The 63,602-nt window shown below is 42.7% G+C and overlaps 3 protein-coding genes and 2 pseudogenes across 3 annotated transcripts; 1 reads left to right on the forward strand and 4 right to left on the reverse strand.

Annotated features, from left to right (window-relative positions):
* Positions 1–10,311: 10,311 nt before the first annotated feature.
* Positions 10,312–12,156, reverse strand: LOC136479917 (putative cysteine-rich receptor-like protein kinase 12; annotated as a pseudogene).
* A 4,619-nt stretch (positions 12,157–16,775) lies between these two features.
* Positions 16,776–34,615, reverse strand: LOC136479919 (cysteine-rich receptor-like protein kinase 44; annotated as a pseudogene).
* Positions 34,616–43,130: 8,515 nt separating this feature from the next.
* Positions 43,131–44,289, forward strand: LOC136479920 (receptor-like protein EIX2). The gene has a single exon (XM_066477627.1). The coding sequence runs from the start codon at positions 43,282–43,284 to the stop codon at positions 44,287–44,289; it is 1,008 nt and encodes a 335-aa protein (XP_066333724.1). The 5' UTR covers positions 43,131–43,281.
* A 9,516-nt stretch (positions 44,290–53,805) lies between these two features.
* Positions 53,806–54,827, reverse strand: LOC136479921 (uncharacterized). Its single transcript, XM_066477628.1, has 2 exons — positions 54,592–54,827; positions 53,806–54,478 (listed from the first exon to the last, which is right to left on the reverse strand). The coding sequence occupies exons 1-2, from the start codon at positions 54,825–54,827 to the stop codon at positions 53,806–53,808; spliced, it is 909 nt and encodes a 302-aa protein (XP_066333725.1).
* LOC136479922 (uncharacterized) lies at positions 54,827–56,523 on the reverse strand. Its single transcript, XM_066477629.1, has 2 exons — positions 55,002–56,523; positions 54,827–54,832 (listed from the first exon to the last, which is right to left on the reverse strand). The coding sequence occupies exons 1-2, from the start codon at positions 56,421–56,423 to the stop codon at positions 54,827–54,829; spliced, it is 1,428 nt and encodes a 475-aa protein (XP_066333726.1). The 5' UTR covers positions 56,424–56,523.
* Positions 56,524–63,602: the final 7,079 nt, after the last annotated feature.

The raw sequence follows: 63,602 nt of genomic DNA on the forward strand, positions 1-63,602 counted from the left end.
TGTCACCGTACGTCAGCCTGACCGGACACACCCTGCCAGCGTCTGGTGCTTTCAGACCCAGCGTCCGGTCACTTGATCGACGCCAGCATCTTTGTGACCAACTCGTTTTCACTTCTAACTTCTTCACCCTTGCTCCAATGTGCCAACCACAAGAACTTGCATCCGGCGCAATAGAAAATAGGCATTCCATTTTCCCAAAAGCGCCGAATCCCGCCGAGCTTGCGAACACCACCTCCTTTGTAAATGTGCCAACACCACCAAGTGTACACCACCATGTGTATGTGTGTTAGCATTTTCACAATCATTTCCCAAAAGGATGTTAGCCACTCAACTTGCCACGCCACTCGATCCTAGCGACGATGCAAAGTTAGATCACTCGAGTGGCACTAGATGACCGATATGCAAACAAGTTTGCTCCTCTTGATAGTATGGCCATCTATCCTAAACCCGGTCATAAACTTCTCTACACACCTATGACCGGTGAAATGAAATGCCCTAGGTTATACCTTTGCCTTGCGCATTCCATTCCATCTCCTCCAATGTCGATGCAACACATGCACCAACATGATCAACAATGATATGATCCACTTCATATCATCACGTGATCATATTGGTTCATCGATCTTGACTTTACTTGCTTTTCACCATTGCCATCATCCATCGGTGCCAAGTCTTGCTCAAGCTTCACCGCCACGCGGTCCATCACTCCAAAGCCTTCGACTTGCCCTTCACGCTTGCAACCGGTCCATTAAGCCAAGTCTTGTCTTGATCTTCTCCACCTTGATCACATGACTCAATGTCATGTCTCATGTGCATTTAAGCTCCTTCATCATCACATGTGTGAGCTTTGCAACATCTCCAAACCATTTTCATCTTCATGGCATATGTTGCTCACACACATATACCTGTGGACTAATCACATGTGTATCTCACATAAACACAATTAGTCCACCTAGGTTGTCACTTAATTACCAAAACCAAACAAGGACCTTTCACACGCACCTCCACTGATCCATCTACTACCGTGGGCATACCCCTCGGTGGACTGCCGGCCAGATTTCATCAACAATGACTCACCAGGTAGGGGGTGTGCACGCTAAATCCATGGCAAACTAGATGGTCACCTTCCCAAGCTCCATGGCCCCCCTCGAGCAGGGCTAGATCTTCACGATCGGATCCATGACATGGGTCATCGGCCTCGACGGCAATGGGGAGATCATGGAGGCGGTGTAGGACCACCCTACACCGATCACGCTAACACCAGCAATGACATCTCCGGTCCCAGCGCCATGTCACTGGATTAGGAGATCCATCAACAACAATGACCTGATCGCATCCATCGATCGGGTCACAGATCGCCTAACAGAATGCTAGCTCCTCATGGATTCGGTCCTAGATAGATCTTGTAACACCCTAGTATTAAGTGTTGCATTTGATGTCTGCATTTTATGAGCACAAGCATCATCCAAACATTCATGAACATGAGCATATGAAATTTCATCTCATTCTTATACATTGTCACATGAAATGTTGATTTATATATATGCTTATGCTTGCAATCATGTATGACCAATGTATGAGATGGTTGTGAGGTCATGAAAACACCTTAGACATATCTAGGATGGTAAATGGAACAATGTTTGTATTCATGACATAGGCCAATTTTGCTTCTAAGTGTTGGTTTCATTTGAAATGATATTTTAATGATACTAGTTTGACCAAAGTTGAACAGTAGCTTAGATTGTTTATATGGTTGTGTGACCTAAATAAAAGTTGTAGTACTTAACTAGGGTAACAACTTTTATTTTTGTGTCAAGGTCTAACTCAGTGCATAGCATGCTAAAAATAGCTCACAACTATCAACAAAATATTGCTTTGTGACTAAATTTTCTAAGTGTTGAAACGGTTTTTAGTTTCAGAGTACCTCACTTTGGAGCAACGTAGTTTGTTAACCATTGAGAACTAGATGATGGTTCTTAAAGCAAAGTTAGAGATCTCATGTAGCTCTACAACTTTCCTTAATGGAGTTTTTCCAATGGATGAATGGATTAGGAGTTATAGGATCACTAAGTTGCGTTGTTAGTCATCGATGGCAGGCCTGAATCGCGTGGATGCACACAGCGTCGTGGCCGACCAGCCACAGGCCACGGCCACCACATGGTGGCCTTACACTAGCATTGGCCTAGCCGGTTAGGCCCGAGCGGGCACATAAGCATCATGCCCCTGCTGCTCACTCCACTCGCTCGCTCTTAATTCTTCCCTCTCGCTCTGCCTCGCCAAAGCACCGTGCCAAGCTCGCTGTGCGTCGCCGCAGCTCCGCCATAGCCGCTCGCCACTAACATAGCCTCGCTGACCAATTCGTCTCAGCCATAGCTACTCTACCATTGCCTCCACCTCCTCAAGCCACCAGCATCACCTATTGACCCTAGGTATTGTGGCATTTAGCCTCATCGTCGTCACCCGTGCGATGCCGCGCTCGTGGCTCACCATGGCCTAGCTGTTCCACCACACCGTATGCCTCCATCCTCTCTGGTCCAGCACCATGCTAGAGTCTAGATGCTTTGGCCAGATCTAGGAGTGACTCCACCGCTTGACTATGTCAGAACGAGACACCGCTCCACGCACGGCCGCCATGGCCGCCATGGCACTTGAGCTCGTAGTCGCCGAGTTAGTTCACCGTCTCCCTCCTTTCTCTCGCGTCTTAGGTCAAGTAACCCTAGACCTAGCTAGTGGCATGACAGAGACCCACCTTTTGCTGCCATCTAGCTAGAATAGTGAGAGCACCGTTGTGCTCCGTGCGCCGCCGCATGGCCATGCACGTGGCCAAGCTCATCGACGCCACCTCGAGCCCTCACCTGCACCGTGTAGCTTTGCTAGGTCACCAGGATGGAGTAGCCATCCTCGCCTGAGTGTTCCATAGATGGAGATGGCTGGCGTACCATCGCCCGACCTTCGCCGTCCGCCATGGCCATCGTCGAGCTTGCTCCGACGAGCCACCAAGCCAACTAAGCCTACCAACCGATGCGCGGGGGTGAGAAGAATGCAACGATGAAGACGCTACCGCCGGAGACCTCATCGTCGATGAGTTCTCACCGATCAGCGCCATCCCCTATCTTGGTCTCGCTAACGGGTGGGTCCCGTTGACCGCGGGCCCCAGCTGTCAGCCTGTGTGATGTTTTGATTTTCTGATTTATTTTTCTAGATTTGAATGCATGTTTTGAAAATTCATATCTCAAGCTAGGAGTGTCCAAATGGGGTGAACCAAATTTTTTTGGTTTCATCTTAAAGTGTAGTATTTGATAAAAATATGAAATATACTATTTAGAGTATTTTTCTAGGAGAACTAAATTTAGCAAGATAAGTGCCTTTAAAATAGTTTATATCTTGTAAAATGCATAACTTGAGCTAGGAAGGTGATAAAATTATGATTCTAATTTTGCTGGTCTTGTGTTGACATGCTCTACCTAGGAAAAATATTAAACCTACAGTAAGCATACTTAAAATATGGTCTTCCTATTTAATCCTAATTAATTGCTAGTTTCTAGTGAAATTAATTGGGGTAAAAATGCATAACATATGATCATGCAAATTAATTGGAGAATGTAAAAAAAATATTAAATCTATTGCTTGGCACTTTTTACTATGCACAACTATTTTTGCTAAAATAAGCCTATGTAACTTGTCATTTTTGTAGAAGTAGTTATACTTATCCAAATGGCATAAAATTTATATAGTGGACTATTAAGGTCATTTGTAGGCTACTATAATTTTTTCATAATTTATTAAGCACTGGAAATATTTATCCTTTAAATCACCTTATTATCTAAGGAAATTAATAAATGGATATAAATAAATTAGTTATGTTTAACCATGATGTTTTCTATGGTGCTTGTGATGTATATGATCCTTTGATGTTATTAGTTAGGCTTAAAAGCAATTGGTTGTATGCAATTAGTTAATTATTGCTTTATAATTCAACTAGATAGTTGCATGTATAGTTTCGGTTGTGATCATAATTTTGTGATGATAGTAGTCTTTTTTATAAAACTTGTTAATAACAAAGTTGTATATAACTTACTTATGTACCTTGTGTTAAATTTTCATAGTCATAGGCGTTATGGTTTAAGAATTATGGCTGTTAGAAGTCTACTATCAGAAATGCTTGCTCTCTGGACAGATCTGAAGGGTTGATTTGTTTGACCTAGATAACTATGGAAACACATTAATATTATTAAAGAAAAGTTGTAGGCAATTTCATAAGCTTTCCAGAATATCCATAACCATATTATTTTGATGTGTATAACTCCAGTTATGGTCAAAACAAGTGGTTGTTGTCTTGTAGTCCAGAAAATAATTTACTTAAGTGTTTGCTTAAGTTACTAGAGAAGAGATATGCACCTACTCACTAAAATAAGATGTAATTGTTATCACTTTAATGCAATGCTATTGAAAACACTTATGAGGATGCATTCATCACATCATATCATATTATACATGTCATCATATATGCATTCGTGATATCTTATTTTATGCTCATGCATATAGGATCGTCCGAAGAGAACTCTTTTGGAGTTCAATGAGGAAGAAGAGGAGTATCATTAGGAGATGCCTTAGGCCACAACTCTAGGAGAAGAGGAGCAAACTCTCGAGGACCTCCCTAAGTGCCTGGACCACCGGCCAATCTCTTTCCTCAAAGGCAAGCCTCGGAGTATTCTAAGTCTCCCATGTTTTACAAAATATCACTTGAGTCATTTATATTTGATATATTAGGTTATAAGAGTTGATTAAAAATACTTGATGCATAGAACTACCTTGTCTAGTTACATATACCTTTAACCATGCGTAGGTCCTGGCAGCTGGTTGTCCCTAATTGTGCGTCGCTGATCGAACCCGCGAAATGTGGACCTCAGTTATACCAAAGATGACCTAAGACTACCTTGGCATAGGTATGTCTGGGTTTGTGTTAGGAATAAATTCTCAGCTGGTTGAAATCGATTCGAATCGCCGTCTCTCCCAGACAGTGAGAAACTTGGCTAGCTCCAACATCGTAGTAACTGTGTTATGGAATACGATGGTTCGGATGAACATGGAATTACTACACCGGCTATAGTTACTATTGTATGCTACTAAATGATATACCACATGTTTAGCACATGTTAGTTGCTAATCCAGAGATGAATAGCTATAATTAACTTGATGACCAAATTATAATTATACAACTGAATTAGTCGCTTTTTATGCAAAATATTGTCAAGCTACCTCCACTTATAAAGCCTTGCATAATCCTTGTAGTCACTTTATTTTTGGTTTATGACGGGTAAGTCTAGTTGAATACCTTCTCGTACTCAGGGTTTTATTCCCATTATTGCAGATGGTACAGTTTATCAAGACTATTGCAAGAACTGCTTCTGTCCCGTCGTGGACGAGAAGTGAGCCCTGGCAGGCATCTCTTATTAATCCTTCTTATATGCTTTTGTGGATGTGATCATGAGCTGGCACTGTATTTGAACTATGAGGGCAGATGTTAGTCTCAAACTTTAATTTGCTTTCGCTACTATTTTCCTTAAACTCGGTTTGTAATAACCTTAATTTGTACTTTGATGGCTAAACTGTATTTGTGAATCTTATGTAACGTGTGACATGTATGTTGAATCATGTATGATCTTGGTTGTATGTTGATGGTTAATCGAGGCCCTTCGTGGTACTTGATGGACCACCGGGTTTATATGGGCTCAAGTATGACAGTACGACCGCTTGCAGGCTGCCATTGTACTTGTGCTCTTATAAATTAGTCGGTTCTGCTACAACTAGCATTAGAGCAAGATTCAATATGAATTGCCACATGTGTATTTAAAACAAAGGTTTTGTTTTCCAAAACTAGTTTCTAGCCACTTATAGCTATATATAGGTGTTTAAAAATCTGAAGTGTGCCAGTGATCACTTCCTTTATGCCCAGTTAAGGATTTTAGGTGGCTAATTAAGTACTAACCTAGGGGTTTTCAATTTCGTCGTCCATACGGTGTGCTATTGTATAGATGCCATTCACTTGAGTGGTAATGTATGGATCAAATGCCTCTACGCCCAAGGTAAGATGCCAATCATCATTACAGTGCATGACCGCAAGAGGTGAGCCTGCGGTCTATGGGGAGTGTTAGCTTTGATACTAAAGTATATATATGTCTCATATATATGCGGAGGTATTTAATTGTGGGTTAGCTTTGATATGACTGTATATGCATATTTATATGTATATATAGGATGTATTTACTTTTGGGTAGCTTTGATATGGAAGTATATATATATAGAAGTATTTAGATTGCAACCTAGAGCCCAGATTTACATTTTTCATATATAATTGTGGGGTTGGGCTAAAATAAAATTCTTATGCACGTACACTAACAGTGAAACGTGTAGCCCGACTAGTTACGTTGTATATGAGAGAATGCTTGTATGCCACCGTGTATGTCGTTAGAAGTAATTTTCCTAATTTTGTGAGGACGTACGGAACGTACATGCACCATGATAAATCATCATTATTACATACTTGCATTGTTCCTCCCCATATAAGTCTCTTACTCGGTTATGTAACTCTTATCCATTATATCATTGTCTCACGAGAGTTGCACCATGTTGTTGGTACAGATGGCAGCACCGGCTGGAAGTGAGAATTTTCTGTTGATGTTTGGTACTCATGCCCTACTTTGGAGAGTCCTGCATTATGCGAGGTATTATGAACTGCCCCTCTATTACTAGAATGAAGTATACCTGGAGGGACAACCATAGTATGAAGTACAGCTAACCATACCAGCTCATAACCAAGCACCCTTCTAGCAGGAATGGAGGGCAGAATTTGAAGGAAGAACCCCTTGGGAAGCTTCCCAAGTAGTGGCTTTTGAGGTGCTAAGTCTGATTTGTCAGCAGCACGGGGATGAGTTTACCGGCAATACCGCTGGTACTTTTCCTTGGGTGGGTCCATCCACGGCAGTATGGGCACAGCGCAACAGCAACGCATTGATCCGAGACTGGGATGAGCGGGGAGACAGTTCTAGTCCCGCTATGAGCGCAATGTTTGCAGTAATGAAGATGTTCTATACTGGTCAGGACACCAGGGACTTCTGGCAGGAATCCTACACCACTTGCATGTATAAGCTTATGAGAGCCGAAGCTACACAGCATAAACTAAAGAAGCATGTGCGCAAGCATAAGAAGGCAGCAAGTGAGGCTTGATGGGAAACTGATCAAGCCTATGTAGCTTTGAGAAATCTCTAGACCCAAATGGAGCAAGTTGATCAGTAGAGAGATGCCGCCCAAGAGGCAAGACCAGATGATTAGGCAGTGTTAGCAGGACCGCGGGAGCAGCTAGAGGCTGCCTGTGCCGAGGCGTTCATAGCTACGCATCAGCGGATCCTAGCAAACAACCATGCAGCTATGGTAGAAGTAGAACAAGACAGGACCCAAGCCTTGAACGTACAGCAGGATCATGTCGAGAGGGACTTACGCCAGCAGCTTGCACAGACCCAGAATATGGTGGTTGATCTTTAGCATGAGGTGCATTTCCTGAACAACCAACTGCACTCGATCCTTGATGAGGAAGAAGAAGATCCAGAGATGTTGGTCAAGGATGACGGTTGGGAGGAAGAAGAAGTGGAGCTAGAGGATGATGACGTTCCTATTTCTGACCTCGACAGCGAGCACGCTGAAGATTAGAATCGCCTAGTGACTAGTTAAAGCGCTAGATGTATCTCTGTTATTCATGTAATGGACTTGTAGCTTGAAGTTAGGTATTCATGAACTGACTTCCATGTAATATTGGCACCTTGCATGTTGTTTTACTATGGGTTGAACTTTAATAAAATTCCAATTTCATTTTACTGGTGGATTATGACATGCATGTTAGCGCGCTGCGAGCATGATAAGTGATCTAATTGGTGATGTTATGTTGCGAGAATGAATTATTATGCCTCTGTTTTATTATATGAATTTAAGATTCTCTCCAGTAATTTTAGTTTGGCATGATTATATAATTCATCTGCAATCTCCTAACATCATCCAATAATTCCTTATTGTTGTAACTTTGCAGATGACTCGCACTCGCGCTGGAGCAGGCACCAGCCAAGGTGGCAATGATGGTGACTTACCACCACCGCCATCACCGTCTGCGAATGAATTTTTCATGCAGCTACCGAACCTTATCTATATATGTTATCTGACTTATAAAACCAGGCATTTTATCTCCTCACCTATCAAAAAACATTTAATGTAGCACTAGCTTTCACTCCCTTTGTCGCATAAAGACTTTCATTCTTATTTCCCGACAAATCAAATATTTTTAATTTTGACTAATAAATATATATAAGAATATATTAATATTAACGGTGCATAATGGTATCACTAGATAGACTGTTGAATATATTTTTATAATAAACTTATTTGGAGGTATAAATGTTGCTAACGTCCTCTATAAACTTAGTCAAACTTATGAAAGTTTGACTTGCACAAACCCTATAATGACACTTTTATTTTGGGACCAAGGGAGTACATGACTTCAGTGGATGGTTTTGCCTTACTGGGACCCACATGTTAGGTGTTCGCTTATATCAAAATAATTGGTGACTTTTTCATATGAAATCAAATGAAGACAAACTTTATATCGAACTTATAGAGCTTGGCGAGATCTACAAGTTTATAGTTGACAATTATTCCCTCTATTCGAAATTATAAGACCTTTTGGATTTTTTAGATACATAGCTTTACCTTACTTAGATATACACTATGTCAAGCAATATATCTAGAAAAGTCAAAAGGTCTTATCATTTGAAATGGAGGGGATATTTTATTTGAGATCATTTAGAGGCCCAAGTATTCATTTCAATTTATCAGATTCTGAGTTTAATTTTTTTGAATTTTTCAAATGATTTCACATTGTCTATACCAAAGTTGTAGCTCATAATGTGATCCATAAATTTGTAGTTCACAACATTATTATTTGAGATAGTTTAGAAGCTCAAATATTTGTTTTAATTTAACATATTTTATTCTTTCTTAAATCTTCAACTGACTCCAGATGTTGACATTGTCTGTACCAAAGCTGTAGCCCACAATACGATCTATGAATTTAAAGTTGACAACTTTTTTATTTAATATAGATTAGATGCTCAAATATTTGTTTTAAGTTATCAGATTTTGAAATTCATTTTTTTTATTTCTTAAATTACTCTAACGTTATCTATATCTTAATGAGATATATCATTCGTAGTTGGTAACATTTTTGTTTGAGTTAGTTTGGAGCCTCAAATATTGATTTTAAGTTATCATATTTTGAGAGTTATTTTTTTATTTTTTAATGATACTAGATGAAGAAAAGATCTACACCGAACTCATAGTGCTCAATGAGAGCTAAAAGTTTTATGTTGATTTTTTATTTGAGATAATTTAGAGATCATGTAATTTTTTATTAAATATTTAGTCTTCTAAATGATCTCAAATAAAATAGTTGTCAAATACAAATAGTAGATCATGGCAACCTCTATAATTCTAATATAAAGTTTGTCTTTATTTGATTTCATATGGAAAAAATTATGAATTTATTATGATATAAGACTGACGTGTGGTTCCAGCAAGGCAAAACCACCCGAGTAGATCAAATGGTTTTTGATAGGTGAGGTGGTAGAAATATCTAGTTTTATATGTCAGTGGATGAATACACTGCTGAACATTAGATGGTTATAGAAACCTTTTCTTTAATTAATTGCTCGACTCTCTTTCTAAACAACTCCATTAATATACTATTCCCTCCACCCCAGATACACTGCAATTATAGTTCTAGGAGAGATCAATGTTGTTGGCAAATTACAGTTCCTCAGACGCCTGTAACCTCCCAATTACCTATATTTGTGTTTTTTTTTACAAAATTTAAATTCTAGAATTGTAGTTTTTTTTTGAAGGAGTACATATTTTGCAATTGATTGATAGCTAACGGCATATACTGATCATTCAACTGGTATACGTCATCAGTCTCATCGCCATCTCTATCTGGCCAGAAGGGACGTCGTCTCACAAGCCAAATGTAGCCGTTTATATAAATCTGCTCGTTTCAACTGCTGAGCGGTACTGCGGTAGCAGCAGGAACTGTTCATTTCTCATCTCCACGCGGACACTTCAAAAGAAAGCGCACAAGAGACGATCAGTTGATAAGTGTAATTTATAAAGCATTGGATGCCTGTAATATTTGTAGACCAGCACAGCCTTTTCTATTTGTCACTTTCCACTATTGCTTCCTAGAATTTTTTTTTCCTGTTCAAGTGTCAAGATCTAGCTGCTCGATGGAAAGCTGCTTCCATTAAGCTGCTTGATAATTTCCCCTATGGAAGGCCTTTCTTTTGGATTTTCGCTGACACAATTTAGCCCAACATCAATGCATCTTTTAACTTGTTGAAGGCTGCTTGCATCCAACGTCGGGTACTTTGAAGCTATCTGCGGCATTTTTGTCCAAGTTTTTTGTACCTGTAATTGCAAAGTTACATTAAAGAGCATCAATTATACCATTTAAAGTACGGGTCAATACCTCAATTTGTCACAACAACATTCTTAAAGTTAAGGATAAAAAAATCAAAATATAAGGATACCCAGACTATATATATCAGATTTAGCTGAGACTTCACCTCTGTAGTAATATTCTGGAGCCATGTACCCTCTGCGTCCCATGAAAGTCAATGTTGGAAGCAGTACATGCACTCTAATCCAGTTGATCATGAACAAACAGAGAATTATTCACTAATTTTCGTCAAGCTTACCTTGATCCCACAACATTTGAAGTGAGTGTACGTGTTTGCTCTTCGCCTAAGAGCCTTGATAAACCAAAATCCGCAATTTTGGGCATTAAATTATCATCCAACAATATATTGCCAGGTTTGAGATCCATGTGAATTATGGGTCTTTGCAATTCATGTAAGAACTGCAAACCCTGACAAATCCCCTGTATTATTGTGAAGCTGATGCTCCAGTTAAGCTCATGAGATGCACCTGTACAAATACACAAATCAGTAAATAAAAAACTAGAGAAAGTTGTATTTTTGTGTAGCACTCGTAATTTTGCATTATTACTAGCAAACTAAAATACTTTGAATGCAAATTTACTACTATAAGTTTTGGATCCATCCTCAAGATATATGGACATATTTAAGGAAATCTAATATGTAATGTGGACAAATACCTTTATAGTCTCATACTAAATTGCACTATATTTTGTGATGGGTTCAGTAAATATCTAGTTGGCACACCTTAAGTTTAAATTTAACTGATCGTTGTCACCTAAACATAAGGAGCAGAAGTATATTTTTCCCTGGTGTCTGAACAACTTGTTAAATAAACATGCCTATGACTGTTAATTCGTGTTTGATACAACATAAGCCAATATTCCACTAAAATCAGAGAGAGAATGAGATAAAGTAGAATACCGTAAAGATACTTGTCAAGGCTCCCCCTAGGCAAATACTCATAGCAGAGTATCCTTTCTTGTGTGTCTGCAAAAACATATCTTCCATGGGATTCCACCAGTTTCTTATGTATTTCATAACAATACCCCATTAGCTTAACTATATTTCTATGATTGAGATCAATCAGACTAAATACTTCATTCTTAAATTGCTTATCCAGATTGATTTGTGGAACTACCAAAAGCTTTTTTACCGCAACAACTTCTCCATTTTAAAGCATTCCCTGAGATTAATTAAAATCATTAGTACGGAACAATATTCAGATAGCTTCTCCCATATTTTTTCTCAAATTGATGGTGATGGAAATTAAAATATACCTTATAAACTACCCCAAAAGAACATTTACCAATTTCGCGTTCATTGGCAAAGTTCCCTGTGATTTCCTCTACAAAGTGTAGCTTTGGTTCCCTTGGGAATTCAGTTATCAGTTGCAGCTTCTTCTCCATGAATTTGTGTATGCTAGCTTCATGATTGATTTCTGCTTGAACATAGTCCATTTAAACAAGAGAATGCATATTTTACTCTAGAGGTTGAGAGTACAACAGCAGTGGAATTATCACTATGATTCGACAAAGCCTCTATATTAAATCCTTAATTCCTGAAATGAATAAATAGTTTTATGAACCAGTTCCTTTACCTTCGAGTTTACCAATTATTGATCCTACAGTAGGCCTTTTCTTTGGATCCGTCTCCACGCAGTTAAAACCAAGTTCAATGCATCTTTTTACTTGTAGCACTGTTGTTCTTCTAGAGATGGATACTTTGATTCTATATGCGACATTTTTGTCCAATTTTGTAGAGTCTTACCACCTGTGACCGGAAGATCCCGGGTTCAAGTCGCGGTCTTCTCGCATTGCACAGGGGAGGGTAAGGCTTGCCACTAACACCCTTTCCCAAACCCCACACAGAGCGAGAGCTCTCTGCACTGGGTATGCCCTTTTTTGTGATGAAATTGTAAAGTAAAGTAGCAAACTGAATAGTGTCAGTCCTGAATAGAGACTAAATTGTTTATACTACTATAGGATTGCTCACATTATAATTAGTAACTTAGAAGAAATGTCTTGAATATTGATGTAGCACCCGGTTTTAAGCACAAAACCAGATATGCACCATATGTGAGCCCAGGAAGTCAAATCTCACATATAGCTACAAATAAGGGTAATATCAACAGACAATGCTTAAATACATAGCGTATTATTATAGAGAATATAACCTTAGAGTATAGACAGCGGAAAGACAACTCCGATCTTCAAGCGAAGACTCTAATCCACAGGGACGACTGGCTGATTGATCACAAGACTAATTCCTCCAAACTCTAGCAATCTGGTACCCATCCGGGATTTTTCCAAATAATTGAAAAGTAAAACAAGCGTAAGTACATGTCGTACTCAATAAATATAACATAGGGTTTATAAGGCTCAAAAGGCTTATACGGGTTTAACTGCGATTAGATTTTAATGGTCACAATTTTAGCATAGGAGTAGCAACAAGTTTATCACAAGCCCATATAAATACATGATCAGGTAAACATGAATAATGAATAGCATAAAAAGTATCATTAGTGAGCATCTTTATCATTAGTGTTCATCATCTATTCTGTAAGGGTTCCAAGGCCGCTCGTGACCGTGAGCACGGCTGATATACCAGTTTTACACTCTACAGAGGTTGTACACTTTCACTGTGAGTCGTGATTTACCCTTTTACCCGAGGTAGCTAATCTCATGATCCACTTCAAAGGAAGGTCGGCAGGGTTCACTATAAAGCCTTTCAAAGGTTTGTCTAACATGTTAGGGCCATTAGATTCACTCTGCAAATAGATGTAGAGCCCGCCTTTCCGATGGCACAATGATACGTAGCCTATACACAAGGGTACAGAGGCCACACTATACCCGATTTGTCAAGCCATTCTTACTCCAATAAAGGTAACCACTAACAAGCTAAAAAAGGTCCTCATACTGAGCTAAAGCCAGAGCCATATAGCCCTTACAATTGTACTATAAGTCCCGGTTGATCACTTACAGATAAGTCCTTAGGGAGAGGAATCTGAAACATTTAGAAAGTAGCTAAATACTCCAGCCCCCTGTTTCCAAGTTGCTAAAAAGTCATATTTTAATGTTTATTGCATATACCATTAGTCAAGTTACAAGATCATGGTTTAATTGAGCACTAGCAAAGATACCCAATGCAGATCCCATAGGTGACAAGGTTTAAGTTCAATTCTAGGGAATCCCTATCAAGGTGACACATGCAACATGAATTTAATGTATTAAAGTGAATAGGAAACAAGGATGATCCCATGCTATACTTGTCTTAAACGTAGATCCTTCTTCTATTGAATTGTAACCTCCAAAGGACTTCTTCTGTATCACCCACTTCTTTTACATCACCAACGCAAAGCTCATCGACTAGACATGATCATAAAGCACCACACAAACATCCATGCAATCATACACAAAGCAAATAATAGAACTAAATCAGAATAGTACACCAACATAATAAACAGCAAGTAAAAATGTTTTAAAGATATTCTACACGTTGCTATGAACACACAGACACGAAAAGCACGCTAATCAGAACTACGGTCGTAAAGAAACAACTACAGGGTTTTATATTATCAAAGAAAAGAGAAGACTATAAGCTTGATTTATGTTAATTAGGAAAAACTATGTGAGTAGCATTAATTTAGATTAAACAAATCATATTTATACTAAAAACTGAGTTGAAGCTAATCATATTTTATTTATAAATATTTTGATATCATTTCTATCGATTCAACTTTAACTTGCAAATACAAACTGTCATGTGGGAACATCCAATCAAATTTGATATGTATGTTTAGACTAAATATATTATAATTTAGAAACAAATTTATGTTAGCAACTAGTTATATTAAAACTTAATTGCAAAAGAGCATTGCATATAATTATGTAGCTTTTATTTATAAAAACTAGTTGCATGCATATTAATCAAATTAGTATTTAAGCATATATATAAAAGTCACTTGACATGAAAAACAATGACACTAGCATGTAGATCACATCGATATGAATCTAACGCAATTGGAACGACTCGAAATGGACTTAAAACGAATATACGATTATGATATTAAGAACTGGTGGTAATTTCGTAATTACCTCGTCTTCATCCTTTGGCCTCCCATACAGCCACCACACGGCCATGGCAACAACAGTTGCGTAGGGGTGGGCTTGACTTGTTGCATGAAGAATAGGATGACCGGGCTGGGTAGCGCGGCGGCGACGGCGACGACGAGAGGAGGAGAAAATTTTGATTTACTACACGAGGGATTTCCCACACTAGCAACCCCCTTACGGTAGTTTTGGTATGCTTTGCCTAGGGGTTGGTACATATTTATTGGATAAAAACTCCCCACATCCACATCAACTAGCAATATGGTACTAATTGATGTTGCACCATCTACATTTATTAATGGGTCTAAATAATCATTAAAGCCTATTAGTAAATAAATACATGGGCCTTTATGATTTATTAGGATTATTGCACATGGGCTTTGAGCATTGGGAAAAATGAGAGATTTATTATTTTCGGAATTAATTAATTTCGTTAATAAAATAATTCTAGAAAAGTCTAGAATTATTATTTAAGCCACGAAAAATACTCCGAAAGCTCTGAAAATTTGGGGAAAATTCTCAGAGACATTATGGAACATGAGGAACCCAAATAAAGTATTTGTAGCCCATGATAAGATAATTTGGAGTATCTAAAAATTAAATTATGCTCATAGACAAGTAGGAATAAGTTCTAGAAAAAGCTAGAAAAATTCCCGAGAAGTTTGTAGAGATTGATTGATGGATGAGGAACTGAAAGGAGTGATTTGCGTTACAAAGAAAAGATTTTAAGAAGTTGCCAACGAAAACTTGAGCCAAGAAACAAAGAATTTGATTGTAGAAAAAGATAAAGGCGTGCAGGAGAAGGAAAATCGACCTACTAACGTATTTTAAAGACTTTGCTCAATCTCAACACACAAAGAAGCAACAAGCAAATATCACATCATCCAAACACCCGTTAAAATTAGAAAACTTTGAAAATTCATATTTTTTTCTATAACTAAATTTGCGCTAGCTCAAACTAAACTTGGTAAATTTTATCCAAATATTAAAATAATTCATTTTATTTAGTGTTTTCTATGCACAACCCAAAATCAGAAATTTTGGGGTGTGACAAACTACCCCACTTAACAGGAATCTCGTCCTGAGATTCGAAGAGACTAGGAAGAAATATAAAGAAGATCTTCACGCCTCCACACTTTCTTGATTCGGGATTCATGAGATGAAGAAATGAACTTGCATGATAAAGTGGATTTGGGAGTTGCACATGATAGCAAGGAAGATAAAGGTCAACCATACTTTATAGAGGATGCTACCCCACTTAACAAGAGTTTTGCTAAACTCTAAATATTCCATACGAAGATCCTCGTGTTCATGTAGTCTTTAGGGCCTTCCTTTGGATCACAAAGATAGGGATGACAAACAAGCAACACACCAAATAAGACAAGCATGCATCACAACATCAAAACTACACGTGCTTCTGTAGCAATGGCGGGCATCCTAAGGAGTGCATTATGATGAAAGGCCATCGCAAATTTGAATAAGGTGAGATCAGAAAACTTTAGTAAACCAAAGAAATAAAAATCAAGGAGATAAGAAGCAATAGCTCAAAGGAAGCTATCAAGGAGAGAAGAAAATAGGACAAGGATAAGAAAATTTAATTCAAGTAGTCAAGGAGATGAAAAAGTAGTTTTGTAGCAAATTCTAAACCTTAGAACGACCAGTTTCTAATAGGCTTGCGTCCTACAGTCAGCATTGCTCTGATACCACTTTGTAGCACCCAGTTTTAAGAATAAAACCAGATACGCACCATATGTGAGCCCAGAAAGTCAAATCTCATATATAGCTACAAATAAGGGTAATATCAACAAACAATGCTTAAATACATAGTGTATTATTATATAGAATATAACCTCAGAGTTTAGACAACAGAAAGACAACTCCGATCTTCAAGCGAAGGCACCAATCCATAGGGACAACTGACTAGTTGATCACAAGCCTAATTCCTCTAAACTCTAGCAATCTGGTACCATCTGGGATTTTTCCAAATAATTGAAAAGTAAAGCAAGCATAAGTACATGTCGTACTCAACAAATATAATATGGGGTTCATGAGGCTCAAAAGGCTTACACTGGTTTAACTCCGATTAGCTATTAATGGCCATAATTTTAGCGTAGGAGTAGCAACAAGTTTATCACAAGCCTATATAAACATATGATCAGATAAACATGAATAATGAATAGCATAAACAATAATCAATAGTGAGCATCTTTATCATTAGTATCATTAGTGTTCATCATCTATTTCGTAAGGGTTCTAAGGCCGCTCATGACCATGAGCATGGCTGATATACCAGTTTCACATTCTGCAGAGGTTGTATACTTTCACTTTGAGTCGTGATTTACCCTTTCGTCCGAGGTAGCTAATCTCTTGACCCACTTCCAAGAAAGGTCGACAGGGTTCGCTATGAAGACTTTCAAAGGTTCGTCTAACAAGTTAGGGCCATTAGATTCACTCAGCAAACAGATGTAGAGCCTCCTTCCCTATGGCACAATGACGCGCAACCTATATACATGGGGACAGAGGCCGCACTATACCCGATTTGTCAAGCTATTCTTACGCTAATAAAGGTAACCACTAACAAGCTAGAAAATATCATCATACTGAGCTAAAGCTAGAGCCATATAGCCCTCACAGCTATACTGTAAGTTCCGGATGATCACTTATAGATAAGTCCTTAGGGATAGGAATCTGAAGCTTTTAGAAAGTAGCTAAATACTCTAGCCCCCTGTTTCCATATTGCTAAAAAGTCATATTTTAATGTTTATTGCATATACCATTAGTCAAGTTACAAGATCATGGTTTAATTGAGCACTAGTAAAGCTACCCAATGTAGATCCCATAGGTGACAAGGTTTAAGTTCAATTCTAGGGAATCCCTATCAAGGTGACACATGCAACATGAATTTAATGTATTAAAGTGAATAGGAAACAAGGATGATCCCATGCTATACTTGCCTTAAACGTAGATCCTTTTTCTATTGAATTGTAACCTCCAAAGGACTTCTTCTGGATCACCCACTTCTTTTATATCACCAATGCAAAGCCCACCGACTAGACATGATCATAAAGCACCACACAAACATCCATGCAATCATACATAAAGCAAACAATAGAACTAAACCAGAATAGTACACCAAACATAAAACAACAAGTAAAAAGGTCTTAAAGATATTTTACACGTCGCTACGAACATACAGACATGAAAAGCACGTTAATCGGAACTACAGTTGTATAGAAACAACTACAGGGTTTTAGATTATAAAAGAAAAGAGAAGACTATAAGCTTGAATTATGTTAATTAGGAAAAACTTTGTGAGTAGCATTAATTTAAATTAAACAAATCATATTTATACTTAAAAACTAAGTTGAAGCTAATCATATTTTATTTATAAATATTTTGATATCATTTATGCCAATTCAACTTTAACTTGCAAATATAAACTGACATGTGAGAACATCTAATCAAATTTGATATTTGTGTTTAGACTAAACATATTATAATTTAGAAACATATTTATGTTAGCAACTAGTCATATTAAAACTTATTTACAAAAGAGCATTGCATATAATTATGTAGCTTTTATTTACAAAAACTAGTTGCATGCATATTAATCAAATTAGTATTTAAGCATATATATAAAAGTCACTTGACATGAAAAACGACGACACTAGCATGTAGATCACATCGATACGAATCTAACGCAATTGGAATAACTCGAAATGGACTTAAAACGAATATACGACGACGATATTACGAACTAGTGGTAATTTTGTAATTACCTCGTCTTCATCCTTTGGCCTCCCGTACAGCCACCACACGGCCATGGCAACAACAGCTGCGTAGGGGTGGGCTCGACTTGTTGCACGAAGAAGAGGATGACCGGGCTGGGCAGCGCGGCGGCGATGGCGAGAGAAGGAGGAGAAAAATCGGATTTACTACATGAGGGATTTTCCAAACTAGAGACTCCCCTTACGATAGTTTTAGTGTGATTTGTCCAAGGGGTTGGTACATATTTATTGGGAGAAAAACTCTCTATATCCACATCAACTAGCAATATGGTACTAATTGATGTTGCACCCTCCACATTTACTAATGAGCCTAAATAATCATTAAAGCCCATTAGTGAATAAATGCATGGGCCTTTAGGATTTATTAGGATTATTGCACATGGGCTTTGAGTGTTGAAAAAAAATAAGAGATTTATTATTTTCGGAATTAATTAATTCATAGATAAAATAATTCTAGAAAAGTCTAGAATTATTATTTAAGCCGTGAAAAATACTCCGAAAGCTCTGAAAATTTGGGGAAAATTCCCAGAGATATTATGGAACATGAGGAACCAAAATAAAGTATTTGCAGCCCATGATAAGATATTTTGGAGTATGTAAAAATTAAATTATGGTCATAGACAAGTAGAAACAAGTTCTAGAAAAAGTTGATAAATTCTCGAGAAGTTTATAGAGATTGATTGACGGATGAGGAACTGAAAGGAGTGATTTGCATTATAAAGAAAAGATTTTAGGAAGTTCCCAACGAAAATTTGAGCCGAGAATCAAAGAATTTGATTGTAGAAAAAGATAAAGGCGTGCAGGAGAAGGAAAATCGACCTACTAACGTATTTTAAAGACTTTACTCACTCTCAACACACAAAGAAGCAACAAGCAAATATCATATGATCCAAACGCCGTCAAAATTAGAAAACTTTGAAAATTCATATTTTTCCTATAACTAAATTTGCGCTAGCTCAAACTAAACTTGGTAAATTTTATCCAAATATTAAAATAATTCATTTTATTTAGTGTTTTATATGCACAACCCAAAATCGGAAATTTTGGGGTGTGATAATTGAGGTCCCTCTTCAGTCCTGTCACTATTTCTAGAATAAGAACACCCAAACTGAATATGTCCGACTTTACTGATATTTCTCCTCTGTAATGGTATTCCGGGCAATGTATCCTCTGGGTCACATTAGCATCAAATTATATTCTATCACACAAAAAATACTAATGCAACTTTAAAGAATGGAAAGATACAGAAACTAGTAAGTTCTTACATCCATCCCACAACATTTTGGGTGAGAATTCTGGTTTGTTCTTCACCAAACAACCTTGAAAGTCCAAAATCTGTAATTTTCGGTACCATGTCGTCACCCAACATTATGTTGCTAGGTTTAAGGTTCAAGTGAACTATGGCTTCACTTCGCTCCTCATGCAGAAAATGTAACCCATTGCATATCCCCAAGATTATTTTGAAGCGCATGGGCCAATCAGGTTCTGAAGATTGATCTGAAGAACAACAAAAGGAAGAAGGAATTGAATTACTTCATAGAAAAGAGCTTCTCAATGATATCTTTGCATCTTCTGTGTCACCGAGATGGCAAAATGTTTTATGTGACCTACATCATTCCTGGGTATATATAAAATATCCTTCATCATGTTTATTTTCTATCATAGACCACGTCCACGTAGGATTCTGTATTTAGGCATTAAAAAATGAAAATAAGGAAACAATTATGCAACCAGATGGATTACTATACCGTAAATGTATTTGTCAAGGCTTCCGTTAGACAAATATTCATAGCAGAGGAATTTTTCTAGAACATCTGAGAGAAAATGTCTGCCATTTCTCTCCACCAATTTCTTTTCTACATGGTAACAAAAACCAAGTAACCTGACTATATTTCTGTGCTCTAGAATCTGGAGATTGCCTGCCCCATTCTGAAACCGTCTATCATGAACTCTATCGATGTTTGACCACCGATAGCCTGCCACGGGAATCCCCGGGGCAGTATGTTTGGGCTTCAGCGTATGCAGAACTCGATGGTTAACGCAAGCGACAATCAATTTATCCTAGTTTGGACCCTCGATCGATGATCGAGTAATAGCCCTACGTCCAGTCGGCGTTAGCCTTTGCGTTGGATTGATTGTAAAGTGTTGTGTCGTACAATTGTTCTCTTGAACTCTCGATCCAAGGAGCCCTGCCCTCCTTTATATAGTCAGGAGGCCAGAGTCCTAGTCGGTTTACAATGAGAGTTCCTAGTAGGATTATAGAGTAATACTGCTACTAAGATTACAGGGGAAGAATCCTAATTAGACTAGGTCTTCTCCCTTCCTTGCGGGGTATCCCGTGGGTCCCGCACCGACAAGCCCCCGAGCACTTCATGGTTGAGTTCTAGAAGCCTCGTCTTGTTCCTTCAAGTCTCGTTGAGCAGGAACAAGCGTCGTCCGAGTGCTTTCTTGAGCGAAACCGTGTAGCGCTTCGTAAGATCTTTGCGTGGTGTGTACCTTTTTAAAGAAAAAAGTAATCCCATTTGGATGTAGCCCCCGAGCCTCTTGCTGTTTGGCACAAGGAGCTTGAGGGTCTTTTCTTGAAATCATCCTAATTCTTCGTCGAAAGGCTCCCGAGCATATACCCGGGTTCTTTGTCGAAAAGAGCTCGGATATAGTTATGTCCGATTTCTTTTTGTCGTGTGGTCTTGATGAAGTCTTTGGAGTGATGTGCATTTTTTGAGGGAAAAGTGCACTCACTGAGTGTAGCCCCCGAGCCTCTTGCTATTTGGAACAAAAAGTTGGAGGGTCTTGAATCTTATGTTGTTTGAAAAACTATTGTCTTGAAGTAGTTGTCTTGGTGATTTGCGCTTTTTGAAGGAAAAAGTGCACTCACTGAGTGTAGCCCTCGAGCCTCTTGCTATTTGGAACAAAAAGTTAGAGGGTCTTGAATCCTTGTTTGAAAAGAACTGAGAACTTCTTCTGTTGCAGCCCCCGAGCATTTATCCGGGTTGTTTTATTCAGGAAGAACTCGGATGCAGGGTCTTGGCATATTCTCTGGTAGTCTGCTGTTGTCAGATGTAGTCGTATGGTGGTGGTTGAGTGTGAATGCTGTTTGTTCATGAGTTGTATAGTGTTGGTATATCCTTTCGAATATGCTTGTCCTTGAGTACAGTTCCTTCATGCCTGAGTCCGTTTTCATTGAATTCTGTCTTTTCACTGTGTCCTTTGTTAGGCTTGTTTTGTTTGTGCTCCTGGTCCACGTGCACCGCTCCTTCGATCTATAAATACCCTCCTAGAGTGCTGTTTTGATTCATTGGGCATTTTGTTGCTTGTTCTGAAGTCTCTATAGTCATGAATATGGTAGTTTGTAAAGTAGAGCAGCCCCCGGGCGTATTTTGCAATTCTTGTATGTCTTGCCGTAGCTGGAGGGAGTCTTGTGATAGGGATTAGAGGTAGGCTAATCCCATAGCAGCAATGTACCAGGATGTACGTGGCGGTAGTTGGAGGAATTCTTATGATGTGGGCTTCGTTCCTTCATCTAGCAGTTCTGGGTTGATCCTCGTCGCCTATCCTGAGACTATCCGGTGCAGATCAACACCATATCTAGCATCACATTGGTCTTGGGTAGACAGATGCCTGCCGGCCTTCTCTGCTCCATGTTGTCCTGCCGTGCTGCTGATTTCTACCTTGGATGCACTGCGTCCGTCCTTTGAAGAAAACAATGTAGCCAAGGGCGGTTTGTCCTTCCGAGTAGCAATTTGGGACACGTAGTCGTTCCAGAGCCTAGCCGTGTTTGGGTTCCTCTTTGCTACTTTGCTTTTTGTGGTACCGAGTTCATTGGGTCTTGTAAGATGTGTAATCTTCTATTTTTGAAACCAGTTATAAAAGGGAAAGGATCTTGTCTTCTGAGTTGCAATTCCTTATTTTCCTGTTGTCCTGGTTGTTGATGAGATTTATGAGTTCTTTCTGTAAGGACCGGATTGTTGCGCTCCTTGTGAGATAACCCTTCTTTGCTTCATTGATGATGAGTTCTTTTTGTGGTGATATGATAATTCTACCATGGTGTTTGATGGATAAGTCTGAAATCTACCCGTTGAACTGTACCGTTGTGTGGATTTGAGCTGTCCGTTATTTTAGCTGTGTCGGTAAATGAACTGTTGCGCCCTCATGCTGTGTTAAAATGGGCCTAGCGGGCCATGTTTTTACCGGTGTAAAATCTATTTAAAGGTCTTTCTCCTCCTTTTCTTTGGTACCCTGCCTTTGCCTTGAAAACCCTAGGCTTTGCACCTCCGTCGTCGCCATTGTTGCCACCATCTTAGCGCCGCCGTCCAAGCCTTCTCTTCCCCTATTGCCTTTTTGCCTCCGTTAATACATGGGTAGGAAGAAGGCCATGAGCAAGTCCTAGGCAACCTTCATGGATGAGGAGTCATCTCTTTCCGTGATCGAGAACCAAGAGTTCGTGGCCATGAGGGCTGCCTAGAAGGCTTGGCCGGCTCCGACAACAACTGAAGACCAGCTTCGTGAGCTTGCTGGCGATGGTCTGATCCGGAGCAAGGGCATTGCTGAATGGAGAGTTCCAGGTGAGCATCGAGTCCCTACTCCAGGTCCTAGTGAGATTATTCTTTTTGTCTCTTTTATCCGTGCTAGACTTTGCCTTCCTACTTCCGCCTTCCTTCATCAATTTCTTGGTTATTTTAGGGTTAGTCTGAACCATCTAACTCCCAATGACGTCCTCCATCTCTCTATTTTTGTACATCTCTGTGAAGCTTTCCTTGGAATTCCTCCTTCTCTTTCTCTCTTCCGTCACTTCTTTCGTCTGAAGCCTCAACCCCGTCGTGAAGACACTAATGTTCTTGGCGGCTGCGGGATTCAGTTTCGCTAGGGTCTTAAAAGCAAGTTCTTTGACTATGACCTGGTTGATTCTGTGAGGGATTGGCGTGCTGACTGGTTCTATGCCACCAATTTGATTCCTTCTCTCGCTGTACATTCTAGATCTGGTCCCTCGGTTAATGACTGGTGGGAAAATAACTCTCTGACATCGGATGAGCTCCAGGCTATCCAGCCATTCCTTGAGCGGATAAGCACTCTAAAGCAACAAGGATTGACCAGTTTTGGAATCGTCTCGAGTTTTCTTCGTCGTCGTGTTCAGCCTCTGAAGGAGCGAGAGGACTTTGGCTTCGAGTACTCTGGGGCTGAGGATCCTTCACGCATGGTCCCTGCCCTTGTGGTGACCGATGAAGAAGTACTCGAGCATCTTCAGAAGATGCTGAAAGGAGCAAGCGTTGTCCTGCTTACCATCTCCAAGTTCTATGCAAAGAACCTGCCTCCAGCTATAAGTTGTTTTCTCTTTGTGTGGGTACTTTTTGTATTTCATTTTCTCTTTGTGTGGGTACTTTTTATATTTCTTTTTGTTGTATCTATTTTCACTTAATCTTCCTTGTCTTGTTGTCTTATTTTTTTCATAGGAATTGGGGCGTAACTTCGTTGACCCGATTCCCCTTCACGACCTCCGTGCCATTGTGGGGTCTAGGAGTAGTCTTGCTGGGGCTTCTTTAACCAGTAAGTCGCAAATTGCCGTAATGCTTCCTGGTGTTTCTTCCGCAAACCTTGATGTATATGTAGAGTACATTCCTCGTTCAGTTCCTCGAGCTGCTCGTAGCATTGTCATGAGGGGGCGAGGGGCTGGTTCTTTTTCTGGTGTGCCCACTGCCAAGAAAGCTCGCTAGTCGAGTACTTGTCCAAGTACTCAAGTTATAGCTAGCATGCTCTTAGGTGAGCACATTAATATGCCCTGTCCTTCTATTGCTTGTTTTCGTCTTTAACCGAGTACTTTTGTCCTTTTTCAGCTGGTGCTATGGTGGCCTTGGTCGAGACCAGGGAAGAAAAAGATGATGATGTACCCCTTATCATGTGGCGGTGAGTTGTTTTCTTATTTTCCTATTGTTGAGTCCTTCCTTTTTGTTTTGACTTTGGTCTTGATCTCTTTGTAGTAAGCGGTCGTTGGGTACAAATTCTTCTGGGGCACCGGCACTGAGTTTCTCTGAGGTTCTGGCACCGAGTTCTTCTGTAACTCTGGTACTAAGTTCTTCCGGGGCTCCGGTACCGGCTACGCTGCTCCTGCCGCTGAGTGGCGGGGACGTCTTTGCTGCCATAGTTCCCCCTATGAGGTCTTCTTTTGGTCTTATGAGGAAGAAGATAGCTGAGTAAGTGATTCCTTGTTATGCTTCTTTTTTTGCTTCTCTCTCTGTTCTTCCCTCGCTCATATTCTTTATCGTCGATTTTTCTTGTGATTTTGTAGACCCTTGCCTTCCCTTAACCCTCCGCCTACTTCTTCTCAGTCCTCTGACCCACCTTTGTGCACTGAGTCTGTGGACTTGGGATGTTCGGTCGGCGAGGTAGCTGTGAGGGAAGCCGGGTCCCCTGCCGCTGCTGATCCTATTGTTCCGGAGGTGACCGTGGCCACGGGTATTTCTGGAGAGGTAGCCGGGGCTTCCCAGGATACAGCCCTGGTTCTGCCTTCTTTGCCTTTGCCAGCTTCTCCCTCTGCTCTCCTTAGAACCAGTAGTCAGCGCTTGGACGATGAAGTGTTGCTGCAGTTCGACGCCACCCATCGTCTATTAGAATTGACTACTACCTGGGGGGCCCTTTCGACTTCCTTTGGTGAAAAGCTTCAGGTGAGTTTTGTTGGAGTTCTTTCTTTGGATGTTCGATCTTCGTTTTCTTCTTATGCCTTCTCTCTCTCTCTTTGTTCAGTCTTTCTCTCGAGATCATACCGGCTTCTTTTTCTCATCCGAAAACGACAAGAAGTTGTCTTCTGAGGTAGGCGCCCTGAAGGCCGAGCTTGACCTCCTCCTGGCCGAGTTGGAGACTGAGCGTCAGACGCATCAAAAGGAGGAGAAAACTCTTCGTGCCTGGGTGGTAGAGGTAGATAAGCAGAAGGATGCTATGAAGAATGAGTGCAAAGGTATTGCGGGTTCTGTTTGTTTCCTTTTGTATCCTGGCTTCCCTTTCTATTGACTTTTCGTTTTGTACTCTGATTTTCTTTTCCGCTGACTTGTTTCTGTTGCCTGGTCTAGCTCTCCGAGTTGAAAAGCAGAAGCTCTCGGAGGGTATCGAGGAGATGAAGATGCTCGCTCGAACTAGCCACAATAAGGCTGAGGAGGTAATTGCTCAAGCTGAAGAAGAACTCACGCTTGCTAGATTGATTAGGCACGGAGCTGACAAAGATCTTATGCAGGCCCAAAAGACCATCGAGGACTTGACTGGCAAGTTGGCAACGGCTACTGAAAACTAGAAAGCTTTGTGGAAGTCTTTTCGGTCAGTAGCCGACCTTCTTCGGACTTCAACAGATGATGGTCATTCTTGGGCTCAATTCATTCCCCAAGTGCTAACCCATTTCCAGGAGTTCATGAAGCGTTGTGCCCATCTTTGCACCAGGAATGTCCTTGCCTAGGTCCGGGTTCTTTCTCTAGACTTTCCTTTGTCCAAGGTTGCTGACGAAGCTGAGAGCCAAGAGTACCTCGATGCTGTTGAGAGGTTAGAGCCTGAGGTCGATGACTTAGCCAGGAAGATTGTAGATAATCTCAATATTGATGTTTCTACTCCTGATGACAATGCTTGAATGTAATCGACCCCTGCACTCTGGCTTTTGTAACAGAATACTTATACTCTTTCTTGAATGAAGATCCTCTATCTTTGTTGATGTCTTCTTTGTCTGGATGTCCAATCCTTGCTTACTCTTTAAATGTGTTGTCCAATTGATCAGAATTTTCTCTGGGTAGCTATCTATTTTGATTCTCATCTGCGTTGTATAAACCACTCGCTGTATGTAGATCGTTGTATTTGACAAATTTTCTTGATTTGCTGAGTACTTGTCTAGCTTTTGTCTGTGCCATGTGAAACAACTCGGTGTATGTAGATTGATGTCTTGCCAGACTTCCTTGACTTGTTGAGTGCTTGTCTGGCTTTCGTCTATGACTTGTAAACAACTCAGTATAGCCCGTTGTGTCGACAAACTTTGTGTTCTTGTTAGTATTAAAAAAGACTTAGGATATATCTAGCTTCTTCTTCTTGGCTTAGCTCATAGTGTGGTCAGCATCTGGTCCTATCTCTAGTTGCAAAAGTATCCTCGGACCGGCAAGCCCCCAAGCGCTTCATGGTAGAGTTCTGGAAGCCTTGTCTTATTTCCTTCAAGTCTCGTTGAGCAGGAACAAGCGTTGTTCAAGTGCTTTCTTGAGCAAAACCATGTAGCGTTTCTTGGGATCTTCTGAGTGTAGCCCCTAAGCCTCTTGCTATTTGGAACAAGGAGCTGGAGGGTCTTGTCTTGAAATTGCTCTGATTTAAGTTCAGGATTATTCTCAGTCATTTTTCTTTTTGGTTTGGGTGTTAGCTTATTAGTTACCCTCATCGGCGGGCTCAAGCATGTTTTCAGCTATTTTGCTCTCGGCTAGTATGCTCAGGCGACTTTTTAGCCATTTTGCTTTTTGTTCGGGTGTTAGCTTATTAGCTACCCTCATCGGCGGGCTCAAGCATGTTTTTAGCTTTTTTGCTCTTGGTCGGTATGTTCAGGCATCTTTTCAGCCATTTTGCTTTTTGTTCGGGTGTTAGCTTATTAGCTACCCTCATCGGCAGGCTCAAGCATGTTTTCAGCTATTTTGCTCTCGGCCGGTATGCTTAGGCGTCTTTTCAGCCATTTTGCTTTTTATTTCGGGTGTTAGCTTATTAGCTACCCTCATCAGCGGGCTCAAGCATGTTTTCAGCTATTTTGCTCTCGGCCGGTATGCTCAGGCATCTTTTCAGCCATTTTGCTTTTAGTTTCGGGTGTTAGCTTATTAGCTACCCTCATCGGCGAGCTCAAGCGTCTTTTCAGCTATTTTGCTCTCAACCGGTTTGCTCAGGCATGTTTCAGCCATTTTGCTTAGTGAAGACAACTTCGGAGAAAATCATAACAAGACATATTTTGTGGAAAGACCATCTTTATTGACCGTGAATCGTTGATAAGCCATAATAGTACATATGTTGTTGATGAGCGCTATCTTTGTTGATCATTATCGTTGATCTCTTGTGTCTTGTATACATATTTTCCCTTGAGTTGTTTTCATGCGTAGAATCTTCATAGCTGACTTGATGTGCCACGTATTGTTGACTTCTTTTCTGTCTTCAGTTATTAGCTTGTATGTGCCTAGTCCGGTGACTTTTGTGACGATAAAAGGACCTTCCCATGGACTGAGTAGTTTATGGCGTTCGTCGGTTTTTTGTATTCTTCTTAGTACTAGGTCTCCGACTTGTAATGATCGAGACTGGGTATTCTTGTTGTAGTGGTGTCTTAGTCCTTGGAGGTATCTTGCTGATTGAAGGGTAGCATTTACTCTGATTTCTTCTATACTGTTGAGTTCTAATCTTCGGGTGTGTTCTGCTTCTCCTTTGTCATATTGTTCTATCCTTGGTGACGTCCAGATCAAGTCTGCGGGTAGTACCGCTTCTGATCCGTACACCAGGAAGAAAGGTGAGTATCCGGTAGCTCTGCTTATTTGAGTCTATAGCCCCCATACAACCTTGGGTAATTCTTCAATCCATTTTGATCCATAGTCTATTAGTTCTTCATACAATCTTGGTTTTAATCCAGCTAGTATGAGTCTGTTTGCCCTTTCGACCTATCCGTTGGCCTCTGGATGTGCGACTAATGCGCAATCTATTCTGAAACCGCAGTCTTGTGCCCAACTTTGGAATTCTGTGGCTGTGAAGGGAGAACCTAAATCTATGATGATTCGATTGGGCATGCCGAAGCGGTGCACAATGTCTTGGATGAACTCGACTGCTTTGGCTGCGCTGTATTTTGTGAGTGGTTTGAATTCGATCCACTTGGTGAACTTGTCAATTGCTATGAAGATATATTCGAAGCCGCCTTTTGCTTTCTTGAGGGGTCCTACTTCATCCAGCCCCCAGCAGGAGAAAGGCCAAGCAGGTGGGATGCAGATGAGGTTGTGAGCTGGCACATGAGCCTGTCTTGCGAACATTTGACAACCTTTGCATCTTCGGACGAGTTCTTCTGCGTCTTTCAAAGCGGTTGGCCAGTAGTAACCGGTGTGGAATGCTTTTCCGACTAGTGTTCTTGAAGCGGCGTGATTTCCACAGCAGCCTGAGTGTATTTTGTCTAGGATCTCTTTGCCCTCTTCAAATGAGACGTATTTTAGGAGTACTCCTGATGATGCGGCTCTTTTATAGAGCTTGTCTCCTACTAGGACGTAGTTCTTGCTTCTACGAACAACTCGGGTAGCTTCTTCTTTTTCTACTGGCAACTTGTTTTCTTTGATGTAATCAATAAAAACCTAGGTCCATGAAGTGGTGATTACCAAGATCTGGTTGTCTTTGGCTGAGATTTCAGGGGTTATCTCACCGGGTTGTTTGATAGAGAGAGCTGATAACTCCTCTATGAATACACCGGGTGGGACCTTTGCCCTGTCTGATCCGAGCTTGGCGAGGATGTCTGCCGCAATATTAGAATCGCACAGGAAGTGTAGAATTTCTAATCCTTGAAATTTTTTTTTGAGCTTTCGTATTTCAGCACAGTAAGCACCCATGTTTTCTTTGGTGCAGTCCCAATCTTTGTTGACTTGATAGATTATTAGTGCTGAATCTTCGTAAACGAGTAAATGTTTGATTCCGCGGATAATTGCCACTCGTAGCCCGTGAATGAGGGCTTCGTATTCTGCCTGATTGCTTGTAGCTTGCCATAATATCTGAAGGACGTACTTGAGTTGCTTTCCGTCTAGAGAAATTAGGAGGACACCTACATTGGCTCCGCCTAGCTTGAGTGATCCATCAAAGTATATCTTCCAATGATCAAGGATGGTACTTGACATAGGTTATTGAATTTCTATCCATTCGACAACAAAATCAGGCAGGGCTTAAGATTTAATTGCCTTCCGTGGGGTGAAATCGATATTGAGAGCGCCAAGTTCAACTGCCCACTTAGATATGCGCCCTGTTGCATCTCTGTTGTGTAGGATGTCTCTGATTGGGAAATCTGTCACCACGGTAATCTTGTGGCTTTTAAAATAGTGGTGAAGCTTACATGAAGTGATCAGGAGGGCGTAGAGTAGTTTTTGCACATGCGGGTACCGGATTTTTGATTCTGACAGTACTTCGCTGATGTAGTATACGGGGCGTTGTACTTTATATATATGCCCTTCTTCTTCTCTTTCCACGACGATCGTTGTGCTGATCATAGTAGAAGTTGCCGCAATGTACAGCATCATGTCTTCATATTTCTTTGGAGGTGTGAGAACGGGTGAGGATGTGAGATATGCCTTGAGTTTCTTGAAAGCTTCGTCAGCTTCTTCTGTCCACTCGAACTTGTCTGTATTCTTTAGCAATTTAAAGAAAGGTAACTCTTTTTCGCCCAGTCTTGATATGAAATGGTTTAGTGCTGCCATGCAGCCTGTTAGCTTCTGCACATCTTTGACACTTCGAGGAGGGCCCATCTCTATTATGGCTCGAATTTGCTTGGCGCTTGCTTTGATTCCACGATGACTGACCAGGAATCCGAGTAGTTGTCCCGAAGGAACTCCGAATACACATTTATTTGGATTCAATTTCCACCTCCATCTTTTTAGGTTTTTGAAGGTTTGCTTTAGGTCTTCAATTAGTGCATCTAGGTTCTTTGTCTTTACCACTACGTCATCCACGTATGCTTCTACATTTTCACCAATCTGATCACCAAGGCATGTTTGAATAGCTCTTTGATAGGTGGCTCCAGCATTCTTGAATCCAAACGACATGGTTTTGTAGCAGTAGGCACCGAACGGAGTGATGAAAGATGTCTTGCTCTGGTCTTGTTCTTTTAATGCAATCTGGTGATATCCTGAATAGCAATCAAGAAAAGATAATAGGGCGGATCCTGCCGTTGAGTCAACTATCTGATCAATGCACGGTAGGCCAAATGGATCTTTCGGGCAGTGTTTGTTGAGATCTGTGTAGTCGACGCACATGCGCCAGTCATATGTATTCTTTTTCTGTACTAGAACTGGGTTTGCTAGCCAATCTGGATGAAGGATTTCTCTGATGAACATGGCTGCTAGTAGCTTCGTGATTTCTTTTTTAATTACTGCCTTCTTGTTGGGTGAGAATCATCGTAGTCGTTGCTTCACAGGCTTGGAGCCTTCATTGATATCAATTCTATGCTTAGCCAACTCTCTTGGGACCCCTGGTATGTCGGCCGGCTTCCAAGTGAAGATATCTTTGTTGTCCTGAAGAAAGTTGGTGAGCGCGAGTTCCTATTTTGCCGACAGGTGGGCGCTGATGGTTGCCGTTTTTGAGGGATCATCGGTGCCCAGATCGATTTGCTTGACGTCGGCTTCTTTTGGTGGTGCTAGGATGCTAGGTTTTTTAGCCAGTATCTCTAGCTCTTCTGGGCTCATTTCTGCTGCAATAGTGGTTATTTCTTTTCTTCCATCGTTTGCCTGTGCTTTTGCTACAATTTGGATTGCCTGAACATCACAGTCAAATGCGTGCTTTAAATCACTCCGAAGAGAAAGAACATCGTTAGGCCCAGGCATCTTAAGCAACAGGTATGGATAATGCGGTATTGCCATGAATTTTGCTAGTGCTGGGCGCCCGAGGATTGTGTGATACGATGAATCAAAGTCCACGACTTCAAACTTGATGAACTCTGTGCGGTAGTTCGAGGGAGTCCCAAAAGTAATCGGTAGAGTGATTTGTCCAAGTGGCATTGCTGCCTTGCCGGGTACTATGCCATAAAAAGGTGTGCTTGTTGGTGTGATCATCCCGACGAGTTGTAGTCCCATCTTCCTTAGAGTTTCTAAAAAAATGATGTTGAGTCTGGCTCCTTCGTCGATTAGTACTTTCGTGACAGTCATATCGGCAATGGTTGGATCTAGAACCAGTGGGTAATGACATGTGTTTCCTACGCTGGTCCATTGGTCTTCTCTTGAAAATTGGATTGGATACTCTGACCAATTGAGATATCTTGGTGTAGCAGGTTCTGCTGCCATGATGGTTCGTAACGCTAGTTTTTCATGATGTTTGCTTCTGGAATCTGGAACCCCGACAAAAATTACTGCCACTGTCCCTCTGGATTTTTGGAATCCCATGTCTTCATGGTCGTCTCCTTCTTTTTTCTGATTGTCTTCTTTATTGTTCCCCTTACTATCTTTTCTAGTGTATCTTTCGTTGAAGGTGTAGCAATTTCCGATGGTGTGCTTTCCATTGGGGTGCAAGGGGCAACATATGTTCTCAATGTCGTCATATCTTCTGGGCTTGGTAAATTTCTTTGATTTGTCAGCCATCGCTACTGTGTTGTCTGGACCACGCTTTCTCTCCTGATGTCTATTGTTTCGAGGATTTTGTCTGTCCGGGTTGTCTCTGTTGTTTTTATCCGAGAATCTTTCTCGTGTCTTCTCCTCTGCAGTAATCATCTTTTCCACTGTTCGTCTAAATTCTTCGTTGTTTCTTGGATTTTCTTTGCAGAAGTCTTGAAATTGCCACCTAACCATGATTTCGTGAGAGAAAGCTTCGATTACTTCTCGTTGTGTGATGTCATGTACTTGAGCTCGTAGTTCGCCAAATCGTCAATAGTAATTTCTGAGACTTTCACCTCCTTTCTGCTTGAGTCCTTTTAACTCTGTGTGGGTGATTGGGTGTGTAATAATACCCGCGAAATTTTCACAGAAAGCTCTTTACAAGTCCTCCCAATTTTCGATTGATCCTGGATTCAATTTGTCAAACCATTGAAGTGGCATGGTTTCTAGGGCCATGGGAAAGAACAAGGTTTTGATGTCATCGTCTCCTCCGGCCAATTTAATCGATTGCGAGTAAATCCTGAGCCATTGCTTTGGCTCGGTCTTGCCATCATACTTGGAGTGGTTGGACGGCTTGAACTTGTGAGGTAACCGTATTGAAGTAAGTCTGTTCTCAAAATAGGGGAATCTATCGTGCGTTCTGGCTTCTATGTATTCTGATTCAGTGCCCCCTTCTTGCCAACTGTTGTCTTAGTGAGAGTAGTTTTGCGTGGCAGTCCGAGTAGGTGCTTTGCTTCTGGCCTTTCTTGGTTGTTCGACTCAGTCGTTTTGACTATGATTTCTTCTACTTACTCTGTTGTGACTTCCACTTGGTCCAAGTCTCTCGAAGGTGGACTTCCTTTGATTTTGATCTTCCTATTCATGAGATGTTGCCGTTCCGTCGTGCGTCCTAAGGACTGTTGATCGGAGGAAGTCCCAGAGCTGTTTTTGTTTTTCATTGGGATATGAAGTCGCCCTGAGTTCTTCTAGTGCTTCTCGAATCTTATCATAAGGTGTATTCACTGCTTGTCCTTCTTCGACCTCTCGCTCTGATTTTCTTCTACTATACTCGGCTAGGTCTGACTCATATTTGATCCAAGTGTCCTTTCGATGTTTAGTACGACGTTGACGTCCTTGTTTCAATTTGTTCTTTCTCTCTCTGGCTTGCCTCTGACTCTCAGTCTCACCATCGTGCCCCTAGATAAATAGTGATATGTTGGATTCAGATTCATCTAAAGACCTGACGTCGGGTGCCTCTAGGGGGACCAATGGTGATCGAGGATGGTGAATCATGAATACTTCTCTAGTGTGAGTTGTTCTGTCATCGTCTTTGGTTTTCGTACTGTCAGAGTTGTTGATAACTTCAGTAGAAGCTTCAAGGTCACAGATCGAGTCTCCTTCTTGGTAGGGTAGAGCTGTTGTTGTCGACTAGTTGAGTGCCACTATCCTCAGGAATGGAACCTGGCCAGTGGATGATGTAGTCTTGAGAGGTTATAGTTAAGACGAGACCTTTCTAGGCTCCTTTCAGTGGCATTCTAAGCACGAGATAGGTGGATCCTTCGGGCCATGTCTGATAAGATGTTGTCATGTTGTGGAGTCCGAACGGAAGAGGACCTGACTTCTTTGAAGTACTCCGAGTGTACTCCGAGTAGTATTCTTGATAGGTTGACGTCGTGTTCCGGAGCTTTGTCGAAAAAGAACTCGGTTTTCTGAAAGAACTTGGATAAGACTCTGTCTCGAAAGCGGAACTTGAGTTTGAATCGGATGCGTGAAGTCACGAGATCCGAGTTGGATTGGTCATCACGAGCTGCGTGAATCTTCTGGCAAGTTGATCTGTCGTTGTCGCCAAAATGAGAAAGTCCTGATGATGATCTGAATCTTCGAGGAGAAGGCCTTGGAGCTTGCCATCGTCGCCTGCCTTGTAGATCCACGAACCGAAGATGAAGGTTGATCCCTTTGAGAAGATCATGTTGTCGAGGTCCATCGAGCTCTCGGGTGCAAAGTCACCGAAAGCCCCTACCTGGCGCGCCAGCTGTCGATGTTTGACCACCGATAGCCTGCCACGGGGGTCCCCGGGGCAGTATGTTCGGGCTTCAGCGTATGCAGAACTCGATGGTTAATGCAAGAGATAGTCGATTTATCCTAGTTCGGACCCTCGATCGATGATCGAGTAATAGCCCTACGTCCAGTCGGTGTTAGCCTTTGCATTGGATTGATTGTAAAGTGTTGTGTCGTACAATTGTTCTCTTGAACTCCTGATCCAAGGAGCCCTGACCTCCTTTATATAGTCAGGAGGCCAGAATCCTAGTCGGTTTACAATGAGAGTTCCTAGTAGGATTACAGAGTAATACTGCTACTAAGATTACAGGGGAAGAATCCTAATTAGACTAGATCTTCTCCCTTCCTTGCGGGGTATCCAATGGGTCCCGCACCGACAAACTGCTAATGTTCGCACAACCTTCTTCACAGCAACCAGTTGTCCACTCTGAAGTATGCCCTGTTTTGGTTCCATGTTAGTATATGGTTTCAACTTTTTTTACTAGTTATAGGGAGTGTTCGGCTGGTTGGTTGAATAAGCCAAAATACTGTTCCAGCTGGGTTGTTGTGAGAGAAAAATATTGTTCTGGCTGAAAGACACTGTGCCCGCGTGAGTGGGCTGGCCAGCCCCAGCCGCGGCAACCAGCCAGCCGAACGCGCGCATAGTTAACTTCAAAAAATGAAAACATGAGAGAGAAATTATACCTTATAAACCACTCCAAACGCACCATGTCCAACCTCTCGTTCTCACTTGAGAAATCTTTTGTGATTTTCTTTAAAAATTCTAGCTTTGGTTCCCTTGGAAATGCACTTGGTATTTGGGAGTTGTCCTTTAAGCTACTTTGTATGCTGGAATCTCCCTTCATTCCCCAACTATACAAAATAACCTTCATATGAGACAATAATTCATGCGGGGGGTGTACACACTACGGGATACTGATTAATTACCGAGTGTGATAAACACTCGGCAAATATGGATAAACACTCGGTAAATTTTGTACCGAGTGCCACACTCGGTAAACATGACTCGGTAAACAACGACTCGGTAAAGTTAGTTTACCGAGTGTCAACTAACGGGGCACTCGGAGAATAAAATTTACCGAGTGCTACGCCGGCACTCGGTAAACAACTACGACGTGACGGTCGTCAGTCCCCAAGCTTGCCATTAACGGCGTCGTTTACCGAGTGTTAGACATAGCACTCGGTAAACAGATAACCATTTTCATGATTAAAACAATTCCGCAAATATTTTTTTCCTAATATAGTTTACCGAGTGTTCCACTCGGTAAAAAATGGCACATATATCCGAGTGGGGTCGTGGCACTCGGTAAAAAATGGCACATATATCCGAGTGGGGTCGTGGCACTCGGTAAAAAATGGCACACTCGGCAAAATTAACAGAATCAGAACCAATTTGGTTCTGTTCTCTGTTTTACCGAGTGTAACACTCGGTAAACATCACCATTACCGAGTGTTACACTCGGTAAAACTTGTCCACAGTATTTTTTTTTGTTTGTTTCAGTGCATATCCAGCCACAATTAACAACAATTATAACAGAATATCACAGTTACCAACAGATAGACAATATATATCACATATATGTCCACAAATGTCACATCCACTCATTATAACCAACATATAGCTACAACAAATGTCACAAGCACAATGCAAAGTCCACAAACACCATCAACATGTCCAAAGTCCACAAAGTTCAACCCACTTCTAAGTTCAACATACAAACAAGTGAAAAATGGTCCTGTCACATGGTCGGAGCCCTACCGAGAAACGGAGACAAGTCCAAGTCTTGATCGTTGTTCGATCCAGCTGTAGAAGGTCCCTGGAATGAGGGAGCAAAAGAAAATAAACATATTTGTCAATTAATCATAAGGTAGTATGCCAAATTCAAATATTCCTTCGAAAGACCAGTTAACAGTGACATCAATATATAGGCATATAATAGATAACACATATCAAGTTAGTTGCTGTTTAGTTCTCCTCTATGTGCAAGATATCGTCACACATGGTCGAGTAGACTGAACATGAATTGGGCAAACACCTATGTACTCATGTAGAACCTAACATGATGCCTTTCAAGGTTTGAACAATATTACTAATAATCTAACTTATACATGTATGTATCCTACTCTCTTCTAGGTTCTAACATGATAGTGTTGACTGTAGCACAATCTGAACTGAAAAAGCCTTTCAAGATGAAGAGTGACTCACAGGAGTGCCGTCGCGCGGAGGTGGAGGCACCAACGGTATCATCGGCGGCGGCGGAGGCGGTGGAGGCTGGCCCATGCTCTGAGAAAAGCTGGCCATGTACTCGTACCAGGCCTTCTGCGACTGCTGGAAGGCCTCAAGCTGGGCCTGCACTCGCGCCCTCTCCTGTGCCAACTCGGCCTGGTGCGATAGCTGGAGGGCCTGAAACTGGCTCTGTGAGGCCTGCTGTGACTCCTGCAGGGCTTCAATCTGGGCCTACAATTATTTATCACATAGTTAGAATGCAAATAAAGAACGGGTAGAAAATGAATGGACAACGAATGCAACAGAACTAACCTGGAGTGCTACCACCTGGGGCTGTGAGCGTGGGCGTATGGCCGGGCTCGAACTCGTGCTCCGGGCTCTAATCTGGGCGAGTGTCTGAGTGTTGGCCGTGTCTATGGTGCTGTTGCCCATATAGTACCTCCAGTGTGGCTTACCTGGTCCCAACCTCATGACGATGTCACCCTCGAGGTCAGCGGTGCTCGGATCAAATTCTGGCCCATGGATCTCTCTCGCCATCGCCGTGTACTCGCTGAGGCGACTGTGCACGCTCAGGTTACTGTATGCCTCAGGTGGGTCCTCCGGGTTGTAGACTGAGGTCGGGGTCCTTTGCCTTGCCCTTGTGTGCCAAGGCATATGCCTTGAACGAGGCGCACTCCTGGCCGGGGTGGAACCGCGTCTGCAGGAAGAAGCACAACAATAAGATATTATGCATTCAGAAGTTAGCGTAGCAACAACGAAATGAAATCCGCATACATATCTGGCTGCATATTCCTTGAGGGTAGTGGGCCCTTGTTTGTGCGAGGAACCCTGCATCATCGCACGGACAACGTGAGCGTACGGCGTGATATTGCTCGTACTCCTCACTCAACCACGTGTCCACAATGGCCACCCAGCAGTTGTCCATCCCCGCACACCAAGCAGGAGGCACCTGCACGTACACGAGCACATGACAAATTATAAATCAATTTCAGTGCAATTAATCACAGACGATGTAATCTCATGTTTACCGTCAAGTATTGCTCCTTAGTTAGGGGCAGGTGCACTGCCTGCGCTCTGGTGACTCTGTTTCCTCTGCGGGCATGGTAAATTCTTCTGCACAGGAGCTTTGTCTCGTAGAAGAGGTCCTGCACTCGGTGAACACAGACTCTGTTCACCACGTCATCCGCGTCCTCCCTACGTACTCCCTCCGCCAAGGTGTAGTAATCCTACAAGCAAATACAGTCAGTAATATACAATTAATGTGATGTTATTATCAGCATAGTGCGATGAACACGTACGCACAGCTCTTTCATCACCCGGTCGGCCTTGCTGTTATAACACCTACCAGCTCGATCAGTCTGATCGCTGGCGGCATGCCAGTGGGACCACTTCATGGCGGGCTACACAACACCATCGATCCTCACCATCCCGGGGTAGTTTGCCCTGCACAGAAGACCCAGGATCCCGTTTACTCGGCGAGAGTGACTCCCTGGGATCACCATTTCCCAATCCCTGCACAAAGTTATTGAGATTGAATATTAGTTTCTGTTATAACTTAAAAACCTGTGAATTAGTGTTAACATGCAAAAATTACTTACTTAGTTCCTGGATGGTCGAATCACTGGCCGTCTCTGTATGGGTAAGTCTGGGAGGCGCGACGACCCTCGCAGCCAAACCGTAAGCACCCCATTTTCCTCTGCCACCAAGTCGGCATCCTCCTCGCGCTCAACCCGCTCGGAAGCATCCTCCCTCCGTGCCTCCTCCACCGCCTCCGCTATCTCCTCCCTGGTCTCCTCCTCCTCCTCATCCTCCTCCGTGGCCGCTACGAACTCGTGGTCGTCGTCCTGTGGAGGAGGTGTCGGCTCTCGACGCCCTCGTCGTCGCCGTCCTCCTCCTCCACCCTGGGCTCCTCCTCCATCCTGGGCTCCACCTCCCTGGGCACGCCCTCGTCGTCGTCCTCCTCCTCCTCCCTGGGCACGCCCTCCACCCTCAGTCTGTGCACGCCCTCCTCCTCCACCCTGGCTGGACCCCTCGCCACCAGCCAGTAAGGTCATAACCGACCTAAGCTTCCTGATTCCACCGCCCACCATCAATCACCTGCAACAAAAGGAATAAACTATCAGTACGCATATACAAAAGTAAATGTATCATACATGTATAAAAGAGATGCAAAATAAGTAAATGTATCATACATGTATAAAAGAGATGCAAAATAAGTAAATATATCATACATGTATAAAAGAGATGCAAAATAAGTAAATGTATCATACATGTATAAAATTGCCATAAGTACTACAGATCTTACATGTACTAGAAATAATCATCAAGATCATCGATAGGTGGGCCAAAAATTCTCATCATCGCTATTGTCGACGTAATTATGATCGTCTCTCAAAGTCTCATCACTAGCGACACTGCCTGAATGGTGTTGCTCAAGTAATAACAAGTCCTTCGCGTTGTGAACCTCCTCTCCATCATCCCCGTCAACAATGATCGTATCATTGTCTACTTCCATTGCGAGATCTACATCTAAGACAATCTCAAAACTCCCTTCTAATCCTTCTTCTTGAAAGAACTCTCCGTCATATGTGTTTGCATCGATGTTATAATCATCATCGTTTGGGACGGGTACTTTACCATGCGGCGATACCTTGTACACAACATCATACGCCTTAAGACGGTCTTTGGTTTGGCACGGGTATGAGAGATAATAAACTTGCGTGGCCTGTTGGGCCACAATGTACACGTCGTCTCCTAACAAGACGGATGACTTTAGAACTTCGACTAACCCAAGCTCAGGGGTCTTTATCACTTCTTTGGGATCAAACCAATGGCATTTGAATATGACAGGATGAAGAGGTACACAACCAGGAAACTTGAGTTTGTATATTTCTTCAATTATTCCATAGTAGTCCAACCCATCTGTGCCTGGCGTGAAAACACCGGTATTTGTGGTTCTTCGATTCGGCCGACTCTGCTCATGCCGAGTTGTGTGAAAGCGATATCCATTGACATCGTACACAGAGAATGACTTGACCCTAAATTCAAATCCATTGGCAACTTGCCTCAACTCGGCACTCATAGACATGTCAGTTTTGGCCTGCTAGTTCAAGTAGGATGATTCGTTATATATTTGTCAAGTTGAGAGTTAAGTACAAACAACAAATGAAATTGAACAGTACCTCCTCCTTGAACCAACAAATAAAAGTGGGATTTCGTTCTCCCGCGCCATGTCTTAGAAGGGTTTCAACTTCCGCTTCGGTGGGTTCCCTCCGTGATGGACGATGGTAGAGGAGAACAAATTTGCTGTAACGGACAGTTAACAAGAGGGTTGGATGGGTGCATGCGAAATACTGACAAGAAAAGAAACAAGTTTGTGTAAAACTTACGCAATGTACGGGCCAACCTCTTCAAGGTTCCGCAACACATACAGCTGGATAGAGCGCCACTCTTCTAGGCTCAACATCTTCAAGGTAGGTTCACTTGCACTTCCGAGTTGCCCTCGGAAAAGGCTGAGGGTCGACTGATTGTCGGCAGCATTGTAACGAGGGGGTGGATTATGCACGTTAGGAAGGTTGTCGGCATAGTATCTTGTTGTGAAGTATGACACCTCCTCCACAATGGATGCCTCTGCACAGGAAGCTTCAATTTTGCATTTATTTTTGCATTTTGTTCTAAGAACCTTTAGGCATCGCTCAATTGGATAGCACCAACGGGCATGCACAGGGCCCCCCATTTTTGCCTCATATGGTAGGTGCAAGAGCAAATGTTGCATCGGATTGAAGAAGCCGGGGGGAAAGATCTTCTCCAACTTGCAGAGCAACACCGGGGCCATTCTTTCCATTTCTTCAATCTCGGTCCGAGATATCTCCTTAGCACATAGCTTGCGGAAGAACATGCTCAACTCTGCCATCACTCGCCAGATGTGATCAGGGAAATAGCCACGAACCATCACCGGAAGAAGGCGCTCAATCCATATGTGGTAATCATGACTCTTCAGCCCTGTGATTCGCATGGTACTTAAGTTCACACCCCTCCTCCAATTCGCTGCATACCCGTCAGGGAACATCAACGATTGGAACCATTGAAGAACTTCTTTCTTTTGGGCCCTCGTTAGGACGAAGTCGGCCTTAGGCTTCTTCCATGACTTCCCGCGTAAGGGAGGCAACATGTTTAGCTTTGGTCTATCGCACAGCGTTGCTTGATCCAATCTAGCCTTGACATTGTCCTTTGACTTTTCCCAGTCCATGATTGTGTGAAGGACCGCCTCGGCGAAATTCTTTTCAGTGTGCATTACATCAATGTTATGTGGAAGAAGGAGGTCCTTAAAGTAAGGAAGCTTCCACAAGCACGACTTGTGTGTCCAGGCATGCTCTTTTCCGTATCCCACGAAGCCCCCCTTTTTATTGTCGACCACAAGACCATCTAACATCTCAAGAACCTGGGCACCTGTCATCATTTCCGGTGCAGAGTCTTCCACTGTGACACCTTTTCGAAAGTTCTTCTTGTCTCTCCTGAATGGGTGGTCAAGAGGGAGGAATTGTCGATGTTTGTCAAACGAAGAAAACTTGCCCCCCTTCTCCAACCGAAAGAACTCCACAGCTGACTTGCATATCGGGCATGGCATCTTCGTGTGAACACACCAGCCACAAAATAACCCATAAGCCAGGAAGTCATGCATGGAATAATGGTACCAAATATGCATTCTGAAGTTTGTCTTTGTGAATCGGTCGTATGTCACTACCCCTTCGTCCCATGCACGGACCAAATCGTCTATCAAAGGCTCCATGTACACACTCATATTAGCCCCCGGGTGTCCTGGAATTATAAGTGACAAGAAAATATTTTGCCGTTGAAAGGCGACGCCAGGTGGGAGGTTGAGAGGGATGACAAATACGGGCCAACATGTGTATGGTGAAGAACCCATACCATAAGGATTGAACCCATCAGTTGCCAGTGCAATGCGTACATTACGAGCCTCGTCAGCTTTGTCGGTATGCTTCCGATCGAAGCTTTTCCATGATTCACCATCGGACGGATGTATCATCTTGTCAGTGTATCGGTGTCCAGTTTTGTGCCACGTCATCTGTTTTGCGGATTCCTCGCTCATGAAAAGTCCGTTGGATCCTCGGTATGAAAGGAAGGTACCTCAGGATCTTTGCGCCGACTTTTGTTTGCGTCTTCCGACCATCACCAGATTCTAACTCAATGTACCTAGATGCCTTACACTTCGGACAGTACTTATCGTCAGCATGTTCTCCCCTGAATAAGATGCATCCGTTCGGACAAGCATGTATCTGCTCGTACGACATCTTGAGTGCACGAAGGATTTTATTTGACTCATACGTGTTCTTTGGCAGAACGTGATCATCCGGAAGTAGGGTGCCAACTACTGTCAACAGTTGATCGAAGGATTCTCTACTCCAGCTAAACTGGGACTTCACAGCCATTAGACGTGCAATGGCATCCAGTTTAGAAACATTGGTGCGCCCGTGAAGGGGTTGTTGTGCCGCATCCAACATGGCGTAAAACGCCTTTGCAGTTTGCTCTGGCTCCTGCTCTGCACTTCCTTCATCGAAAGCCATGTCATGGTCATTTAACATTTCTGCCACCCCGGCTTCAGAATCAAACTCCTCGATCCGTTGTCTCACGACCTCTTCTCTCGCACGATGGCGTTCACCATGCATGGTCCACCGGGTATAGTTCTCTACAAATCCATTGTTGACAAGATCTTTACTCATCTCCTCATATGTTTTCATTGCCTTGTTCTTACACTTCCTACAGGGACACCAGGCATGTCGCCGTCCGTTTGCAAATGCCTTCGTCATGAAATCATTGGCCTTCTCAATCCATTCATTTGTGTATTGACCCCTCTTCTGATAGCCCGTGTACATCCACTGACGGTCATCCATCCTAACATATAGACGATATTGCAGTTTAGAGCAATAAAACTGGAAATAAGATCAATTCCTCCAGTAAAAATAAGAATACAACATCAACAGAGGATGTGGATTCCTGCAATATTGTGCAGATGTCAACTTTGCGAGGAAAACAAAAGCCAGTCTGAAACTCGCAGATGCTTAACTCTATGGCATTGCTCAACGTTTTGTACTGGATGTTCAGCCAGAGGGCATGCACTTTGATTATGCTGTAATAACGCTGAATTTACTGGTCCTGATGCAATGCAATGGACTAGGGCTTTGTCCCTGGAACTCTAAAAAACTAGTAATATATATGTGGAATATCTATGTGTATCCTAACAACACCTTTCTATAGGTAAAGCTTTTGTTCATCACCTAAAGGTTTATGTTCCAATTAGTGCAGGAAAAATACAGTCTAACAAAGACAGGCAAACAGTTAAATCTTTTCTCTTTCTCTAGTGCCCCGTCTCGATTGCGATAATAATGCAGATAATAAAGCAGCAACACTAGTAGCTAATCGACACACCACACCAGCACCTACCTACTTTCGCTAGGTGGTTTAGTAGTAGCAGTAGTATACAAATTTATTTACAAAGCTCCGTGCACGCTGGAACGTGATGGCACAGTACAGTAGCGTGTGTGTGTGTTTCGTTTAAGTTTCGGCCTCAAACGAACAAGCTGTTTAGCTCTAACTATATATATATATATATATATAGTTGTCAAACTTGTCAAGGTTTCAAGTTAGAAGAAAAAATGGCAGTAGATAAGGGCAGCCTTTTCTTGTTGCGAATTGTGCTCATCGTATCCTTAATTTGACTGCTCTGTACAAGCCGTAAGTACTACTGCTATACTACTAGTAGTGCTTGCAAGCTTCAGGTTAATTGAGCTTAGGCCTCTCCGGATGTGATGAGCTGAATAATTAATTAACTGGCCTCAGTGAGTGATGCCACTGGCACCAGAAAGAAAGCTGGCATTATTGTACTGTCATAGATTTTTTGTGCATAGCCATTCCCAACTCGTTCGTGCTTTTGGATTATTGGAGCAAATGGATTTCAGTATGAATCTTTTAGAAGGTGGTCTTCCAAAGTTTTCAAAAAATTTAATGTATCTTGACCTATCAAGAAACAATATATCAGGGCCACTACCACTTGATTTTGGAGCTACGGCATTAGAATCACTTCTTCTCTTCAAAAATTCGTTGTCTGGTACAATTCCAAATTCCTTTTGCAAATTGAAGTACTTACAATTTGTAGATCTATCAGGAAATCTACTGCAAGGTCCATTTCCTAATTGCTGGGACAGTTCAGAAGAAGGGAACACATCTACCAGTAATGGGTCTTCAAGTTCCAACCCAAGCTTGCCGATGATTTCAGAAATCTTTATGCTCAACTTATATGACAACAGTCTTTCAGGACCATTCCCTCTTTTTCTCCAAAAATGCCAGCGCCTAATATTTCTTGATCTTGCATTTAATCAGTTTTCTGGGAGCTTACCGACATGGATAGGAGAGAAATTGTCGTCCTTAGCATTTCTGAGGTTACGTTCAAATATGTTCACTGGTGACATCCCTTTCGAGCTTAGCAAGATGAAAGATCTTCAGTTTTTAGACCTAGCTTCTAACAATTTCTCAGGGATGATCCCCACGTCACTTGTGAATTTGGAGGCCATGTCCCACATTCCTGCTGGCAATGGCTCACTTTCAGATGTCGTCTACTATGGATTGTCACTTTCAAATGTTGTCGTCTACTATGGATTGTCATTTTCTGGAGGGATGAGATTTGGGCCTAATGAGTTCATTCACATGAGCACGTTGTACAATGATAGTTTATCAGTTGTCACTAAAGGGCAGCAACTTGAATTTACAACTGGAATCAGGTTTATGGTAAATTTGGATCTGTCTTGCAACAGCTTAACAGGGCATATTCCTGAAGAAATTAGTGCACTTACTGCACTGACAAGCTTAAACCTTTCTTGGAATGATCTAAGCGGGACAATCCCAATGAATATCGGTGCCTTACAGTCGCTGGAATCTTTGGATCTATCACGTAATGGGCTTTCTGGAGAAATCCCTAAGAGCGTATCATCTCTAAGCGCACTCAGCCACTTGAATTTGTCTTACAACAATTTGTCAGGACAAATACCGTCTGGGAATCAGCTACAGGTGCTTGATAACCAGGCATCCATATACATTGGAAACCCCGGTCTTTGTGGTCCACCTCTCTCCAAGAAATTTTCCTATAGTTCCAATCCTCTAAAATTTCCCCACCTGTCCTTTGTTTTGATCAAATCAGGCCTTAGTGGTGAACATATATCAGTTGTGTCATGTAGTTGTAAACAAAGGTTCCTTACATTCAGGTTGAACAAATCATGACCTACTTAGAAAAAAAGGACACTCAATCAAATGAAAAGCATCACGGCGCCATGATGTTTGCAGCCATCTACTAATACTAGTTGCATCACGGCGCCACCAGACGGAGGGGAGAGGTGGGCAACAGGGCAGGTACCTGGCGTCGACGGGAGCAAGGCAGGGGTCCCTTGTCGCCACCGGTGCGGCGGGAGCACGTACGGAAGGGGAGGCCGCGGTCAGGGGAGGGGAGAGAGTGCTCGCCGTCGCCGCTGCTGCTGGGGCCCACCCCACCCCACCTCGTGGGAACGGGAGCGAAGGAGGGAGCACGGGGCGGCGTCGGCGGAGGGGATCGTCGTCCGGTGCGCCGGTGCCGTTGTCTCTCTCTCCGTCTCTCTCTCTCTCCGTCTCTCCGGTGGCGGCGGCTGTGGGGGACCGCCCGGTGGCGGCGGTGGTGGAGGGGAGGAGGCGGCCGCGGCGGTGGGGAGGCGTGTGCGGTGTGTGTGTGAAAGTAGGAAACGATTTGAGGGAGAAACGGCTTGTTGAATGCTTCTGTTTACCGAGTGCCTAGATGTACGGCACTCGGTAAACTCAAGCACCGCAGCCCTGGTACATGTTTACCGAGTGCCCCGATCTACGGCACTCGGTAAACATAAGCATGGCAGGCAGGTGGGCCGTGGCTAACCTTTACCGAGTGTTTGAGGTCACACTCGGTAAAAGTATCCATTATTTCATGCAAAACAAAAAAGAAAAAATGCCAATTTAATCCTAAAATTCACCAAACTTTCACATGAACTATTTCATGTCATCTATTTACTATCTAAAAAATTCCAAGTTCAAATCATAATGTTGAATTTCACTCTTAATAGAAATCCTACTCGTCATTTTGAATGTTTAGCGTCCCTTTGGGAGATGTACCGGTTCGGCAGCGACGAATGTAAAAATACTTCCAAAACGTTATGAAATTTTTTCTATAACATAGATGTATGCTTCAATGTTAATTCTTCCAATCTTGTGATTTATCGAGTTCGATTTTAATTATTACAATTAAATTCACACGATATGTTCCTAATTTTCATAAAGAATGAAAATTTTGTGAAATATAGTAAATAAATCGAAATAAACACCATATTTTGGAATGGAGTACTAAATATCATATGTGGATAGAGGAAAAAGAATGAAGGGAAAAACAAGAAATTTGGTTGAATTTTACCGAGTGTTGGGCAAATACACTCGGTAAAAGATAGTGTTTACCGAGTGTATTGGCCCAACACTCGGTAAAATTTTCATGTTTGCCGAGTGTATGATCATAACACTCGGTAAACATGTCATGCCTTGACGCCGTTTGGGCACGGTTGCTATCCTAGGTGACGTGGCACGTCAATACCGAGTGACCAGTTTTTACCGAGTGCACCCCTTCGGTAAACTTGTGGTTTTACCGAGTGTCTGAGTATACCGAGTGTGCTGACTCGGTAAAGCGGTTGACTACCGGGTGTTTATGTTTTCCGAGTGTTGGCACTCGGTAATCACTTTTTTCCGAGTGCCCCGACTTTTGACACTCGGTAATTGTCGGGGCACTCGGTAACTACACAGTCTCCGATAGTGACAAAACATACAACATTATAAACATCGCAGTTGCTACATCAATGCTTTTCGGAAAAAGAATCATGTACTGTACACTGAACAGATAGCCTGGTCAACCTGTGCCTCTCTTTGATAGAAGAGGGAAAGTCCAGTATTACCTATGGTCCTTATGCCCCTTTCATTAAGCCTATGGATACCTTGCAAGCCATTGACATACAGAGCTATATGTTGATAAATAAGTGAAATCCACGAAATTAGGGTTCATAAAATTTTAAGAACTTGTGGAGAGAAATACAGATAATTGTGATTGTTTGGACTTGGGAAGAACGTGAATATGCTACAAAGGCAGCAAATCTCCTGCGTATTTTAAAAAATCAGATTGTTCCTATGTCGTTTGTAGAGCAGCAATTTCATAAGAGAAATCCAGATGAAATATCAATTTGGTACAAAAAGAGAGGAAAAATCCACGCCCCAAAGAACATAGATTCTGCGTCAACAACAACCTAGAGAATACCTGCAGCAATGCTGTCTGTTTCTGAAACAATATGCGGGAGAGCTCCTCTCACTGATGATCCGACATAAACTGGAGTCTGGAGATGAGTAGGTTTGTTGGGGACGGTGGGAGAAGTGGATCTGCACAAGCTACTGTAATGCCCGTGTGAACCGTTGACTTGACTTGCTGGGACTGGGAAGGGAAAAGGCGCACCCAACAGTCAATCAATTTTAAATTTAACTAGTTTTATCTATAAAAAATAGTATAACAACATTTATATCTCAAATAGATTTACTGTAAAAATACATTACTCTGTCCATTTTAAATATTCTGGATTTATTAGGTAAATAACTTTTATTATAAGTTTGGATATATATATATACACTATATGCAGATGTATAACAAAACTTATATATACCTAGAAAAACCAGAATAATTCATAATTTGAAACACAGAGAGTTCACGATTAATCTATGAATACTTATTCATTATTATAAGAATTATTGGTAGTTTTTTAATGATACTTATTTGGTATCATAAATATTAATAATCAAACTTGATATTGATTACTTAGCAAAAGATCTAGAGTTACGCTTTCTTAGGATACAGTGAGTATAGGATACAACTAGCAAATATGCACGTATGTTGCGGCCGGAGAAAAACTAGTAAGTGTTCATAGAAAATGATTACGGGAATTACATATCTTTTTATATTTTTATCTCTTTTTCTATTATTTTTTAATGGCTATAATTTATTTTACGATGATCACAACATTCATAACATAAGTTAATGTTGGCAATAATATAATAATGTCATGTATCAAATTAAAAATATAATCTTGATAGATTTGTTTTCCTATTGCAAGTATAAAAATATTTACACATGAATTATTATATGTTTAACTTAATACTGTCAAAATGTTGATTCTGGTTTTAATAAAAAAGAAGTTTTGTTTTTAGTCATAACTACATCCGGGCTGTTCGCTGGTCTGGTTCAGACCAGCCAGCCGGCTGGTTCCCCTCTCAGTTTACTGTTCACCAAACCAGCCGAATAGTGTTTTTCTCTCACAACAATTCAGCCGGAACAGTGTTTTCCAGCCAAGTTTCAGACCAACGAACGGGGCCATCAACAACTTGGTGATAATCTTTGTTTTTTTAAGAAATGATCAACGGTTCAAAGACTCCTAATATTACATTTATTATTTGTGTTTGACGTTTATGAGAAAACAACATAAGAAATCAAAACAGGAAAAGGATGAATTTTCGTGATTTATTATTAGGGTGAGAATAGTCAAAGTTTTATATAGGACACGGGACCGTTTCATGGAATTGTTAGCTCTGACTTAATTAAGAACAGAGCAAATAGAGTTAATTATAGGAGCTTAAAAGGGCATATGACAGGGGCACAAAAGAGCCCAAGAGCCAAATTAGCCAAAAAGGCAATGCCTTTACATAACCCGGGCAAAATCACTTCTTCTCAACGCTAAATCCTCTCAGACTTTGGTAGTGACCTGTTGCACCATTTGAATTCATTGGTAAAGATTCTTCCATTTCGCTCTTTCCAAAAGTTCCACCAAGTGTATATTACAACTCCATTGAAAGTGTGTTTTTGGTCTTTGGGTATGGTCCTAGCTGCAACTTCCCACCATTCAACTATGTTGTCGAAATTTGATTGCAGAATTTGCTGAGCTAATTGAACTACTCCCACCCCGAAACAAGCTTCCACACTTCTTTAACATATAGGCAGTTAGGCACTACAGGAAAGATGAGGTCATGTCTCCATTGGTCCATTGCATAGAGCACATTTACCTTGGTGCGGCCACCCCCGCTTTGCTAACTTGTCTGTAGTGAGGATTTTCTCTTGGATGAGGATCCAGGAGAAATATCTTGCATTTGTTCTCTACGCATGCTTTTCAAATTAGGTTTGACCTGTGCCGACTGAAGGCTCCCACAAATTGTGCACAATATGCCAAACTTATGGAGTATTGGCCATTAATTAGTAGTCCATCGCCAAGTAATGGTGTCCTACATAACAGGTTGTAACTGTACGTGAAGGCGCATCGATTTAGAGGGAAACGAACTCTTCAAGTTGTGTTGTGGTTGATACCTTGCGTAAGGCTCTAATCTAGCTACCATTCTGCAATTCTTGCTCCACCGACCTGTTCTTTCTGTGCACTAGGGCCCAGTTTAGTTGCCAATTTTTTTGGCAAAATGCTGCTGTAGCGTTTTCGTTGTTATTTAGCAATTAGTGTCCAATCATAGTCTAATTAGGCTTAAAAGATTCGTCTCGTGGATTTCGTCTAAACTGTGTAATTAGTTTTATTTTTTATTTATATTTAATGCCTCATGCATGCGTCTAAAGATTCGATGTGACGGGGAATCTTGAAAAATTTGGCATTTTGGAGGGGAACTAAACAGGCCCTAGGGTGAAGAGGTGTGGTGCCAGGTTTCTTGGGCCCTCCCCTCGAGCGAACTATCATGCCCCATGCTTTTTTCCATTGCCAATTGTGATCACCGTAGAGGTATTAAAGAGTAATATGTCCATGGAATCGCAAGGGGTACCGGAGCTGTGGGACTTTGCCTGGCCTCCTACCAGGACGGAGGAGGCCGAGTGATACAGGATGAATTAATGGTTATTTATTCTAAAATTTATTGCATCATTCCCGCTGTCTGTTAGCTTGGCCCTCGCGTTCATGTTTCTGAGGAACCCACCGTGACACCCACCGGGTATTTATAGAGCATACTGTGGGTGTGGCAAAATTACAAGTCGCTCTTGCCCGGCAAGGCGTCACATCACAGGTGCTCAGGGGCACAGCGGACATTTCTCATGCCTGCTCCAACCACTCATTCGTGACGGCGTTGCCGACGTCGTCTCCGGGACCACCGCCTTCCATTCTTCTCTTAATGGTCCGGAGTAGACCTGGCGTGGGTTGCCCTCCGCCCGGAGGCCCGGCGGGCGTCATTTGTCCTGCAAGATAAGAAGTACCTCCGTTGGGGGTGTCAGCGGGACGCCCCTTGCCAGGAACGTCGCGACGACGAAGGTCAGCGCTATGACGAGGGTCGCCCTCGAGCTCGGTCGAGTGGTGACTTGATGCTTATTTTCCTCCGAGTGCAAGACAATAGAGCGTCGAAGGGTCTGGTCCTTGGTCAGAGACAGAGCGGGGTGGTGCCTCAAGGCCGTCCCCCCAACAGGAGCTCACACATGGTCTAGAGGTTTCCGTCCACTTGTACCACAACCATCTCAAGCGGAGTGCCCTGTCAAACTTGTTGAGGTTGGTGATTCCGAGGCGGCCAAGGTCTTTTGGTCGCATAGCTATAGGCCAATTCACCAAGCACTGCCCCCCATTAGCATTTTCGTCAACCTTCCAAAGGAATGATCACCTAAGTTTTTGTCAATCTATTTACGTACCCAAAACTTTTAGTAGGAACACTGTTAGGTGGTAAGTTGGCATGGAGGATAGGACTGAGGTCACAAGGGTGTGTCTGTCGACCTTGTTAAGGAACTTGATTTTCCATCCTACGAGCCAGCGACCAATCCTTTCGACAAGAGGCTGGACAAGTATGCATTGTAGCACTCAAGCCTAGGTAGTGGCATAGGAAGCTCCCGCCGTTGAATAGATGCAAGACATGATTAAGGCCCACCTCCTCACAAACAGATTGGGTGAATTGAGCTCTTTTCAAAATTTGTTACCAATCCAGTAATCTGGCCAAAAGTATCTAGTATGTCCTTCACCGCCTGAATCTCTTCCCTGCTTGGGTTCAAGAATATCGCTGCATCATCGCACTACCCCAGCCAACTTTTTCCGTGACGGCCAGAACCGTCAGGAAAAATAGTGTAAACCGTCGGGGATTGTTTTCCGTGACGGCAACCGTCAGGAATTGGCCGTCAGGGATTGACTGTCAGGGAAGGTGAAGTTTCCCTGACGGAAACCCGTCAGGGATGTTTCCTGACGGCTGGTCCGTCAGGGAAGGTCTCTCGCGACGGTTCATGGGCATACCGTCAGGAAATGTTTCCTGTCGGGTACTAAACCGTCAGGGAAGGTTTAAACTTTCCGTGACGGTTGTCTAACCGTCAGGAATTTCTCAAACTTTCTCTGTCACCCATCAAACCGTCAGGGAAACCTTTTTCCCTTCCTCTCGGTTACCTACCGTCAGGAAAGGTTTTGTCTACTCCTGACGGTATAGCTTTGACAGGAATTCATTTTTCCCAAAATACAGCTTATTAGAGCCATTAAAAATACTTTCAACAGCAACTAATTGCAGCAATATTACAAAGTCATTGAACCATTCATTTACATTACATTCCATGGTCTTCCAATATCATTCAAGTATTCACACGAACACTCAATCCAAAGCTGCATTGCACTTACTGCCTCCTACTTGGCCATCTAGTTAGGTACAGCTAGCATAATTTGAAGTACAGGATCAGCCACATGTTCAAATGGCAGTTTCATAACAGGAACCTATGAAGGCGATATATAGCTCCCAACCAAAATAGGCATCTAGCATCTATTACTTTAAGATGACATGCCATGACCCTTGAGGAGGCAATCTGCTAGTAGGTAGCTGCTATCTCACAACCAACATACCTCTGTTGCACAACATGTCCTTCAAACAGCATGCTGGTTGTTGCCTTGACCCTTGAGAAGGCAATCTGCTAGTAGCTAGTTGCTCTCTCAACCAAAAAATGCAGCTTTGGTGGCAATGTGCTGCTGTTTCTTCGCAAGCCTGCATGCTCTGAGTAGGCATTATGCAGCTGCTACTTCACAACTAGCACCCATGCTTTGAATAGCAACAAAATCCACTTTTGTTGCCCTTCTAACTTGCTGGTTGTTGCCAAAACCTGTAGTCTGATGAACAAAAGACTACGGCTCCAAAAAAATACTTCCTGCCATCACACAAATCAATGGCCATCGCTATTGTCCAGGTTGGCTGACGCATGAGAGGATCCATCTATAGCCCCTCCCTACATTCAAAATGAAAAAATTGGACCGTTCATGAGAATATGTAGACCAGATAAATTGTGGAAATGATTAACTTTGAAAGGAACATATCTATATGTGGACCAACATCAGGCACTATGAAAAGATGAAAGATGCTAAATGTTGCGGCTGCTGGTTCATGTTATTTGGAATGGCCAAGCAATACATCAGTTTCAGTAAGATAATAATTATTCTTCATATTGATCAATATCAGCCCCAGCCCCCAAGTTAGTGCAATGTCCATCAGCCCCAACCCCCAAGTGAGTGATAAGTGTAATGATCAGACTTGAGTAGCAGTAGTTCAGATATTACGTGCATGGCTGCTAGTAGACAATGTGATAACTTAATATGCATCAACACTTAAGATTTAATCTCACCATCTCATTTTCTTCTTCCTGCAGTAGTTGAGGTGGTATCTCTATCTGTACTTTGCTAACAATGAGCTGCAAGTGAAGAATTATTAGTATTGCAATCTGACCTTCAATTCCATTGCAGAGATAGTGTACCAGAATAGAATTGTACCTCAAGTAGACGAGCATTACGCTTCACATCTCGAGTCAATGCAGCATTTTGTTGAGCCAAGGCCATGTTTTGTTGAGTTAACTGACCAACGGTTGCAACTGAATGCTCATATCTTGCAAACAGATTCTGAAAAGCCCTTGAGGTTGTTGGCCTTGTCCCACTTGCCTTAGCAACATCAATTATCATAGCCTTCTTCACAGCACCATCTCCTATTGCAAGACGACCATGGGCCAAGCCACCACCAATCTTGTATGCAATATGACCATCAAAGGGTTGCTCTTGCCAGTTATCTGGGTATTTTTCTTGTAATGCCTCATTGTAGGCATCCTAAAAACAACACAAGTAGTTAGCCAGGAATTAAGAATGGAAAAGCACATAAGTATATAGAAATTCTGCTACATACAACAAGTTTCTTTGTCTGCTGAGGAATTGGCCCAGCATTCCCATTGGCATCACAATTTTTAACACCAGATCTCATGCAGCAGAAAGCATTTGTTACTGTGCCTTTCGTAGGTCCATACTTTGCTCCCTTCAAGGCATAAAAAGAAGTGATCAATGTTTTTTTGAGCATGAAATGGCAGGTGCTCTGCCTTTGCATTAAGTAGAGGTGAAAAGAACAGGTACAGATAAGTTTAAATGCTGGTTATACTTTCTAGCTATGTTCAAATGGGAGTGATCAATGTTAATGCCTAATAAATAATCAAAGTCATTCAGAAAGAAATTGCTTGTGATAAAGTAGATTACCAGAAATTGTTGAGTCTCAACTAATGGCCTAGAACCACCCCTATTTTGAGCGCCATCAGGATTTTTTTTCCGAGAATCTTGCCCAAGCTTCCTTTTCTTCAAGTATTCAGCAGAGCACCAATACTTGCAAAGGGACTCCCAGCATTCATCAGTGAACCAATCAGGCTTGCACTGCATGTACTCTTCAAAAGTAAGTAACTTAGAAGATGCAAATGCATCAGTCTTTGGGCTTTTAATGATCTCCCGATAGTAGTACTTGACAGCATCTGGACGAGCTTGGTACATCATATTCTTGCATTGATTGTGTGCATATTTCTCAAATACACGGTCTGCTTCGTCTTCAAGTTCTTCAGGAACTGAATATATGCTCTGCACAAGAAACAACCATCAAGCATACTGCAGTGGACAGAACCTAATTCTTGTGCAACATGAAAGAAGTGCAATGGCAAAACTTAATTCTCACCCAAAACTCTTGTTTCACACGGTCAGCTGGTGTTTGACCATCATTCCTTACAATGTGCGAATAGTGGGACCATTTGCTTGCATGATATTTGAACTCACAACCATCTCTAGTAGTCCCTTTGATGATTGGGGGATATTCTTTCTTTAAAATCACTCCAAGGATGGGGCCTTTCTTCATTTTATCATCAATTGAGTAGTTAGCGTAGCGGAATTGGCTGCGTCAATCAGAAAAGTGAATCAAGGCAAAAAATGGATTAGCAAGTTCTAACAGTAGCATTGTCCACACTAGGGAGAACAAAATAGTGGTCACATACTTGTCACCCTCAGGTATTAAGGCTATCTGACCATTGCGAGGCTTATGCGGTTTATTGCGGCCCCTTATCCTCTTTGCTTCGGGGGGCTGACTGTCCACGTCATTTGTGACGTCACTTGACCGTGGTCGCCTATCCGTCCGATGATTGAACGACTGCATCTCCTGCCACAAAAAAATGTTACAAAAAGAAGTACAAGCTGTAGAAAAACAAAAACTGCATACATAAGATACATAGCAACACAAATAAGATGCACATAAAGAAACTAAAACCGTCACATTCTCATACAAGATACATAGCATCACACATATAAGAAACATAGCAGGTACATGAGTCCAGATTTGGATAGAAATAGAAATTAAACAACAAGATACATGAGTCCAAATTTTAGATAGAAATAAGACTTAAACATTAGTACAATAATTTCATAAATACAACAATCATTTTTAGAAATCCTCTTCTTCGTAGCAGTCTTCATCATAGGATTCAGCATCATCTTCGTCGCCTTCTTCATCACTTTCTAATATCTCTTCCTGCTCTGGAGCAACAGTTTGCTTCTCTAGCTGTTCCAATTCTTTTGGATCAGTTATTTCATCTGAGGCTAATGTGTCAATCAATTCAATGTCACCTAGATCGATCACAAATGTGCCTTCCAATCCATCCTCTTGGAAAAATGAGATGTCATTTGTTGGCCCTTCAGTTTCAATGGAATCATTGTTGATGTCGATTGGAGGCAAACGATCTCTTGGTGCCACATGGTACACTACCCACCAGTCTTTTAAACTAGGGTCGTCACTAGCATATGATAGATAATAAACCTGTGTAACTTGACTTGCCAACACAAACGGTTCAAAATTTTGAAGCCTAGAGCTATGCTTCACTTCCACCAGACCAAGATTTTCAGTTCGCTTAACACCCCTAGAAGTCGGATCAAACCAGCGGCAATAAAATAAAACTAGATCAAGTTGTTCCCTGCCTTCCCATGAAATTTTAATGATGTCTTCAATAACACCAAAGTACTCAAGAGCATTTCCATTGTCATCAGTACACGTCACACAAACACCACTATTGGTTGTAGCCAATCCTGCCCGCTTACTCTCATACTTCTCAGACCGAACCCTCGAAATGCAACAGGCAGTACACGCTCAATAAAGATATGAAAGTCATGACTTTTCAAACCAAAAATCTTCTTTTGCAGCAGATTAACCCCACGCCTAATATTAGCAGCATACCCATCTGGAAACTTGAGTTCTTGGAACCAATTTAGAATTTTGATCTTATCATCCTTATCTATACAGTATGGGGCCCTTGGTCTCTGCCACTTCCCATTCCTTTTATACAAATGAAGAGATGGACGGTCACAAAGCAGCTCTATGTCTTGTCTAGCTTTCACATTATCTTTAGTCTTATCTTTAATATCAAAACATGTGTTCCAAATAGCTTCAGCCACATTTTTTTCATTATGCATCACATCTATATTGTGACGAAGCAGTAATTTAGTAAAGTAAGGAAGCTGCCAAAGGCCACTTATATATTTCCAGTTGTGTTGTTTTCCATATTTGTCTGTATCATCGACCAGTCTGTATAGCTGATCCTTAACCTCCACTCCGGTTAAACTCCTAGGGGGTCCTTCATGTACTACCTTGCCCTTGCGAAACGCATTTGCTTCGTTTCGAAAGGGATGATCTATAGGAAGAAACCGCCTATGGCAGTCAAACCATGTAGCCTTAAGGCCTTTCTTTAATCGATATGCATTGCCCTCACACATGCATTGTGGACATGCAAAAATCCCATGGGTGCTCCATCCAGCAAACATGCCATATGCTGGAAAATCATGTATTGACCATAAGTATGATGCTCTCATAGTAAAGTGTCGCTTCACCGAAGCATCATATGTTTTTACCCCAGCCCATAAATTTAGCAATTCATCTATCATAGGTTGTAGCAATACACTTAGTTTGTTTCCAGGATGTTCTGGTCCAGGGATGACCATAGCAAGGAATATGTACTCAGGCTTCATGCAAACACCAGGAGGAAGATTATAGGGAACCCAAAAAACTGGCCAACAAGAGTAAGAAGCTGCATTCAATTTATATGGTGTGAATCCATCAGTTGCAAACCCAAGTCTTACGTTCCTAGCATCTTCTGCAAAATCTGGGAAATCATCATCAAATTGCTTCCATGCCTTGCCATGGCATGGATGCAACATTTTTGTAGACCTTGCGACATGATCTTCTTTGTGTGAACGCATTAGTTTTGCTGTGCCCTCATGTGCATATAATCTTTGTAACCTATCTGTAATAGGCAGGTAGCGCAACACTTTACGTGGAACCTTGTTTGATCCATCCTTATAGCGGGAGGTACCACATATGTCACACGTATCCTTATTCTTGTTATCTTTGTAGTATAGCATACAATTTTTTTCACAAACATCAATTTTATGGTATTGCATGCCAAGGCCCTCTAGCAGTTTTTTGGAACGATAGAAATCTTGGGGGATCTTAGAATTAGGGGGAAGGAGTTCATGCACAAGGCCCACATAATTATCATAACATGCTACTGACAGATTGTACTGTGATTTAATGGCCAATAGACGAGCAACAGTAGAGAGCCTAGAGTGCAAGGTTTGGTCATGTACTCGCTCATCTGCACTAACAGCCATTCTATAGAAAGCTTCAGCAAAACCAGTTGGTGTTTCCTCATCTAATGGTGGGTGCCCACCAGCTAAGTCAACAAGCATATCATCCATTCGATCCGTCTCACCAAATCCCTCAGGCTGTACCTCTAAACCAATCACATGTTCATGGTTTTCCCGCCTCTCTCCATGTGATGTCCAAGTTTGGTAATTTTCTTTGTACCCATTGTGGCACAAATGCAACTCTATCTTAGGCCTTTTATGCCTGAAATAATTCCGACACATGGCACAAGGGCACTTAATTGTATCAGACTCAACTAATTCAGGGATTGAGTAGGCACGATCCAAAAACTCATTTGTTTTCTCAACCCATTCATTCGTTGGCCTACCACGCTTCCAACCACTATACATCCAGCCACGATCTGCCATATCTTATCTGCAAACTTATGAGAAGTTTAGAACTACTAACCAGCTGCAAATCAAATTCTGTGCATACAATTCTGGAAGCAGTTGTGGAATGGCAACAAGAACAACCAATGAGATCAGCAGTCAGACACCTGTTAAACATCGAATGAAAATATCAGTCATTGCTAAACAAGAAATGTACAAAAAAAGTCAGTTTTTTAAATACTAATACAGTGCAGAATCAACAACATGATTTAACCCATTTTAAGAGATGGCTATAGAGAATGACAATGGAATTAAGGAGCGAAGAACTAACCAACCATTTCAAGCAAACCAGAGATATAATAAATAGAGCAAAATCCGGTCACAAGTCATATCACAACCACAATACAAAGGACGGAATCAATCAGATTAAATGACAATACAATTCTATTACCGTGCCAGTAAGAAAGTAGCAGACATGAACATAGGATAGTATACTGAAACGAAAACTACACTCCAAATGTTTTAACAATGCCAAAAAATTCAGATAAGTTATAGTACTATTGAGATTAAGGTTCATTGAAAGAAACGCTTACCACTAAATGGTAACTCCCAGTGTAGCCAGAAGCGAAATGGCAACAGCAATAGCCTCGAGTCAACTTACCTGTTACAAATTTACAACTTATGTATGTCCGACAAAACCAAAGAAGAAATACTGTATAGCATGAATCGATAAAAATCTGAGAGGATGAACTAACCAACTAGATCTTCACTGGACAATCACTAGCAGAAATTCCAGGTCGTCAATAGGTGCTTAAGAAAATGTCTCTCAGGCCATGATTCACCTCTCCCACTTCTGTACATGCACAGCACAATTTGCTTCAGGCCTAAAAAGAAAAGGAAGAAATCTCCACAAGCAGTTGGGGTGATAACAGAACTATCGTGAGTACCTGGAATCACAGAGCAAGGGGATGAACTTGGATTGTTGATGCAACTTATACCAGATCTGTGAGATTGAAGGCAGCCACCTTTTCCACCGTACACATACAAGCAAGAACGAATTTGCTTTAGTAAAAAAAAGGAAAATTCCATCGAACACATACAAGCAACAACAGAATTGGTGGTACCTCGTACCTGGCTTCTGGACGTCGTGGGGAACGGCGTCGGGGCTAGGGTATAGGGGCGGGGGCGACGAGTCCGGTGGCTGACAGCATGGCGGCGGGTGGCCGACGGCCGGCGGCCGGCGGCGCTAGGGTTTCTAGGCACCGGGGCTAGGGAATAGGAGAAGCAGCGACTGTTCTGGTGGCTGAGGACGGCCGACGGCGGGCGGGCGGTGGCGGGCTGCCGGCGGCGGCGGCGGCGATGCTGGGCGCTGGGTGGGGAGAGGCAGGCGGCGTCGCTCGATGCGGCAGGCTGGATGCGGCGCGAGCAGGCTGGCGGAAAGGAACCCGAGGAAAATAGATTGGGGATGGAGCCGGTCACGCGGGGCTGTTGGCGCGGACTGGACGCGCGCATCGGAATTTTTTGTCAGAATCCCGCGCGCTCGATCTGCTCCTCTCTCTGTTCTGTGGGCCAACAGCTGCGGTAGCCCGCGAAAATCATCTGTATGGGCTGGCGACGAGCACCCGTGACGGCAGGAGAAACCTTCCCGGACGGTATACAGGTCACGTGGGGGATGGTTTTGTGCCTCTGACGGGAGACGTGCAGCCGAGGGGAGTGGGCTGGGCCGACGGGAGAAAATGTGTCTCCGGTAGTGTCGGCGTAAAGCAACGTCCTCAGCTTGGTCGAGGCCAGGGGTAGGGGCGTGCGTACCCCATGTCGGGTAGCAAGCTCGAGATTTTCTAGAGCGGGTCAATGGACAGGATAAATAACATAGGGGATAAGGGTCGAGACGGCGGACTAAAGGAGATGAATAGTCATTTCTAAAACTTGTTTGGTTCATCTCTTTTTTCATTGCCATATTTTAAAATTCTTGTGGAATGCTCTGTTCATCAGTTTTAATATTCAACCAGCATATGATACTGACCACTTGTTTGGTTCTCGCTTAAAGGGTTTTGCTCCAGAATTTAGAAACCAAGTATTAGTGGGAGTAACAATGATGTGCTGGGAGTTATAGTTCAGTAGAAATGACGTTGCGTTTAACTGAGCAAATACTAATTTTTTCTTGCAGGTAATTTTCAAGTGGCGTACTGGATTAGATTTTGGTCTCAATTGTCTAAAGAGAAGGAGAGAGTGAAGCTGAAGGAAGGGTGTACGCGATTGGAAATTATGGTGATCGAAGTTTTAAGAAGATGGGTTGGAGCCACCAAAGAAGGATAGAGAAATTAGTTCTCCTTGTCTTTTGTTGCGGCTCATTGATTGATCGTTTGAACCTGATTGTGTTCTGTTTAGCGGTGTTTGGTCTAAATGCCTTTGGGTTGTGCTGAACGTCTATACTCATTCATACATGGATGGGGAGGCCGAAGTACTTTTTTATTCCTGAATCTTAAAAATGTAATCTTGTACAAGAATCAGACAACTCTACTACAACAAACTGACACAACAGATTCTTATCAATTCTTTTTGAGGAAAGATTGTGCGAACACAAGGTTGATAAGTACCCTTGTGTGTTCATTTTGTGATGAGTGATTGTTAATGTGATCCACGAAGTGGGTTGAGTGGTGACTAATCCTACCATGACGAAAGCTATGTGTGCGACATGTCTTTTGGCTTGTGTTGTGCAGGTGTGGAGCTCGGATGCGGTGGTCGACGGCGAGGTGAAGGTCAAGGAGGACGTGCCGTGCCGACAGACCAGGAGCGGTGAAGGACGGACGTGAGGCTTGGACCGAGGGACCCAGAGGCCGGGTGACTAGCCGCGGTGGCTGACACTTGGGACATCGACAAGTTCAAGAAGACATGGAGTGACGGTGTTGACCGGGTCAAGACGGCGGACGCTCGAGTCGAGTGAGGCTCAGGAGGACTTGGCAGGCCGGCCGGTCGAGGACGGTGGTGACACGCGTCGGATGGCGGGGGACGCGTATGGAGTACGCTACCTGCGGACGGTTTGATGGGTTGGGTCTCAAAACCATCGGATGGACGGTTTACGGGTTTGGGCCTCAAAACCCGGGCGGAGGTTCCGAGGAGGGACGGACGGCACGTGACGGCATCGGGGAGTTCGCGTCGAAGCGAAGCTACCGGTGAGAAGGCGCGGTGGTCGTCGGATCAAGATTACACCGGGTTGGACAACAACGCCCTTGGGCTTAGCGGTTCAACTCATTTGTATCTAGGGGCAAAACTGGGAATGTGTAATAGCCCTGTTAAATAGGATGAGGGAGCCCCCATCTCCCTCACCTCCTCCAGTTTTCATTTTCTCCTTTAGGGTTTCTTCCTCTAGTTTGCTTCCATGTATGAGAGAGGTCCACAACTCAAATTGTGACTTGGTTTTGAAGGAATCGGTGGCCGTAACCACCGTATGCCCTCCGGGATTCATGATTTAGTTGTGTTCTTGATGTGATTTTGGTGTTCTTCACGAGCTCCTTTTGTCCCTTCTTGTTTCCCCTCTCGTTTCTTCGTTTTGGGATGGTTTTGGTTCGTTCTTGTTGCCTTGGATCGATCAATGACATGAGTAGAAGCTTTCCACCGAAGGAAATCCACTAATTCCTCACGAGATCGCAGATCCGAGCAATTTAAGGTCTTGACCTATTTTTTGGGGGATTCTTCAATTCCTTCGATTCACGGAGTTAGAGTTTGTTTCGGGCCATGATCCTTTAGAGGTTGCCTTTCTACTCGCTTGTGAACCCTTGTGCAAAGTTTCAAGTCATTAGGAGTTGATTTGATCAAGTTATGGCTTGATTTGATTTTTCCCGAGAAACTGCTCGTTCATACCGGACGCGTCCGATATGATCTAGGACGTGTCCGATATTTCTCACTTTGGAGTTTTGAGCTGAAATTTGGTGGAGACCTTCCCTTGGTGTCTAAAGAGCTATGGTTAAAATTTCATGATTTTTGGACACCATTTGACGGGGTTTTGGATTTTTCTCTTTTGGTCAGTTTGCTGCTGAAAATACCGGACGTGTCCGAGATCATACCGGACGTGTCCGAAAATACCAGACGTGTCCGATATTTACAGGAGCAGTGCTGTTTTCTTTTGGGAGTTTGCTTGTTTGGGCTTTGATCTGTGTTCCGTTTGCTCTGTGGTGACCCGCTGTGTTCTGAGGGAGCATCCACCTTTCTCTAGGGTCGTGGTCATCAAGTCTTTCGTGTATGCTTTTTGGGGATTGATGTTGGGATAGTGGTCGAAGATTTCGAAAGAAATTTGAGGCTCCCATTCACCCCCCCTCTGGTCGCCGTTTCCGGTCTTTCAATTGGTATCAGAGCCGGTTAAGGATCATTCCACCTTAATCGGTCCGTGATCCACGAAGGCGATATGGAGCGTGGTTCCGGCAAACCACCGCACTTTGATGGGTCCAACTATCCTTATTGGAAGATCCGCATGTCTGTGCATCTCCAGGGGATTGATTGGCTCGTCTGGGAAATTTGCGAGGATGCTACTTACGTTGTGCTCCCTGTTGCGGCCCGTACCACCCAGGATCATAAGGATCGGCACAACACAAATAGCAAAGCTCGTAGTGTGCTTTTCTCGAGTCTTTCGCTTTCTGAGTTCGAGCGTGTCTTCGATTGTACTATAGCTCGAGAGATCTGGGTGAGGCTTCAGAGCTATCACGAGGGGACCGCACAGGTCAAGACTAGACTCTACGAGACGTACAAGCGCGAGTACGAGAACTTCTCTCAGCTTGATGGCGAGTCCATCGATGCCATGTTTTCCCGCTTTCAGACTATCGTCAACAAAATGAAAGCGAACAAGGCCAACTTACCTTATAGTGATCATGAGAGGGCGCTCAAGCTTCTCTATGCCCTTGATCGAAAGGTATGGGATGTGAAGGTGTCGGCGATCATCGAGTCGGCCAACTACGACACCCTCACCGTTGACGAGCTTTTCAGCAAGCTCAAGTCCACAGAGATCGACTATCAAACCCAAGCCAAGCTCAAGAATCCTTCTGCACCAACCATGGCTTTGGTCTTAGGTAGTGGTTCAAGTTCATTGACTAGCCCTTCACAAGCTTCTTTCTCTTTGTCGTGCTTGATGTCAGCCACAGAGGAGCAGCTGGAGTCTCTTGGGGATGATGAGTTGGCACTCGTCATCAGTCGGTTCTCTCGGTTACACAACAACCGTTTGAACCACCGACGCAGTGGTGGCCCGAAGGAGGGATGCTATGGATGTGGAGATCCAGACCACTTTGTCGCGCACTGCCCCAAGAAGAAGCCCTTCACCAACAAGTACGACTCCGGCAAGCGCAAGGATAAGCGCGACTACACCTCCGGCAAGCACAAGGCCAAGGGCGGTTTTGACAAGGAGGCGATCAAGAAGGCATACCGCAGGAAGGCCAAAGCTCAAGAACGCGCCTTCCTCGCTTCCCTCAGCGACCTCGACGACGACTCCGACGATGATCACTCTTCTTCTCCCTCGACCGACGATGAGTCCGAGAAGAAGCACGAGGACAAGCTCAACGGTCTCTGCTTTGTCGCCGGTGCAAACCGTGGTGGGTTTTGCACTATGGTGGTTGACGGTGGAGCAAAGCTCAAAAAGGACGTCGACGACGAAAACAAGGTACCGCCCACACTTGACTCACTTATGCTTGAGCTTGATACTATGAATGATACATTGATGAGTCAAGATAAGTTGCTTAAGCGTGCTGCCCGCGAGAGAAAAGAGTTTAAGGACCAGCTAGAGGTTGCTTTGAAGGAGTTGGAGCTTGCCAAGAGTGGTGTAGTGGTGTTAGAGGAGGAGGAGTACGATGAGTGCGCTATACACATGTCTAACCTCTCTGACTTGCAATCCAAGTATGCTATTTTGCTTGATGAATGTGATGAGCTGAAGTCTCGTTCTGGGTTGCTCGGTGCATGCAAGTCCTGCTCAGGCTTGCAATCTGAGTTGGCAGAGAAGGTTGCCAAACTTGCTGAGTTTGAGAAGGCCAACTCAGATAGCACCACCACTACATGTGTTCGATGTGAAGCTTTGGTGTTGGAGCTTGAGTCCTGCAGGCACGACAAGATGGGAACCGAGGAAGAAAACACACAACTTCGGTCCATCTTGAGCTGGGTGTCATGCAGTGAGCCTCAGTTGGGCATGATGGTGAGCCAGTTCAGGCGGGGAACTGACTCATCGGGAGTAGGCTTTGCTATAGGTGGGAAGGGTGAGCATGTCTATGGCAAGGTTGGTGAACATAGTGGTTTGAACCCAAGTGAGAAACCCACCAACACTCCCAAATTGATCAAGATCCCTCCACCAGAGCCTACCAATCCTATGATCAAAGATGGTGTGTTTGAAGAACCACCAAAAGCTCCACCATCCAAGCAAGTTTGGGTTCCCAAACCGAACCACTTTCGGAACTCACTCGATACTCTACCCAACATCTCTAGTGCACCCCTTCCTAAAGCCAAAAAAGCCTCAGAGAGTGAACCACATCCACAAGAGAGTGAGTCAACCACCACCCAAGAGAGAGGTGAGGTACCACTGTGACTATTGCCATAGAGATGGTCATTTGGCTGAGTTTTGCTTTAGGAGGAAGAGAGATGAGTGGCGCGAGTATGAGTTGAACAACTAGAACATGTACCGTATCCCCATGGCATACATGTACCGCCTGTTCAGAGGCACAGTGTTAGGCCTAGAGGTGCAATGCCTCAAGGTGCTAGGCCTCAGGTGGCGAGACCACGTGGTGGTCGTGCCCGGCGTGGCCCAAGTCATGATCTATATGACTCTGGACCTCGCGACGGTGACTTTCAGTCCCACACTCCTAGCGGACCACGTTTTTCCCCACGTGGTGATCACTTCTCTCCAATGGGACATGGCATGCATGGTGTTTTTCCTAACACTTTTCCAGGGCAAATGACTCAACACTGGTATTCTCCTCATTTCACTAACCCCAGTGTTGTGCCATTTGCTCACCCCCTATCTTTCTATTGATGCAGAGCGGAGGCCTGGAGAACACGTGGCTTGTTGATTCTGGCTGTTCGCGCCACATGACCGGAAGTTCCAAATGGTTCTCCAGCCTCGACCCCATGCAATACAAGGAGTACATCACATTTGGGGACAATAGCAAAGGTAAGGTGCTATCTCGTGGGACCATTCGGGTAAATGAGTCTTTTATCTTGAAGGACGTTGCTTTGGTTTCAAGCCTGCAT

The sequence above is a fragment of the Miscanthus floridulus genome, chromosome 9 (genome assembly GCF_019320115.1).
Source record: "Miscanthus floridulus cultivar M001 chromosome 9, ASM1932011v1, whole genome shotgun sequence".
Classification (NCBI taxonomy): Eukaryota; Viridiplantae; Streptophyta; class Magnoliopsida; order Poales; family Poaceae; genus Miscanthus; species Miscanthus floridulus.

Excerpts from the sequence above, each read along its gene's own strand:
- LOC136479921 (XM_066477628.1), bottom strand. The coding sequence starts at position 54,827 with ATGCATAATGAAAAAAATGTGGCTGAAGCTATTTGGAACACATGTTTT. Across the intron at positions 54,479-54,591 it reads GAACTCAAGTTTCCAGATGG|GGTTCGGTCTGAGAAGTATG; the intron begins GTATGCTGCTAA and ends TTGCATTTCGAG.
- LOC136479920 (XM_066477627.1), top strand. The coding sequence starts at position 43,282 with ATGATTTCAGAAATCTTTATGCTCAACTTATATGACAACAGTCTTTCA.
- LOC136479922 (XM_066477629.1), bottom strand. The coding sequence starts at position 56,423 with ATGGCAGATCGTGGCTGGATGTATAGTGGTTGGAAGCGTGGTAGGCCA.